This window comes from Propithecus coquereli, unplaced genomic scaffold, assembly GCF_000956105.1.
Source record: "Propithecus coquereli isolate 6110/MARCELLA unplaced genomic scaffold, Pcoq_1.0 Scaffold119, whole genome shotgun sequence".
In the NCBI taxonomy this organism is placed as follows: Eukaryota; Metazoa; Chordata; class Mammalia; order Primates; family Indriidae; genus Propithecus; species Propithecus coquereli.
In genome coordinates this window covers 6,609,552-6,680,310 of record NW_012135969.1, presented here as the reverse complement: position 1 = coordinate 6,680,310, position 70,759 = coordinate 6,609,552, and the positions used below count along the sequence as shown (strand labels likewise).

At 48.2% G+C, this 70,759-nt stretch overlaps 2 protein-coding genes across 4 annotated transcripts in view; one reads left to right on the top strand and one right to left on the bottom strand.

Annotated features, from left to right (window-relative positions):
- Positions 1–20,618, top strand: part of LOC105822860 (disks large homolog 4-like) — a 21,319-nt gene extending 701 nt beyond the window's left edge. Inside the window, 4 exon segments of the mRNA XM_012659903.1 lie at positions 1–63; positions 19,497–19,684; positions 19,686–20,143; positions 20,245–20,618. The exon segment at positions 1–63 is cut by the window's left edge and continues 31 nt beyond it. Of these exon segments, the coding sequence (XP_012515357.1) occupies positions 1–63; positions 19,497–19,684; positions 19,686–20,143; positions 20,245–20,618 (1,083 nt within the window).
- A 6,932-nt stretch (positions 20,619–27,550) lies between these two features.
- Positions 27,551–68,697, bottom strand: IGF2BP1 (insulin-like growth factor 2 mRNA binding protein 1). 3 transcript variants are annotated; one of them, XM_012660077.1, is made up of 15 exons: positions 68,157–68,697; positions 66,969–67,029; positions 44,687–44,735; positions 44,157–44,208; positions 40,904–40,967; positions 37,053–37,334; positions 35,546–35,680; positions 34,597–34,719; positions 33,428–33,563; positions 32,565–32,687; positions 32,036–32,155; positions 31,114–31,188; positions 30,117–30,248; positions 29,760–29,873; positions 27,551–27,918 (listed from the first exon to the last, which is right to left on the bottom strand). In XM_012660077.1, the coding sequence occupies exons 1-15, from the start codon at positions 68,329–68,331 to the stop codon at positions 27,826–27,828; spliced, it is 1,734 nt and encodes a 577-aa protein (XP_012515531.1). In that variant the 5' UTR covers positions 68,332–68,697; the 3' UTR covers positions 27,551–27,825. The 3 variants fall into 3 exon arrangements, with proteins under 3 accessions (XP_012515531.1, XP_012515538.1, XP_012515545.1); XM_012660084.1 differs by having other exon boundaries at positions 32,036–32,152; XM_012660091.1 differs by lacking the exons at positions 35,546–35,680; positions 37,053–37,334.
- Positions 68,698–70,759: the final 2,062 nt, after the last annotated feature.

Here is a 70,759-nt window from a genome sequence, read left to right as displayed (position 1 = left end):
CGCGCGGGCCGACACCTGTGCGCGGGGCCAGTGCCGGGCCGGCGAGCCCCCCGCCCGGTGAAGGTCAGGCCGCCCTTGGCAGCCGCGCGCTCTGGGCTTGTCGAGCCCCCTCTACCCCGCGGTGGCAGCCGAGGACATTTTTTAATTGAAGTGTGACCGCAGAAAGGAGCGCGAGTCCCGAGTGTGCGCGGGCGCAGACCGGGGAACCGCCGCTGCTCGGATGCGAAACCTAGGGCGCAGTGGGCGCCGCGGCCGCAGCCCGCCCTTGCCAGTTTCGCGCCTTCTTGGAAGCGGTTGTTTCAGGAATTTACCGGGGGCGCCGGGACCCAGGCGGGCGCGCGTCTTCCCGGAAACGCTGCAGATTAGGGCTGCCCCTGCACCTGGCGTCCGGCGCCCGGCGGCTCCCGCCCAAGGCCCTCGGCCCGGACAGACGGGAAGATTCCAGCCGGCAGACAGCTCATGGGGGTGTCACGGAGTTACTTTGAGTGAAGCGGGTTTTCTGAGAAGGTTGGGATTGAGCCCGTGGGCTGGGCTCCTCTTGGACACTCCGAGACCAGCTCTTGTCCCGAGGGGAGCTGAGTGGGAAGATTCACCCCTGGCCCCTGAGAGCGGCGAGCGGTGCCGGCCTTAAGGGCGCTTTCTGCCCCACCCCGGCTGAAACCCTCCCGGCGGGGCAGGGACACCGGAGCCGCGGGGAGCGAGGGCAGATGGAGCCCTGGAGGAGGGCTGCCTCGGGAATACCGGCGCCAGCACGAGCTGGCTGCGAGCCCCCGATGCTGACAGCTCTCTGGGGCTGCCCTTTCCCTTGAGATAGAGATTAAACTGGCTTGCAGCCTCTGCCCGCTGAATCAGTGCACCCCGAAACTGAGGCCTTGGGGTGTTCTGTTTCAGCAGATCAAACCAGAAATGAAGTCCCTGCGGCGCCAGTCTGAGTTTCCAGAGTGGGGGCTCACGTCCTCTTCGGGTCCTCCGGGGACTGTGCCTGGAGGAAGGGGACGCCTTCCTAGAGGCTGTGAATGAGGGGTGGTTGGAAGGCCCACTCTCCCCACCTAACAGGTGTTTGCAGCGGGGGAGGAGTGCCCTCGCCTGGCTCCAGTCTTTCCTCCCCGGCCCCTGCTCCCCCATCATCGCCAACATCCTCCTGGGCTCAGACTTCCTGGAGGGGCCCCTCCCCAAGGCAGAGCCTGAGGAGGGCAGCTGCAGGGACCCTCGAGCTGCGCTGCTCTGCCATCTGCCGATCTGCCGTGTAGATAGGGTGTAAGACTGTCTTGCGTGTCATCACTGCTCGCACTCACCAGTGCCTTTCACAGATCACTGACCGCACTTACTGCGCAACTGGGAGTGTGCTGGTTTGCTCGCCATCTCCCCAGTGTTTATGGCTTTTTACGAGCTGTTCTGAAGACGCAGGGTGGAGCCCGCCTGAAATGCTGTGTGGATTCTGTCCCCTGATAGCAAGGGAGTTGCTTTTTATGACACTGGCAACTCAGTGACAGGCTGATATTTCTAGGTGTTTCCAAGCAATTAAGCAGGAGCTTTGGAAATACCTCTGCAGGTGGAAGAGGCAGGACCTATTATGCCTCGAGCTTTATTAGCCGGTGGTCATAAAGGTGGACATGGACTTTCCCATTGCCATCAGCAGGTGTCACAGGTGCAGTTGCACCAGGGTTGCCTTTCCTGCAAGGTGGGGAAAGGAAAGGCAGCTTGTCAGCAGAGACTTGCTGACTTCAGTGAAGAGGCCATCACTGTGTTCTGGTGACTGGGGGTGTGGCGTGTGGACTGGCACCACACTGGCCCCTGGGGGCTCTCCCTCTTTTCCGTAAAGGTGCCCCACAAGCGTGGCCACCTGGGAGGTAACCCTTGCTGGCTTTTAAAAAGATGCACTAATTCAGTTTAAGATCAAATCAGTCTTGTCAGTTTCCTAAAGTTGAATAGAACCACAGTTCTGTCTGCGTCCTTTTGTCACAACAGTAGAGCACAGTTCTTTCATGTCTGCTCAGTGTGTCACCTGCATCTTACGTGAAAATCATAAAATACCTCATCCATGATCATTAAAGATGTGTTGCATTTTTGTAACTCCAGCAATTTCGCATAAATGGACATTTTCCCGGGGGAAAAAAAAGAAAAAAGATGCGTAAGACCCTCTGAGCGGGCTGGTGTCCTTATGAGAAGAGGAAGAGACATCAGAGATCTCTTTCCCTATATTCACAGAGGAAATGCCATGTGGGGACACAGCAAGAAGGCAGCCTTCTACAAGCCACAAAGAGAGGCCTCACCACACACAAACCCTGATGACACCTGGATCTTGAACTTCTAGCCTCCAGAACAGTGAGAAAATTACCTTCTGGTGTTTAAATCACCCAGTCTGTAGCATTTGTTATTGCAGCCCTAGCAGACTAAGACACCTTGGTCCATGGACGCCTTTCCTCTTCACCGCGTCTCCTCGTCTGGCTCACTGTCTCCTGCCTCCCTCTTTCACTTGTAAGTACTGCTGTGATCACATTGGACCTGCTTAGATGATTGATCCAGGATAATCTCTCCACCTCAAGATCCTGAACTTATCACATCTTCAAAGTCCTTGTCCACATCCTGGTGGCGGGGTGGGTTATTCCGCCTACTACAGAGGTCGAACTGGCGCCCATGAGAACTCTGAGCTCCCAGGGGTGATAGACCAGGGTGGTGGTGGACATGACCACACAGACTCAGACACCCTGGACCTGGGCTTTGGGAATGAGAGCAGTGCATGTAAATGAGGGCGTTTTCTTTTTTTTTTTTTTTTTTGAGACAGAATCTCGCTTTGTTGCCCTGGCTAGAGTGAGTGCCGTGGCGTCAGCCTAGCTCACAGCAACCTCAAACTCCTGGGCTCAAGCAATCCTTCTGCCTCGGCCTCGCGAGTAGCTGGGACTACAGGCATGCGCCACCATGCCCGGCTAATTTTTTCTCTATATATGTATTTTTAGTTGTTCAGATCATTTCTTTCTATTTTTTAGTAGAGACGGGGTCTCGCTCTTGCTCAGACTGGTCTCGAACTCCTGACCTTCAGCGATCCACCCGCCTCGGCCTCCCAGAGTGCTAGGATTACAGGTGGGAGCCACCGCGCCTGGCCTATGAGGGCGTTTTTGAAAGTATACGGGAAGAAGGGGATGGATGGATGGATGGAAGAATGGGATGGACGGCCAGAGGGATGGACTGTAATGAACATTTGTCATTCACCTAGCCAGGGTCCGTTATCCTTTCCTCTGGTAACAATCCCTGGTTGTGATCTGGGTGGGGTCCAGAGGTAGAAGGCAACACAGAACCAAAGCCAATCAGTGCATTGGATTCTCTAGACCAGGGGTCTTCAGACTTTTTATCTGAAAGGCCAGAAAGTAAATATTTTAAGCCCTGTGACCTATACAGTCTCTGTCACAACTACTCAATGTCCGGAGCCATGAGGCCCGGCAGCTGCTTATCCAAGATGGCCGCGAGCCATGTGGATCGGCCTGCTTATCTAAAATGGCCGACCGAGCCCGCGCATTTGCAAAAGCCCGCGAAAGAGCTTGTAAGTTTCTATTTACCCATTATGACGTAGCCCTTGAAAGCCGCCTGAGGGTTTCCTTATATGGAAATCCTTTGGCTGGAAAGCCAGAGCCTCGGAAAGCACCGCCCCTTTACTGTTACTTCCTCTTTCTGCCTTACTTAAGCCTCTGCCCTACTGCCAATAAACGAGACTTGATCAGACTCCTGTCTTGTCTCCATTTCTTGTGTCTCCTGCCTCTCGCAATTCCCACTCCCCCCTCCAGGGTCCGCGTTGACTACCCCGCGGGTCGGGACAACTCAACTCTGCTGTTTTGGCACAAAGGCAGCCATGAACAATACATAAATGAATGTGGCTATGCTCCATTAAAACTTTATTTCAAAAAAAAAAAAGCCCATGAGCTGGACTACTGCCAGTGGGCAAGTTTGCTGACCCCTGCTGGAGACCATGAGAGTGGGTTTAATAGTGAGTACATGATCTAAGCCAACAAACTGGAATGCGTTTCAGGACTATTATGGTGTCTACCAAAAGCAGGCTTGCTCTTTCCTGTGATACATGTAGGCTGTTCTGGTTTATGTCACATGCTGGAGGATAAAATCCAAGAGCTTCTTCTAGGGACCTCCGTAGTGGCTCAGACGTCACCATGGAACCATTTGATTGGAAAGTTGGGAGTTGCATTACTACGCACATGGGTTGTTCTAGGTCAGTTTCTGGACTCTATAGTACCTATGCTGCTTGGCTCATGCATGAGCTAGAGAATCCCCTGCATTCTTTTGCAGCTGGCGCACTGCATTAGTTATGGTTGGCAGATCGTACGGTATTTCTTCCTCCCAGGTATGCAGAGGATTAGGGTGGAGCAATTACACCAAGGTAAAGCACCCACTTTCATCTCTAGGAGACCCGGAATCCCTCGCTATCTGCCTAACATAAGGAACCCCAGCTGGACCTGCTGATCTCTGCTCCATCTGGGCTCCCATCTTCCAGCAGTCTTCTTCGCAAGTGGCACAAGGGTCCCTAATATCAGCAAGAGAGGACAAACTTTCTCAAGTCTCTACTTTCATCACTTTGCTAAGTAGAGCAAGCCACCTGGCTAAACCCAGATTAAATGATTGGGAAAAAGAATCCATCTCTTATTGTGAGGATCATCAGGATCACAATGCAAAGGGGTGTGTATAGGGCAATTGGAGGAATTTGTGGCCATTTTTGCAACCTACCACATGGCCTTGGTGCAGAGATTAAATCAAGAATGTGGCTATCACACTCTTTTTCAAGACTTCTGAAAGGATTGTGGTGGTGCCTGTAGCTCCATTCAGCTAGACAAAAGGGTTCCTGGAATGAGTAACTGTGTGGTCCCACAGAAGCCTGATATGCCAATTATTTAGTATCTGATATTAAGTCCAGAGAGAAAAACATGAAAGAATTGTGGACATAGCTTTTGGCCCATGAATTTATCTGAAATTAAATACATAGAAAATACTGTGTTTTGAGAGAACTATTTTGGCAAAGTGCCCCAAACCTGGACTGAAAGAGACTGAAGATGTCAAATAACCTGTATGCCCCTCGCTTCTACAGACAGGAGGTTAAAAAAGCTTCTCAGCCAACACAGAGGGCACACTCTTCAATGCCCTCTTCCAAAGTGACCAAGGAGGAGGATGAAAAAGGAAGGAGCTTGTGAATTTTGAGACAGGAAAGACACTCAGGTGGCAAATACTCCACCGAGAACTTCATGTAGCTAAATGCCATGGTCACCTTTTGGGCCTTGTGCTATGTCTTCTTGGGAGATTTTAGCACAATGTCCGCTCCCTCTGTCTAGGAACTTGTTCTTCCCTTGGCTTCCACCTGGGCATGTCCTTCAGGTTTTCCAAACTTCTACATCCTCTCAGCTGCCGTCCAGTGTCCCCTGCTGGCCCCTTTTCTGCTTAAGCTCAAAATGTTACCCCAAGGTCATCCCTGAGACTCCTTTTCTCCAGCTATACAGTATCGCTAGGAAATTTTGTGCAGACCATGGCATTAAATACCATCTCCACGCCAATGACTATCAAATCTCTATCTTTACCATTTCCCCTGACCTTGACTTCCGCAATACTGTAATTCAGTTCTGATGTAACCACCCAGAGTTAGCGCAGACTCCAAAGGTTTAAGGGCACAGTCCCCAACAAAACCGCCCTTGCTTCTGATGCCCCGTTCAGAGGTGACCAGGCCATCTGAACTTCTGACCAACTGGCTACAAATTGTGGGCTTCCCTTGCCCCCTTGGTTTCAATAATTTGCTGAAATGACTCACAGAACTCAGGAAACTCTATGCTTACGCTTAAAGTTTTATTCTAATGGCTACAAATCAGAAGAGACACATGGGGCAAGGTCTGGGAAGGTCTTAAATGCAAAGCTTCTAGACTTTCTCCCATGGAATCAGGACACATCACCCCTCAGCCCATCAGTGTATTCACCAACCAAGAAGCTCAGCAACCTTTGGATATCCAGAGGTTTCACTGGGGTTTTATCACATGGGCATGATTGATTGAATCATTAGTTATATGGTTGAACTTCGTCTCCAGCCAGCCCCTCCTCCCTGGAGCTTGGGCTGATATCACCTGACTCAAACCCCAACCCCCTAATCACAGCCAGCCCCCTGATCCTGAGTCATCTCTTTAGCATAAACTCTGCTAAGGTCCCAGGAGCTTATGGATACCAAAGACACTTCTATCACTTAGGAAATTCTGTGGATTTATAGGTTACCTCCCTGGAACCAAGGAAGAGACCAGCCAAATTCTTTTATTAAACAATACTTGCATGTCTAATTGTCTACTTAACACAGCAACCTGAGCATCTCAGGTTTAACATGTCCAAAACAAAACTCCTGAATTTTCCCAGACCTGATCATCTTCTAGTATTCTTTTTTAAAAAAACAGAGTCTGGCTCTGTCACCCTGGCTAGAGTGCACTGGCATCATCAGAGCTCACAGCAACCTCAAACTCGTGAGCTCCAGCGATCCTCCTGCCTCGGCCTCCTGAGTAAGTGGGACTACAGGCGCATGCCACGATGCCCTGCTAATTTTTTCTGTTTTAGGTAGAGACAGGGTGTCACTCTTGCTCAGGCTGGTCTCAAACCTAGTCTTCTTGAGTTCAGTAAATGGCACTATCTCCCAACAAGTTTCTCAAGCCAAATATCTGGAAATCATTTTTGATTCCTTTCTTTCCCTACTCCCTCTTGTCCAATCTGTTAGCAAGGCTCGATTCCCATTATAGATCTGATCACTTCTCATTGCCATAGCTACCACCCTTGTCAAAATCACCATCACTTATTTACTTTCTTGAATACAAAATTTCCTGTTAAATTAAATTTGGCCTAAAGCTTTCTGAAAATTTCAAGCATCCTGTCTTCCTGTATTATTAATAACTGTTTTTCAGGGCAACCAACTAGTTTATGAGGAAAAGTTTTTATTATAGAAATATTCCAGTTAATAAATAAAGAAAGTGGACATTGGAAACTAAGAAGGGGGAAGGGAAGGAAGGGTCTAGGGATAAAAAATTACCTATCAGGTACAATGTAAACTATTCAGGTGACAGGTACACTTACAGCCTTGACTTCAGCATTATACAATTCACCCATGGTTATTTTGTTTTGTTTTGTTTTGAGACAGAGTCTCACTCTGTCACCCAGGCTAGAGTGCAATGGCACCATCATAGCTCACTGCAACCTCAAACTTCCAGGCTGAAGTGATCCTCCTGCCTCAGCCTCCCGAGTAGCTGGGATTACAGGCACGCATCATGATGCCCGGCTAATTTTTCTATTTTTAGTAGACACGGGGTCTTGCTCTTGCTCAGGCTGGTCTCGAACTCCTGAGCTCAAGCAATCCTCCTGCCTTAACCTCCCAGAGTGCTAGGATTACAGGTGTGAGCCACCTCACTCAGCCCAACAATTCATCCATGTAACAAAAAATTAAAAATAAAATAAAATAAAGAATGAATGATAGAATTACAATATTATAATATTGCAATCCCTAATGAATTAATGAATCTAGGCAGTTGTAAGCGGCTGCTAAAAGCATTAGGTGAAAAGATGCATGTATTTTCATTTTTATGTATGCATAAGAGTAGTATATAATATTTTTTAAATGTCTAAATAAGTCTTTAAAGGTTCTTTCAATAAAATAAAATTTCTAAGTCATAGGAAGCAAGATGCCCAACATTGTTAGCCATCAGAGAAATGCAAATCAAAGCCAAAATGAGATACCACCTCATACTCACTAAGGTGGCTCTAATCAAAAAGAAAGACAATAGGCCAGGCACGGTGGCTCACGCCTGTAATCCTAGCACTCTGGGAGGCCAAGGCGGGAGGCTCGCTCAAGGTCAGGAGTTCAAGACCAGCCTGAGCAAGAGCGAGACCCTGTCTCTACTAAAAATAGAGGGAAATTTGCTAGACAACTAAAAATATATAGAAAAAAATTAGCCAGGTGTGGTGGTACATGCCTGTAGTCCCAGCTACTCAGGAGGCTGAGGCAGAAGAGGAAAGACAATAAGTGTTGGTGAGAATGTAGAAAAATTGGAAGGCTCGTCCACTGCTGGTGGGAAAGTAAAATGGTACAGCTACTTTGGAAAACAGTTTGGCAGTTCCTCAAAGAGTTAAACACAGAGTTACCACATAACTCACAATTCCATTCATAGTTATATACCCAAAGAAACAAAAATATACACACATTCAAGAACTGGTATAGGAATGTTTATAGCAGCATTATTCATAATAGCCAAAAAGTGGAAACAACCCAATACAGACTTCGGCTAACTGTAATGAAATAGTGCGGCACCTGGAAACAGCCCACCCACCAGGGGTCAGGCTGCCGGGTGGAAAGTTTGGTGGGAGAATCTGCATACCTGGGGACCTTCCCTCTCCTTGCCAAGAGAGCAGTGACTCAGCCCTGGCATAGGCTCACGAGGGGAACCCCCAAGGGAGCCTTCTCTGCAACATCATCATAGGCCGGCCTTACACCTTGTTACAACAGAACAAGACCCACTTGCTGGGGTTTAGAAATAATGGGGGTGGGGAGCAGGGGAGGGCTAAAAACCTATCGGGTACGGTGAACACTATTTGGGCGATGGGCACACTAAAAGCCCGACTTAAGCATTATAAAAGGTATCCACGTAACAAAAACATTTGTATTCCCTTAATATTTTGAAATAAATAAACAATAAAATAAAAAAAAATAACAGGGGTCCTATCCAGCCCCACAACTCTCTGCTCACGGTGTTCACGTGGCTCTGCTTTGTCGCATCGCCCCACTTAACCTCATTAGCGATGCACGTCTTTCAGCTAATTAAATCCAGAGTTCTGCCCAGGTGGCCAAGATGGTTAGATTTTACCTAATTTAAATCAGTTAGCTTTGCACAGAGGAAATGTCGTGCTAGACCAAATCTCGCACCCTGTCCTGGGCTGGACCAAATGTAACGGGATACGGGATCCTGCCGGTCAAAACAGGGATGCGGAGAGAGGGGGAGATCGGAGCGGGTCCGTCTCCCACTTCCTGGCGTGGGGAGCCCCAGGCGTAGAGACACAGAGCCCTGGTCGCTGTGCAAAAGCCTGGTCATGCAAAACTGCATAATTTGGGTTTAGATAAACCTGGTTTAAGATGAAAGAGAAGAAAAGACACTGTTCATGGCAGAAACTACTCTCATTTCCTCAAGGAGCTGGAGGGAGCAAAGGCTGCCCACTCTCTCCAGGAAGGTGACTTGGAGCCCTGGCCCTGATCACCTGCGTTCCCTTCAGGGCCTTTCATAACCCACACCAGGCCCCACGCACCTTCCCGGACCACCAGCCTCTCTCCCCCTTTTAGCTGCATCCTAACCTTATAGACAGAGGACTGGAGAAGCCTTTTTGCCCATGATAGTATCTGGTGAGATTGGCCCTTCTTCCTCCTCCAGCCACAGCCCCGGGTCAGCAGCCCCTCTGATTCTAAGGCTGGTCTCCACCATACCCTTTCGCAGCGAGCCCCTCTGTCCATCTCAAGTGACAGAGGGGAGGAAGGATCAGGACGGTGAAAGCATGACACGCCCGTATCTGAAGGACACATTCCCAACTGCCTAAAGCATTCAGAATCACCGCGTTACTCTTTCTGAAGCAGTTTTATGGGTAGATACTAGACACTAAAATGAAGCTTCTAACCAGGAGACCTTGGGAGAGACACTTATTTGGAACTAGCTGTGGCTGACCGTGCGTTTGAGGACTCTCTGCACGGGTAGCAGGTGCGTCCATTCACCCACACATTTCCTCAGCAGACATAGCCGGACATCAGCCGGACCAGGCACTCTTCTACACACTGGAGACACAGCGGTGAACAAGACAGACAGAAATCCTGGCCCCATGGAACTTACATTCTAGTAAGGAAGGACAAATAAACAAAACTAATGACTTATGGAAAATATTAGAAGGATGTATGTATGTGTTATGGAGAAAAATAGCCAACAAACGGTGATGGGGAATGGGGAGGAGGGGCTTGCAATTTTCACAGCAATTCTCAGAATTGGGCCCTGGGGCTGGCCCCTCTGCAGCCTCCGATGGACTCGCCTTCCCTGGGCCTACCCCACAGCAGGCATCGCTTTGCGCCCTTGGTCAGAGAACTTGGAGAGATCATCCCCCTTTCTTAAAAGACTACGTATTTCACACTTTCTCTTCTAAAACGTCCGATAACTCTGTCCCCTCCTCATCCTTAGCCAACAGTGTTGCTTTCTACTTCAAGCAATCGGGACAGAACATCTACAAACTCTCACTGACACATCTAACCTCCACCAGTGCCTGTGGCCAGGTGCTCCGCTGTCCCTCCTGTCACTGCTCACAGACGGTCCTCGCTCACATGCAAGGCCAGCCCTCTGCGTGGTGTTCCACTTCCCGCCTCCTTTCACCCTCATGAGGTGCTCTCCCCAGAGAGTCACACCCTTCTCCTGTTTGTCAGATTTTCCCCACCAGCTAGTTTCCTATCAGCAAACAACACGCTAGTTTTCTCCCATCTTAAAAACAAAAGCAAAAACAAAACGGAACCCCACAACCTTCCCTTGACCCCATGTCCCCTAAGCTACCACTCCATTTCTCCCTCCTACTTTTTAGCAAAACTCTTCAGAAGGGTGGTCTTATCTCGAATTCCTTTAAACCCACTGCAGTAAGTCTTTTGCACTGAGCAGTCTACTAGAACTGCTTTTATCAAGGTCGCCGAAAGCCTCCAAATTGCTACATCCGAAGGTCAAGTCTCAGTCCTCAACTTCCTGACCTATCAGCTAATGGCGCCCTCCTCCCAGAAACACTTCACTCACTCGGCCTTCAGGACGCTGCCCTGTCCTCGTTCTCCTCCTACCTCACTGGCTACTTCCTCGGTGCCCTTGACTTACTCCTCTTCAACTCACCAACCTCTAAATGTCGGAGTGCTCGTCGGCTTACGTAGTGGGTTGAGCAAGGTCCCCACGTGAGGTGGGAACTGCCTCCAGTCCCCAAACTGTCCCAGCAGGTGCTGTGCCTCCTTTTTGTCTGCCGGAGGTCTCAAGGCAGCAGTTTTACTTTACCAGGTTCCGGCATCGTTCTCTGAGCATCAGCCCACGTGGTTCCTATACGAGTGTGCTAGGTCTGCCATAATAAAACACCCCACACGGGGGCTTAAACGGGAGACATTTACTCTCTGAGGGGTCTGAAGGCTGAAACTCCAAGATCTAGGTGTCAGCAAGTCTGGTTTCTCCTGAGGCCTCTCTCCGTGGCTTGCAGACGGCCACCTGCCCATGTGTCGTTCCTCTGTGTGCATACCCCCCAGTGTCTGTGTGTCCAAATGGCCTCTTCCTAAAAGGACACCAGTCAGATCGGATTAAAGCCCACCCTAACGGCCTCCTTGTAATTTAATCACCTCTTTAAAGGCTCTATCTCCAAATACATTCTGAGGTACCGGGGATAAGGGCTTCATCATATGAATTTGGGGGAGGGACACAATTGAGCCCCTGACAGTTCTCAAGAACTTTACTTGGTTGGCTGATCCCTGGTTTATGTTGGGTTAATCTTCCGGCCCTGTTCACTCAGGTACTGAATCTTCTTAACTAAGGCAGTCAGCGAGCTTGCCCTCTGCCCTTCCTATCAGACTCTGGTGAGATTTCAACCTTTTTTAGGTTTTAGCCCAACTACTGATAAAAAGTGGTGGGAGAGTCTAGGTCGCCTGGCCACAGCACAATAAAGACTTCGTAATCTCAGCCACGTGAGGACAAATTGGCTCTGATCATCTGTGTGCAGCAGGATGCCGAAGTTTGGTGTTAAAGAAAAAATTATTCATGACACTTGTTTAAGATGGCAAGGCTGACTTCATTCAAGGAGGGGTCACAGTGACAGGTATAGGGACCCCTGCAATGAGGCCTTGCAAGTGGGGAGAGAGACGAGACTCAACTCCAAGGAGGACAAGTAGAGACTTATGATCAAGGAGCAGGGTGGGGGTCAGTGGGAGGAAAATTCCTAAAAGGAAACATCACGGAGAAGGGATTTCCAGCGAAACTGACTTGATAGGATCATTGCAGAGGGCAGGCCAGTGTGGTCAGGTACCACTGGAGGGGAGTTTTCCCTAAACTGACTTAGCAAGATTCTTGCTCACGCTGGATTCAACAGGGACAGAGAGGGAAACCCAAGGTCAGCCTTAGTCAAGCAGAGGACTCAGAGGAGGCTGACTGAAGTTTTGGCGAAAGGAGAGAGTCTGTCCTGGGCATTAGCAACGTTCGCCCTGCATACAAGGCCCCTTCTGTCTGCGAGATGGACTCCAGGACTGCGATGGTATCTGGAACCGTGGGCACAGGGAACACGCCACATTGAGCTTGCAGTACTCCACAGTGAGATGCCACATCCTGTTGGCTTCTTTCCCTGGCCACACAGGGCTAGTTATAAGGCAATATCATTTCGTAAGCACCTCTGCCTCCGTTAGCTGCTTGGTCAGTGTAGTGACTTCCTTTCCCCCTCCCCCCACCTCCCAGGATCCTCTGTAACAACAGGACTGGGCTGGGGAAGCCTGGTGGGCTCCCGATTGCGTGCTGGTCCCACCACCACTGTTCTAATTGTGGCATTACTCCATTGGGAACTTTCCTTACATTTCAAAGCCACATAGTGACACCTACTCCAGTAGGCCTTGGCCTGAAGAGCTCACTCACAGAGTTATGTCTGTCCATTGTTCAGTCTGAGAGTTGTTTCAAAATCCAGTTAGTTTTCCAGCCATGTCCACAAGTGCTTCCTGGTACCACAGTGACATGGACTCATATCCAAAAAGACTGAAAAGGTTTAGCAACCTTGGTTGCCGTCAAGTCCCCAACACACCTTGCCCAGCATGAAACCTCTGGCTCTCCTGCGGGACGAAGGGACCTTGGCTTCTGCCCTAGTCCTGTTTATTCTTGAAGGGGATAACGTCTGGATAGAGAGATGACGAGAAGGCATCGGATCAACACCAGTCCAAACAGCATGGACTCAGCGAGGACGTCTAGGCCCTCTTGGTCCTCCTCCTGCATGTCCACAGTGAATGCCAAAGCTGGCCATGGTACCTTCTCCTGCTACAGCCCAAGCTTTAAGTGCTGTGGCCCTCTCATGGCCTGAAAGTGAGAGAGAATGTCCCTCACGTGCAAACCATCAATCTCATCTTTGGGGCCGCCCTGGAGTGGTTGCCAGGTCCACATTGTCCTGTGGGCTGGACCTTCAATTTGTTTCTTTCTCCCCTATTTAGCCTGAAAGGCATTTACCTTGGCCTGTATCCAGGCTTCTATTCCAAAAAATGTGTTGCCCAGTAAATTTTCTGAATTTAATTGTCTGTGAAAAACTGGTTAATCTGACCCTGAGTGACTATCTCATCCTCTAGACACTCTTATTTTCCATTATAAATCCAGGCTGGAGTTACAAAGACCCTAAAAGCTATCTGGTCTGCTGCCATGGGTACCTACCAGGCAACAAAAACTCCTCTTGAGGAGACCGCTGTTTCACTGTGGATATAAAGTGGACTGCAACAGCCCTGAGTGGTCTTTACATGTTCCCCCTCCACGCTCATGTCATCAGCAAGGTGGACGTGGCCAGGCGGGCTTGGAGCACTGGGTCAGTCGTTAGGCAACCACGTGATTTCCACTCCTTCTCAAATAGTACAACTGGTGTGGCTTCCTAATCTGTAACCCAGGAGCCAACCTCTGTAGTCTCACTGGGCTTTTGCCCAAACCTCTCTCTAATGTTCCTGCTTTCCTCCCACTCTCTGCAAGAGTGGACTTCAGTACACCTCTGCATAACTGACCGGCCCTGCTGACCAGGGAGTATCTCATCTGTGGTCACAGCTACGGGTGGGAGGGAAGCAGTTTTATTTTTCCAGTGGTATAAAAGTGTAAATGACAACCACAGTGTCAGCGTGCTTTTCTTAGCTTTTCTTAGCTTGATGGGGTCCTTTCCCCTTTATCTCTAACCACCGACGCAAGGCATTAAGTGTCTCAGGGCAACAGGCAGGTACCACTTCGATCCCTTGTCACCAAACCCAAGGCCAATACCATCCAAGCATCCTGATCCATACCTGGCTGCTTGGCCTGCTGGTCTCACCTGTCTTTTTCGGAAAAGGACAACATGATCTTGTCAACATTTGGGAGGGAGTTAAAAATCCACTGTTGCCAACCAACCTGTCAGGAGCAGTAGGCCAAGCTCCTTGTAGTATGACCTCTGGAGTGGGTTGAGTTGTGCCCCCACAAAAGATATGCCCACCGGCCGGGCGCGGTGGCTCACGCCTGTAATCCTAGCTCTCTGGGAGGCCGAGGCGGGAGGATTGTTTGAGCTCAGGAGTTCGAGACCAGCCTGAGCAAGAGTGAGACCCCGTCTCTACTAAAAATAGGAAGAAATTAATTGGACAACTAAAAATATATAGAAAAAATTAGCAGGGCATGGTGGCGCATGCCTGTAGTCCCAGCTACTCAGGAGGGTGAGGCAGGAGAATCACTTGAGTCCAGGAGTTTGAGGTTGCTGTGAGCTAGGATGATGCCACGGCACTCACTCTAGCCTGGGCAACAGAGTGAGACTCTGTCTCAAAAAAAAAAAAACAGATATGCCCACCTAGGACCTTACAATGTGCCTTATTTGGCACAGGTGTTCTTGCAGATATTAAGGTAAGGATTTTGGGATGAGATCATCCTGGATTAGAGTGGGCCCTTAATCCAACAAGTGTCTTTATAAGAGACAGAAAGACAGAGACACAGGGAAGAAGGTCATGTGGGGATGGAGGCAGAGTGGAGTGATGTGTCTATAAGCCAATGGAAGCCATGGGTTGCTGGCTACCAGCAGAAGCCAAGAGAGAGACATAGGATGGATTAGCCCTGAGGACCTACAGAAGGAACTCTGCGGACACCTCAGTTTTGGACCCCTGGCCTCCAGAACTTTGTTCTAAGCCACAGACTTCATGGTAATTTGTTGCAACAGCCTTAGGAAACTAATACAGCCTCTTTTACAACAAGACAAACAGGCCTTCTTTAGCCAACTTTTGTGGGAGTTACAAATTTTGTATCAGGAACATAGAGTTTCTTACTTTATAAAAGACGGAAGTGATTTTCCTTGACTGCCAGAGAAATTCGGTGTTATAAACCCACCTACATTGTTTCCAGACACTTCACTTGGCAAGCAGGTCCAGAGTTTTGTTGGGCTTATGGGTTATGGTTGCTGCTACTAGCAGTCAGTCACAGCCACTCAGAATAAGACCTTTAACTTGCCAATCCACAGGCATCATTACAGAGTGAAAAGTTTGGACACCAGAGGAACTTTCCAACACTTTATGCACATTCACAGTTCAAACCTGTAGCACGTTTCAGTACTAATTACACATTTTTACAATAGTTCATACAGTGAATGGGCTGGAGCCTCACTTGCAAAGTTACTTTATCCTTTTCTTTTCCCTCTGCACTGCAAGTGGTTTTTGTTTCGTTTTGTTTTGTTTTTTTGAGATAGAGTCTCGCTCTGTTGCCTGGCCTACAGTGCCGTGGTATCAGCCTAGCTCACAGCAACCTCAAACTCCTGGGCTCAAGCGATCCTCCTGCCTCAGCCTCCCAAGTAGCTGGGACTACAGGCATGCGCCACCATGCCCAGCTAATTTTTTCTAAATATTTTAGTTGTCCAGCTAGTTTCTTTCTATTTTTAGTATAGATGGGATCTCGCTCTTACTCAGGCTGGTCGCGAACTCCTGAACTCAAATGATCCTCCCATCTCGGCCTCCCAGAGTGCTAGGATTACAGGCGTGAGCCACGGCGCCCGGCACTGCAAGTGTTTTGCCTCTAATAGGACCTTTTTTTACAGAAACACAGACCAAGTTTTAACACAGGTACCACAGGGATTATGCGGTAGCTGGAAGTAGAGAGAGCAACTTGCACGGTGAACACAGCTTTGCACTCACTTTTGGTGTTAAGTGCCCATTAACTCAGCCTCAAACTCACTTTTTACACCTGAAGGCGCCAATCCTACCTCTAGCCGCTGGACTTCCCAGTGTTTATGGGCAGGTGATATAGAATATTGTTATTCTACGTGTCCTCAGTTGTTATTATTATTGATTCGCATTTTGAAGATAAAATACAATGGAATATATGCTATAAGAAAAGAAATAAACTATATGCTATGGGGCAGAGAGGTGGCGTTGAGACGGTCTGTAACATGGAAAAGGTCCATTCAGTAGATTTGTTCTGGAGACTCAATGAGGTAATGCATGAACACTTTTCCTGGCAGTTAGTATATGTTAATCATTATTATTTGGTGGACTAAACTGTGCATACTCAGTCCTTAGGATAATGTTTAGTGTATAGTAAGTACACAATATATTTATCTTAAATAAATGAATGCACTTGGGAACTCACAGTTCCCATGCTTTACTGGACCTTTTTATCTGTATGTTCAAAACCGAACTCAATAGCTTCTCCCACAAACCTGTGTTCACTTTTGTAGTCCATTCATTTCTGAAGCTCTGAACCTCAGAGGCATGACCATTTCTCTGGTCTCCTCAGTATGTTCCTGCCCTATCATCTGCTCCCGTAGCTACAGTCACCAATACCTTGGCTACTTCGGTAGCCTCCAGGATGACATAGTGCAGAACACTAGGCCCTCGAGGTCCTAAGCCATACTGCCTCTGCGGCAGCCTCTCTCCAGCCACAGTGGACTTCTCACTAGCCCCTGCCTACCTCTCATCCAACACGTGTTGAGCACCCATCTGCTGGGCCCTGTGCTAAATTCTGCCAACACAAAGATGAATCACTCCCTTCCACCTGGAAAGCTCTTTGCCCACTTCCTGCCCTCCAAGCCCCTCTGTCCCAAGTGATTCATCAATCACTCCCTCGTTTTCCATAGCTCTACATAGGCACTCCGTGATATTCCAAGATGTTTCATTAGCTGTCCTTCCCAAGTAGACTCTAAGCTCCTCATGGGCAAGGAACCACACATCTGGAACATTATAAATTGCCTGACACGTTAGGTGTTCACACCACATCAGAGGAAGGGATGAAGGAAGGGAGGATAGTGCAAAAACACTTTAGAAAGGAGTTCCCTGACACAGATCTTCTGCCTTTTGCAAGAAGGCAGGAGGCAGGTGTGGCCAGAAACCCGTTAAGCTACTACTGGAACAGAGTGAGAATGGTTACTGTATTCAGCAACAAGTGAGCTTCTTCTAGCCCCTGGGTGGCTTCCCCAACTGTGTGGCAGCCAACTTCTTCCTGGTCACATGGAGTGGCCTACTGCGGCAGGGAAGTTTGGAGGCAGCTGATGGAGTCAGTTTGTCAGCCACCCCTGGGAGCTTTCTGTTTCCAGAGCACACACCCATGCACCATATTTTCTTGAAAAGCAGAGGCACTTTCTTGTCTCTTTCCTCAAAAGAAGAGTTCACTAGTTTGCCTACCTTTCTTGTAATGCTGATTTAGTCACCTTCACCCAGTCTGTTTGGGACAGCTGGTTTCTGTTCAACCCTGCTCTTGCAAATAAAACTCAAGGTAAAACTGTCCCCAAGAGCCAGGAGCACATATCCCCCTTGTCTAGCTTAGGACCTATTTAAATGATTTCAAGGATGGGTGGTGGTCCATACTCCCATGACCTCTAGCAGGGCAATCGTAAGTTCTCTTCTCATTTTTTCTCTCTGCATTATTTTTCACTGATGAACTAGAAAGACGGTTAGTAGCATCATGCTCCAATGTAAAGGTCAGTTGACCCTTGAAAAACATGGGGATTAAAGGTACTAACCCTCTGCACAGTTGAAAATTCACATGTAAATTTTGACTCCCCCAAAACATAACTACTAATAGCCTACTGTTGACCTGAAGCCTTATCAGTAACAAATAATCAATGAACACATATTTTGCATGTTATATGTATTATATACCGTATTCTTATAATAAAGTTAGAGAAAATATTAAGACAATCACAAGGAAGACAAAACATACTTATTATTCATTAAGTGGAAGTCGATCATCATAAATGTCTTCATCCTTGTCACCTTCATATTGAGTGGGCTGAGGAGGTGAAGGAAGAGGAGGGGTTGGTCTTGCTGTCTCCGGGGTGGCCAAGGAAGAAGAAAGTCCACATATAAGTGGACCCATGCAGTTCAAACCCATGTCATTTGAGGGTCAACTGGGGATCAAGACTGAAGTCCCGCTGGGCGCGGTGGCTCACGCCTGTAATCCTAGCACTCTGGGAGGCTGAGGCAGGCGGATTGTTTGAGCTCAGGAGTTCGAAACCAGCCTGAGCAAGAGTGAGACCCCGTCTCTACTAAAAATAGAAAGAAATTAATTGGACAACTAAAAATACATAGAAAAAATTAGCTGGGCATGGTGGTGCATGCCTGTAGTCCCGGCTACTCGGGAGGCTGAGGCAGAAGGATTGCTTGAGCCCAGGAGTGTGAGGTTGCTGTGAGCTAGGCTGACGCCACGGCACTTACTCTAGCCCGGGCAACAAAGTGAGACTCTGTCTCAGAAAAAAAAAAAAAAAACAAGACTGAAGTCCCACCCACAGATCCTCAACAGGGAGCCCTGGATAAAAGGTTCCACAACTTTCAGAGCCGACTCCACCATTTCAGAGCAGGTTCAAACTGACTCACCATTTCTACGGCCTCAGGTTCCACTCCCACAGCTGAAGGACTGGAAATCATGGGATGGATTGATAGTGCTGAGCCTCAGGGACTAGTCCAGGCTGCAGACACAACTTGACATCTGTTAGGAGTAGGACGGTGTGGAATGGCAAAGTGTTGGCTGGGATGGAAAAACAAGTGAATTTGTAAGAGGAATGATGGGAAATAAACCAAAGAATTACCTAGCAAATTGGAATGGTTAGGAATGAGAGAATGAAAAACACATTTTCCAGGAGATGGCAATATATACCAGATTCGAAGCAATGGAAAAGTGGCCAATGGGTAGATTCAGTCATAACTGGAACTTGACCGTTAGAAGCTGGCATGCACCTGGAGTCACAGTTACATGAGAGGCTGAGGAGGGAGTGCTTCAGCGCAGGAGTTCTAGTCTGTAGTACACTATGATGGTGCCTGTGAATAGCCACTGCACTCTAGCCTGGGCAACATAGCAAGACCCCATCCCTTAAAAACACACAAAAATGAAATGGGGCCTGGAGGAAAGCCACACTCCCTACACAGGACAAGGAATGTGGGAAGGTCTCATTGTCAGCAATATGATTCTGGACCAGGGCAGACCTTCCCTAACAGATTTAAGCGTAGACAGTGGAGGGTCAGCATACTAAGCCACTGAATGGGGTGGAAGACCTCTGGGCAAGCCAGAGGTCAGTTCCTCAAGATTACGGAGATGGCAGGACAGGAGTGGAGGGCCAGAGCCACAGCCACACAGCATAAAAGACATGGCATAGCTTTGCTGACTGCTTGGGAACCATGGAGGCCAGTGAAGGAAGAGCTGGTTAAGCTTAGCCTTGTCCTGCCTGGGGGGCGATGCCAAGTACCTTCCAGTTAAAGGGCCTGACTTTGGTCCCTGCCTGGGGCATGCAAGAAATACCGCTACCAAGATGAAGACACGCCCCCTCTGGAGCACAGCCCGGCCCACCTCCCCAACCAGGTAAACGCCCCCGAGCTGGTGCACGTGGCGGAGAGGAACTTGTCCCACCTCGAGGCCGTCCACGGGGTCGTGGGCCACGCCCACCTCTCCCCCCTCAAGGTAGGAGACCCTGGCGGCCCCCTCCCCAGTGCGGCCCTCGGAGCCTCGGAGCTGCAGCAACCCCCAAGGGCCGGCCAATTCTCCCCCCGTGATCGTCAACACAGACACCCTAGAAGCCCCAGGATATGAGTTGCAAGTGAATGGGACCGAGGGGGAGATGGAATACGAGGAGATCACATTGGAAAGGGGTAACTCAGGTCTGGGCTTCAGCATCGCAGGTGGCACTGATAACCCACACATCGGTGACGACCCATCCATTTTCATCACCAAGATCATTCCTGGCGGGGCTGCAGCCCAAGATGGCCGCCTCAGGGTCAACGACAGCATCCTGTTTGTAAATGAAGTGGACGTGCGGGAGGTTACCCACTCAGCGGCGGTGGAGGCCCTCAAAGAGGCAGGCTCCATCGTCCGCCTCTATGTCATGCGCCGGAAGCCCCCAGCTGAGAAGGTCATGGAGATCAAGCTCATCAAGGGGCCTAAAGGTAGTAACTCATTTTGTCCCTAACCCCATCACAACAGTCTATGCCCCAAGGCCTGCTTCCTAAGCACCTGGGCACCCACCTCTGCCCTCCCCACCATCCAGGTCTTGGCTTCAGCATCGCAGGGGGCGTAGGGAACCAGCACATTCCGGGAGATAACAGCATCTATGTAACAAAGATCATCGAAGGGGGTGCCGCCCACAAGGATGGGAGGTTGCAGATTGGAGACAAGATCCTGGCGGTCAACAGTGTGGGCCTGGAGGATGTCATGCACGAGGATGCTGTGGCAGCCCTGAAGAACACGTATGATGTTGTCTACCTAAAGGTGGCCAAGCCCAGCAATGCCTACCTGAGTGACAGCTATGCTCCCCCAGACATCACAACCTGTGAGAGCCCTTCGAATCCCAAAGCTCCCCATGACATGCAATCCTATGACATCCCTGTGGCTGTTTCTTTTCAGATGTTCCCCATGAAATAGCCACAACCTCTGATACTTGCTGTGGTTGGAGAAGAGATGGAAAATCAGTCACCATAAAAGAGCTAGAAAAGATTGTCAACACTGTCTCCTCCAGAAGGCATAAAGCCCAGTTGGTTTTATGGCTAATTTAAAAAAAAAAAAAAAAAAGACATGGCATACATCAAGACTTTTACCATCTGTCTCCACCCCCTAGAATTCTTCAGGCCAAGTCCCAGAAGGTAAAGCTTAGGACCATCTCCTTCCCTGTTGACCAGACTCATCATGGTCATGGTCAATCAGGGAAAGGAATGGTGTTGCTCTTGCTCACCAATATTGTCCCATGGCCCGAGACAACAGCACAAACAGCTGAGGTATTAGCTACCTTTTTCTTTTTCTTTTTGGAGAGTCTCGCTCTGTCGCCCTGGGCTAGAGTACAGTAACATCATCATAGCTCACTGCAACCTCAAACTCCTGGGAACAGAGTTCTCATGTGGAAGCTGACCTCTGAAGGTCTGAGTGTCTCGGGTCCCACCCAAAACCACTTGAGAGACACACACACTCGGCTTTCAATATAAGTTTCCTTTTATTTTGAAATTGAAATAGCGAAATGAAGTGGTTTATGGCTGAAACAACCTTCACGGGAAAGAGAACTGGAGTGTTCGTTCATCCATCAAAAGAAAAACTCCAAAGTCTGAGCCAGCTGCCCCACCTCCCCCAACAAAGTCGAGAACAGATAAAGGATGGGAGGAAGGGTACAATCAAAATCAGGGTGGTGATGGCTGGCAGATTTCCAGTAAAATACAATTTTCAAAGTTGTTGCAATTACAGAAGGTAGCAGTCATTTTTAAAAAGAGTCACAAGCAGGAGCCCTCCAGCCCTTCCCGATTTGCATCCATAAAATAAATGTTTCCCTCTCCTGAATAAGTGACGTCCCAGGACTGCACACCAATCCACTTTGCCTCGGGGAAGGAGGCTCTTTTGACTCACTCTGGTTTCAGGGACCAGGATCAAGATTCTGGAGAAAGGAAAGAATCCAAATGATAGTAGAGGAAGTTTATTCATTACGATAACTCATCATCTGCTGAAATTCATTCTGAATGCGCCTTTACATAGCAGTGGCTTACATAAGGATTTGCACAGAAATGTTACAAGTGGCTCCCCAGCCCCCACAGGGGGAAAGGGTGAGTCAAGAGTTAAGCACCCCTAACACACGCAGAGCCTTTCTTGGGGGTAGGGGGTGGGGCGGTGACTGGAGTCACCTGGCCAGGAGGGTGAAGGGGAGAGAAGCACAGGTAGGACTCACTGGCAGGATGGGGTGGGGGTGAGACGAGCCAGGGGCGGCTGTGAAAGCTGTACCTGTTAGAAGGGCTAGCAGGTTATCTTAAACAAGTGAAAAAAATTGCCAAAGAGTGAAACTTATTTATGGGGGAAAAAAAAAAAGAAAGAAAACAGAGAAGAGTTTGGAAAAGTATGGGAAATTAAAACAATCCAGTGGTCACTGGAAAATGTCTCCCTCTTTTTAAAAAATTTTTTTTTTGGTTTTTTTTTTTTTTTTAATTTTTTGGAAAGTATTTGTAAGGTAATATTTTTTTTTTCCTTTGGAAAAAGAAATCTTTTTCCCCCCCTAACCTAAGCAAGTGGAGTTGCCACTACCTAATTTATCTCTATTGTTTTGCTAAGAGGTAGATAAAACAAAAGTGAAATGGGGCTTCTATGAGGAGGTCCATTAGAGGGTGGGGAGGGGCTGGGTGGCCCAGTGGAACTCCCCCGACTACAAAGACGGCCTGGGCGAGTCCGAAGGACTGGGCCTCAGACTCTCCCAGGGCAAAGGATCCCATACCATCTCTCGTCCTTCTAGAGCCACTGTCCCCTTGAAGACTGGGAAGGGAAACAGCAGAGGTGGAGGATCTCAAAGAAACCCTGTCAAAGAGGTCTCGGGTCTGGCTTCCCCAGGCTTCGTGACTTTGGGGCTGAGTGGTGGTTCCAGGCTAAGCCCCAGGTCTCGCCTCCAGCCAGCCCCCTCTGGCAGAAGGGAGGTGGCGATTCCTTTCCTCACCACCTGGTCCGACAAAGCTATAGTAGGTGAGTGAGGGGCAAGCTGGAGGCAAAGGGGGTGAAACCTGGGCAGGGAAGGCAGAAAGGGGGACCTAATGGCCAGCCCTTCCAACCCAAACGATACGAGGGGGGATCCTGGCAGGCCTGCCTGTTCCCCAAGGACAAACCTTTTGTGGCACAAGCCTCAACTCATTCCTGGCTGGGATTCACACCCTTAAGCATGAGTCCCTGCCCTTGGTTCCAATCTTATTGTAAGGATTGAGGTAGTTAATCCATTTATACTCGTAGCATCCATTACCTGTGGTTACTCAAAACACGTGCTCCCGAGGAGCTTCCTGCTATTTCCTTCAAGAAAACAAAAATCCTTTTTCTTTTGTCTTGTCAGTCCGGATTCCACCATACTAAGGTGCCAGTATTGGCACCGTCAGACTGTGCCCCAAAGCCGTGCACAGGCCCGAGGGTCAGGGTTGGGGCTCTCACTCTCCACGTCCCCCTTCAGACATGAGGTCTCCTCCCTCGTCCTTTACCCCACAGAGAAGCCTTACGTATCCAAAGGAAAGAAACTGAAGGTTTCAGCTGGTGTTACTCTAAGTCTGAATACAAGAGAAATGTTCTGCATCTAAATCATCGAGTATTTGTAAGGGAAATGGCTTTTATGTCCCCTGCCATTGATGAGGGTTTTTCTTCAATCTTCCTGCAATTACTGTGTCAGGCTGTGCTGTTTTCCTTCTACTGGTAGCCTGTGGTTTGAATGGCAAAGCCACTAGGACGTCCCCATAAACACTTCAGGGGAAAGAAAGGAGACCCCCCCTCCACCAGAGGCGGGAGGAAGGGCTGCCTAGAGGCACCAGCGTCTCTCGCGGATCAGGAAGGCTGGAGCGGCCCTCTGGGGCTCTGTGAGGTAGTTGTGTAGCACCGCTGGTTCCCAGTTTGGCAGAGGGTATGTCTGGGGTGGGAGGAGGGGAAGGCACCCTTGAGAGCTAACTGAGGCCCCTCCTCACTGCCCGTCTGCCAGGCCTGAAGGGAACGCGCAGCGCCATCTCTGCAGTGGGGGCAGGGGACCGAGCAGTCCCGCAAGGGGGAGCTATTTGGAGCCCCAAACTTTCCCTCGTCCCCAAAGTGCAACCAGGAGCCAATGGACCCGGACCCTTTTCTGGGCTACTTAGCCCTTGGCATGACCGCTGCCACGTCCCCTAGGAGCCGCGGAAGGGGAGGGCCCCGCCCTTAGCTCACACCACTTCCAGGAGCCCTTCCCCTCACACAGCCCAGGTGTGTCAGAAGCCGGCTGTCGCTCCAATTCAGAAACAGCCTCTCTTAGCCTCTGTCTGTCTTTGGCACAGAGGAAAACGGACACATAGAACCAACTGGAGTGTCCCCCTCCAGTGTCCTCTGGGTTTTACATGGGGTCTTTCCTGCCAATAGCGAGGCATAGGGAAGAGAATAGCTCCCAACTGCCCCCAGAAGTGGAGAGCTCAGGGGAAAGGGAAAAAAGATTGGTTCGGACTGGGAGGAGGGGAGGAAAGAGAGGAAAGGTGATAAAACTCCCTGTCCTTACAGATGGCTCTCTCCTGCCCAGACCCCTCCCAGGAGCTGAGTGTCCACAGCCCAAACTGCAAAAGGCAACCAGACCCTAGAGGGGATTAAAGCCATCGGGTGTAACTGGCAGATGCAGCTTCAAAGTAAGTCAGTGAATCAAACCATTTTGGTTTTCTTTGTATTTCAAAGAATTTAAAAATATATCTTAAAGAGATGGTCCTTTCTTAAAAATATATATGTAGCACACACACACACATATATATCTTAGAGCACAGAAATGGTTTTTTTTTTTCAAGTCGCTTTTCTCAAATCATCCAAATCTCCCAAGTGCTTTTCACAATAGCTCGTTATCTCACCGAGGATGCGGAAATGGAGGTGCTGAGGAGGGCAAGGCGCTGCCCCAAGACCTAGCCTAAGGGCAAAGGATGCCCCCACCAAGCAGGCCCTTCCTCCCGCTAACCCTTAATCACCAAACCGTATTCCTTTTGCTTCCTGGTAGTGTAACTTCCACGATCTTCCTGCTGGGCAAAAATCAGCGATGAGTGGAGCCTTTCCTAATCCAAGCAAGTGAAGTTTTCTAACCCCTCGCCCCCCACTTCCTGGTCTCTTCTGCTTGCTGAATCAGCCAAACGAAAAGGACTCGGGCTTAAGGTGTGAAGGAAGCAGGTCCCCAAGGAAACTGAACACTGCAACAATCACATTTCAGGTACTGTGGGATTTTTTTTTCTTTGTTTCTGATGATAGTTTGAACCAGATATCAAAGCATGCTTGCTGCTGGAAATTCGCTTTAAATCACTAAATGGCCGATGTCTGAATGTTATCTGCTTCATCCTGGGATAAAGCATATAGAGCCAGAGATGGAACGTTGGGAGACCCTTTTTGTGGCTGGGACAGGTGGGGAGGCTTAATTCTACTGGCCTGATAGGATCCCTAAATGCTTTCCTGCTTCTCCTCTCTTTGGGCCAGTTAGTTCTGGGGGCTGCAAAGGAAAGTCACAGGGAGAAAGTGGTAAGACCATAACAAGGCAGGAACCTGTCCCAGTCACGTCCCCATATCCCCTGCCTCTCCTTGCCACCCACCACCACCCTAAATCAAGAATTCCCTAAGTTTGGGTCCACTTTTAAAAATCAAACAAATCAATCTAAAGAAGACAGGGAGACAGAAGGGGGGCAGTTAGCTGAGTGTCTGTTTGCCCCTTGGCCTATGGATATAGACTAAGAAGAAGATTGAGATGGAATTGAAATGAAACGTTATAATAACAAAAAAATGAAAAGCATTGCAACGACAAACCAGGTGGACCTCTCTGAGGGTGAGAGGGTGGCCTTGTCTTTCTTCCATGAACAGAATCTTGGCTCCCATATTTTTAGACGGAGAAAAATAGATTTTTTTAAAGGGTATATTTTTCTAGTTATTTCTCTCCTCGATAAAACGGAGGCAATATTTTTAAATATCTCAACAGCACCATTGGTGGGAAAAACCGGCTGGCATGCTGTTTAACCAAAGGAGGAAAGAGGGGTGTCCAAGGGCCAATTGGTTGTTGGACATTGTTGTTTAGCCACGGAGAGCCCACAGCTCTGCTAGGCCTTTTAGTCCTACTGAGTAGGATGTTTCAGCAGAGGCCAGCAGCTTGGGGCTCCAGAAACCAGAGATCACAGCCAGGCAAGGCTCTCGGTTCTACCTCTCTGGGCTCTCCGAGGCCTGGGCCTCCCTCTCAGCTCCAGCCTCCTCCCAAGGGGCCAGCCCCCACTGCCTTTCCCACCGGTCCTGTTCTCCATAGAGAGTTCCTAAAGGGTTAGCTGGCTCATGTAAGAAATTATGAAACATAACTTTCTCATTTTTTTCTTTTCATTAAAAAAATAAAATATTCAAGACTATCAGCTTCTCTTTTGCTTTGCTTTTCTTTTTATATAAAATATCAGCAAGCTGCAAAAAGAAAAAAATCAAAAAAAAAATTTTTTTTTTTTTTAAAAAATGGGGTTGGGGGAACAAAAAGGAAAATAAATGCTGAGGTAACTTCATACCTTGAGGTAGTTTACTTCGCACACAGCATTGCCTGACTCCGCCCACACGTCGTGGTTGTCTTGTTGTTATTGTTGTTGTTGTTGTTGCAATGTTGGAAGGGAGGGAACTCCACGCATGGGCTTTCCCACGTGTAGAGAGAGGCCCTCCTCCCTTCCCAGCACACTTGCTAGTATTGTCCAGGGAAGCTAAAGTGCATTACCTGGCTAATATGCATTGTCAGTATATTAGGAGGGGAGGCCTAACCTCATTTAACTGATAGCTGCTGTCCTCCACCAGGGCTAAACTTCCAACGGATCTTATTGAGCCTGGGAAATTAATAAATTAAGCTTATTTACCCCTTTGTGTATAATGCTGCTGGTATTCTGAATTTTGCTTTTTAGACACACTTTTCATCATGCCAATAAATGATTCATGGAGGCAGAAGCCATCGGTTAAATTTTCCTCTAGAATATAAAAACAAAAGCAAGTACTCTCCAATTTACTGAATTTGCCAGATGATGGACTTTAGCTTTACGGGGAGCTCAGGGTTGGGTTCCAAGTCCCACCACCACCAAGGAAACAGTGCCATGGCTGAGTGCCCACCAAGCCCTGCCTCTGGGAACCAGCCCTTACGGGAACAAATGGGCTGGGGTGAGGGCGCCGTGGCAGCCTTTGGGGCCACTCAAGTCCTCCATGGAACTGAGACTTTATCAAGGGGAGTCGGTGTCCCCTTCCCAGTGCTCATATCCAATCATTAAAATAGACTTTAAAAAAATATAAAATCCGCCTGAGAATGATGGGAATCAGGGACAGCGGTCAGCCCCTACCCAGTGAGCAATCAACACCACCTACGTGCACCTGGACATGACGTGGGACCTGCACGGGCAGAGCCATGACTGTGGTGGAGAAGCCCCAGTGGAGTGGGGGGATTTCACTTGTGCCAATTTTTCAAGATGGTGATCTGAAATAGATCAGCCAGCAGGGCACTCCTTTTAAACGTGGATTATGATACATTTTAAACATCTTTCTCCCCATTTCTTCCCCTTCCTTATTCCTTACTGTACCTACTGACTGGTTAGGGAGGGACTGAAATTAAACAACAGATACAGATGGGTCTTCTCCCTTGAATCAATACAGTAAGCAAAGCAATGCATTTTTTCTGGTAGCCATAAAGATAAAACAACATAGGAAGAGGTGATGTCAGCGCATGAGAATGGAGGTATTTTAATCAATTAACCAAACAGGGGGAAGAAGGCTGGAAAGATTTTAGGGTCAAGAAAGAAACCATCCTCTGAGGCTGATCAAAACACCCCTCTGTATGTTCTAAAAACCTGAAGGAAATTTTATTTCTCTTCCCACTGGAACTTCCCTAAACAATCCACGTTTAAAAGCACCCTGAGCTAGAATTTCAATGGTGACACCCCGAGGGGTAGGCAGTGTTGGGCCAACTGGTTGGGTGTTTGGGGCGCGGAGATCAGGGTTCCTCACTGAACATCTTTCTCAAGCAAGTGGGCAAACCTGATCTACAGCCCAGCCCCGGTGTCCCGGATTCCCACTCATTCTCAGGCCTGCCGGGGAGAGTGCGCTCTCCATTGCTGCCCATTGTCCTGGACACGATGGGATGGGATGGGGCTGGTCACTTCCTCCGTGCCTGGGCCTGGTTACTCTGTCCCTTCTGGTGCTGCTGCTTGACCTGGGCCAGGATGTCTCGGATCTTTCGCTGAGCCATCTGCAGCAAGAACAGGCAAGAGGAAGGGTGTGAGGATCTCCAAGGAGATAGCCTTCCGCAGGGAGAGGCCATTGTGATCCAGGCACCCGCAACAACAGAGCAGATACACAGGACTCAGAAGAAAGAGGAAAAGTGAGGGTCAGAGCGACTTTAAGTTTCTTTGCCTCTGGCAGAGCCGGAGTATCCACTAGATAATACAACAAGGTTGGGGAAGTGGCTGGGGGTGACGATGGGGGGCGGCAGGGGTTAGAGAGACAGTAGCATAAACCCACCTATCGAAATCTAAAACGTGACAAAGTCAACACATGTTACTAAGCCCAAAATGGAACACCTAGAGTTTCTAGACATTAGCATATTAAATGTAGTACAGGGTCATCAATGAGGAGAGGTCATCACAAATCCACTATTCGTGTAAATACCCCAGGAAAGGGAATGAATACAATGCCCAGCTATGGCATGAGCTCCACTGAGAAAATGGATGAAATATCAAAAGATCAGGGTCTTTAACTCTTTCCTTCTTGAAAGTTTTTGCCCTATGACTGAAGTTTTACAAGGGAAATCAACTGCAAAATGGGATTCGTTTCATGGAAATTTACCACAATGTCTTCACTCTATAAATTGGGTGTTTGCTATCCTGGTTAAAGAGAAAGTTGATCTGGGTTGGAAGAATGTAGAAATCAGTATTTACATGAGTTCCATGAGCCCTGGCTTAATGTTTTAGTTTTTCATTCAATCCTCACTCTGATCAGCTGAAACTGCTTCAGTATTTCATACAGCCTGGCTCTGTGTACCCGTGGATACATCATTTACTCTCTTAAGTCTCATGTTCCTCATTTGTAAAATGAGGTTGTTGTGAGGATTAAATGAGTTAATATATATAAACTGTGTATATACAACAGTGCTGGGTGTATCAACGCACCCATACGTGTTAGATATTATTATTGTGGCTCTTATTAATACTTCTCAAAGAGTTATCAGAGAAAGTTACTTGTGCAAGGTCATGCAGCAGAGAGGCTATGTGGGGTTTGAGCTCAAAGCCCCCTGCTCTGAAACCCACATTCTTGATGCATGGGAGCCAAGTTCTGCCCTGGATTGCCTGAGCAGCCTCAAGTGGCCACAAGCCTACAGAGACTTGTGATCCTTTATGAACTGTAGGAACTGCATTCAATAGTCTCCAAAGTCTCTTTCCAGTTTTAGCACTGGGGGCGGGGGGGGTTAGATTTTAGGAGAACCCCATTAGCTGTCAATCACCCTTTCCCGGCCTCGTTGAGGTTCAGCAAAATTTGAACCTGATATTGGCCTTCCATTCTGGGCTCTAGCGTCTCTCTCCATTGCTGGGCAGTGATGATAAGCTCTAGAAAGAGGAAAGGAGTAAGAACAGAAACCAGGAGCGAGCAGTCATTCTGGGAACAGCAAAGGGACTGTATCTGAAAAACGCAATCCACGGTGTCATTAGTGTATTATTATTCCATGATCAAGACTAGGTGATAGATAATACCAATTTCATTTCATATCCAACGCAAACATGGGTTAGGGAAGAACTAAGGTTAGACAACAGGAAAGACCATTAATAAATAATGTATAACATATATATTATAAGAGCTATATATAATGTATACTATACATGAAAATTGTCAAAGCACATTCCCTTAAGAGGGTATAAGTCATCTATTCATTCTACTCCTGCACCTGAAAGAGGGGAATGACCCAGCCCAGAGGCAGGTAGACGTGGTCAAAGACACAGGACTTGTCACAGTTCTGCAGATCAACCTCTGGAGTCTCCACTTCTCTGCCCCCTGGGCTCCTGCCATCCTCCCACGATGGGGGAACACCATATGTACCTGGCTGGCATAGAAATGTCCGATGATTTTCACGATGACCTGGTCGTTCTCATCAGGGGTCTGGTCTCTTGGCACTACCACCTCAGCAGCTGTTAAATTCTGCAACTCGTTCACCTGGGGGTGGCCAGAGAGAAGCTCAGGGTGCCATCAAGAAGCACGGGTGGGGGTGGAGGGCGGAGCAGGGGGCAGGTGACTAGTGGGTATACACCGGAACAGTCAGGAGGGGAGTTAGAAGAATTAAGTCAATGGGCAAATCAGGAGTCCTAAGGTTGAGCAGGACTGGGAGCAGCGGCCAGAGCAGAGCCACTGGGTTTGGAGACCAAGGCCCAGGGCTTTCGCCCGGCCCTGATGGCTCACCGTTTTGCCACCTTTGCCGATGACCCGGCCAGCTGCTGACGCTGGCACCCGTATATGGGTCTCCAGCTTTACTTCCTCCTTGGGACCAAAGAAGTTCTCCTCCTTGAGTTTGCCATAGATTCTTCCCTGAGCCTGGGAAGAGGAGGTAATTGTCAATGAGCAGGCCATGTATCTGTGACAAAAGGGAAGAGCAGTAAACAGCCAGTGCAGCCCCCAAGATCCAGCCCATCCTTCTCTGGCCCACAGGCCCCTCATCCTAGGTGGGTCGACCATCTAAGGCAGGTAATGGGAAAGGCTCAGCTCAGCTGGACAGCCTGTCAGTGCTCCTGCTTATCTGTAATACTAGAGACCTTGGCGAGGAGATTATTGTGAGTTATGAGTAACTGAATAAAAACTTCCCAGAGGAAAAAATTATTTCCCAGAGGAATATAATTCACAAGCCACAAACCAGACCTATGGGGTCTGGAATGACTGCACTTATCTAGACGTGGCATCAACTAGCGTTTCAAGGCCCTGGATGGCAATTCATCGAGGTCACAGAAGGCAGGCCTGCTTGACACTGCACAGTGGCCTAGAGAGCTGTCCCAGTCCTCTATCCTCATGAAGGTCAGGTCAAGTGTTGGCTCTTTGGCTATCTAACCAGAAGTTCAAGAAGCTAAGAATGTAGCAGGGACATAAAGGAGAGACAGGAATTTGACATCAAATGCCTCCGTAGTAACTAAGGCAGAGTGCAAAGAAGCAGCCCTCAGACTTCCTTCTTTCCCATAATTCGTGTTGACCTTCAAGAAGTGATAAGGGAAATGGAAGTCAAAAGAATGAAGTTTGATGCCAACTTGCCAAGTAGCTGTGCAGCCCTATATCCCACAGGGAAGGCTTAAAGATGTGCCGAGGATTTGACAGTTAATGGGAAATTGCCCCAGCCCCTTTCCTGCACTCAGGGGAAGTACCCAACCTCAATTCCCCGTATCCAGCTTGGAAAAACAATAAAGATCAAAACCTTGAATTGGGCTTCTGGCGGTCCAGTGATGATAACCATACGAACTTTGGAGTCGGGGGTTTCAGGTGGTGCAATCTACAAAGCAAATAGCTGGTCAAAGAGGGCCCCTCTTCGGGAAGAGACCCCCCGCATCTCCACTTCCTCCAGTTCCCTGCCACCACCCTTACTCCCACTGCCCATTCTGAAGACTGGGGGAAGAACCAAGACTCGGAAGCCCAAGTCACTGCCCGCGCACACCAGCTGTTAGGGGGGCAGAGGGCAGTTAGAAGGACTTGCTCCGGAGACAGTTTCTGTACGTAGGGCCTCCTCCACCCTCCCCTTTCCCCAATCTCTCGGGAGCCTTCCGTGGAGTCAAGAGTCAGACACGGATGAGATGGGGAGGGCACTGACTGCACCTCCACTTGGGAAACAAGTGCAGCTTTTCCCGAAGCTTTTAAGGCCACTGAAACAACTGGATTTAGGTTTGTGAAATTTAAAAGCACCTTCATTTCACTATAACAGATTGTCCCTTCTCTCTCCCCTGACCCTAGCCAGGGAAGCTGAAAGACAACTAACACTTAAGCCAGTGTTAAACTGTGAGGCAGGGGCTTTGGCTGCGTGGTTTCATAGCACTGTACTGACCAGGACAGTGATGCTCGGGTCACACAGCTTACTGGGAGGTGAGGGCTGGGATTTGAACTCGGGTCTGTGGCAGGTCCAAAGCTCTCCTGTGCTACCACCCTGCCTCCTGCCTGAAAACCCAGAGGCACGGAAGGCATCCAATGGAGGCCAAGCAAAGTCCAAAGGAGAGGAGATTGACATTCCTCGGGGAAAGGTCCTTAACACGAGATGCAAATTCTCAAGACCATGGGAATCTGGGAGCAGACATAGAGGGTGGAAGAAGCGGAGCCCCCTCCCGTCCCAAACCCACAGAGCAGGTCACCTTGATGGAGGCGCTGGCGAACCGGGACAGCTGTTTGATGTGCTGCCCCTTCTTGCCGATGATGGCGCCCACCGCCTGGGCAGGAATGAACACCTGCACCATCTCCTGCTCGGGAGCCTGCTGCCAGGACAGGATACGTTATTACCAAGGGGCCCAAGGGGCAGAGCCCAGAAGCCCCTCCACTCCCCGGCTTACATCCTTGAGAAGTAAAGAGTGCAGGCACCCACCTGCCACTCGGGCTGCCAAGGGATGCTGTGAGCTCTTTACCTCTTCCCATGCCCAGCAAGTGCGAGGGAACACAGCTGCCAGCACCCCGCAGTACCCTAGGCCCTGCTCTGCAAAACTGACACTTGGGAGAGCGCCTGGGAGGAATGCAGGGCTGGGAGGAATGCAGAGGAGGGATGTCCGCGAGAGCTCCCCTCCCTTTCCCTGCAAACTTCCCAGGCATCAGACTCCCATGGGGATCCAGACCCCTCGAGGGAGGCCACCGCAGGCTGAGCGCTCCCCTGTAACGAGACCTTCCACCTACCATGAAGGAGCTGTAGGGAGCTGCTCCAGTAACGCTGCTGGGAGGTGGCGGGACTGCACTGGATGAGGCTGGGAAAAGCCCTACTGCAGCTAGGTTCAGGCCAGGGATCAGGTGAGACTGCAGCTGAGGAAGAAAGGTGAGGAGAAGGGGGTCAGCTCATCCTGACGGGAACTTGTGGTCCCTTGGAGGTGGCCCTGGCTGAACCAGAAGGGTGAGTGGCCCCAGGAAGAGTGAGCCAAAAACATGACAATGACATGCTTTTGCACAAAAACCTGCCTGACCTTATGCTTGCATACACGCCCACGTGCACACAGGTGAGGAGTGGTGAGCAACGGGATGTTCTTACGGAACTAGCTCCCACAACCAGAGAAGCCCACCCGCTGTACACCCTCAGCAGTCCTTCCTCTCTGGCTGCTCAGTCCACTCTGAAGGAGACAGACTACAGACACATGGCCCCATCATGTGACTGATGCCCCTGTATGAGAAAGAGGGGTGGAGACAGAGCTCCATTTGACTTCTAGGACTCAGTGGTTCTGAACCTTTTTGGTCTTTGATTACCCCATCCCTACTCCTCTTTAAAAAAATCAGATGAGCCAGGCCCAGTGGCTCACACCTATAATCTCAGTACTTTGTGAGGCTAAGGTGGAAGGATCCCTTGAGACCAGGAGTTCAAGACCAGCCTGGGCAACATAGTGAGACCCTCATCTCTACAAAAAAAATGGAAAAATTAGCCAGGTATGTGGCAACAGCATGCTTATGGTCCCAGCTACTTGGGAGGCTGAGGCAGGAGGATCATCTGCCACCCTGTGCCCACAAGCTGCTGTTGCTCAGACTCGGAAAAGGGCAAGCCATCCAGCACTCACACTCATGGCGGCCACATCATTCTCGTAGGCCTCCCGAACTTTCTTCATGATTTCCTGCTCAGCCCTGCAGCAGTTCTCGATGGCACCCTTCACGGTGATGGTCCTCTCAGGGTTGTAGAGGGTGAGGTCCTGCAACCTGGCGGAAAAGCAGAGCAGAGCAGCGTCAGCCTTTCGCTGGCAGGCTGGGACCAGGCCAGAGCTCAACTGGGTCACGGGTCCCCCATTTCTGCATAACTCTCTGTTTCCAGCCTTCCGTGTCCCCAGTTTGTAACCAGGGCGGGAAGTGAAGTGCAGAGGGGTGAAAATACCTAACTGAGACCCCTCCCTTAGCAACAAATCCAGTCACAGATGGGATATGTTGCTGGTCAAGCAGGAAGGAGGATTGTGCCACCAAGTCTCCCCATTGGCCCTATGCAATCCGCTTCTTGCACCTTTCTGGAAGAGAACCATTGCTTTGCCCACAGGCTAGTCTTTGATGAAATGAGGAGGCACAGCGTGTGCAGAGGCAGCCCACGACACAAACAGAAAGGGACTGAGGTCAGGCCACTTCTCATGGTGGCAGACAGGCCTGAAACCCCAAAGCCCTGGCTCCTAGCTGCTGGCTGCCCTCGAGATGCAGAAGAAGAAGGCTGTGATGTGGCAGGAAAATCCCGTAGAGGCAGCCCCTACAATACCCCCACAACCCACATGGCAGTGGGAATGGGCGAGCTCCAACTCTGAGAGAGAGAAATGCTCTTGGCCAAGCGCGGTGGCTCACCCCTGTAATCCTAGCACTCTGAGAAGCCAAGGTGGGAGGATTGCTGAGGCCAGGAGTTTGAGACCATCCTAAGCAAGGGCAAGACCCCACCTCTACAAAAAAATATAAAAATTAGCCAGGTGTGGTGGCGGACACCTATAGTCCCAGCTACTCAGGAGGCTGACACAGGAGAATCACTCGAGCCCAAGAGTTTGAGGTTGCAGTAAGCTATGATGACACCACTGCACTCTCGTCCAGGCAACAGAGTGATACTCTGGCTCAAAGAAAAGAATGCTTTTTACCACTTCTTTAACTATTTTCCTTCAACAGGCAGGAAACAGCACCCAATTTAAGGGGGCATGATGAGATACTGCCGGCCCCGGGCCACAGTGCGTCTCCCACGCACAGAGAGAGACACGGGAGGGAGGCTTACGAGGAGATGGTGATTTTCGTCTCTGTGTCCTGCTCCACCTTCTTCAGGTTACGCCCTTCCTTGCCAATGAGACGCCCCACAAAGTTATTGTGGGCCAGGATCTTCAGAGGGACCTCGTCAGCCCTGGGGAAGACAGGGAAGACAAGAGCTCCTTCAACAGCAGGAGACGGGGAGGCACAGCCACCACCCAGCCCAGAGCGGGTGTTTCCAAGTAAAAGGTTACAAAATCAGCAGATGGTGGCTGCTTAGTGATAAGGGAATTGGGGACAGAGAGCGACGGCCAAGGAGCACAAGGACATGTTCTTTATCTTAATTGTGATGGTGGCTTGTATAGGTACGTACATTTTAAATTTTAACTTATCATACAACACACTTTTAAAATGTGTGTGACTGATTATACATCGATTAAACATCGATAAAGCTATTTTTTTTAAAGGACAAGTGTGCAAAGGAACATATATAAACAGATTCCTTGCGTTACTGTTTTTTTCTTTTTTCTCCCAGTTTGTATAAATCTGTAGCATCACTGTTTTCTATAAGGAAAATTTTAAAGCAATCCAAACACCCATCAAGAAATCCAGGGATTGGCTAAATGAACTAAGAACAGCTGTAACTGTGAAATTCTATCCAGCTACAAGAATGAGGGATGTCAATACGTACTGAGACAAGTACTGATACAGAGAATGAAAAAGTATAGAACAGCATGTTCAGTATGATCCCCTTAGAGATATACACAAATGTGCACACACATGCAAATACACACACCCTTGTGAGTGCACAGAATTTCAAGGTTATACAAGGGGAGTAAGAAGGAGAAGGGCATTTCTCAGTTTACATCTTTTTATACAATTTCTGCCTGTCTCCTATATCTCTGTGTTACTGCCATTAACAAGTTTGAGGGGAGGGGGGCTGGCAGTCCCTGAAGATGCAAGGAAAGCTGGAGCCTTACGTTTTGGTGTCCTTTGCTTCTTTATGCATTATCTCCAAGATCATCTTACAGGCAGAGGAGCAGCCCTCGGGGGTTGAGTGGACGCTGATGGCTTTTTCAGCTGCCCCTGCGTTCTCCTTCCTATGCACGTCTATCCTGAGGACCACAAGGACAACAGTGGTTAGCAGCCCCCAGGGGCACCAGTTCTTCAGGCTCACTCCACCTCTCCTCTATCAAAGACATAAAACCTGCTCTTCTTAGAACAAGGCTGATCGAGTGCAGATTCAGGAAGGGCAAAGAAAGGGCCAGAGAAATATGACCAGTCTGTTACTCTGGATTCTGTTGCAGACCAGACTGTCTCAGTCTATCACACAGAGGCAGGCTGCAGTCCCCAACCTCTAGGCTGAGGCCCAGCACCAGTCCATGGTCTGTTAGGAAACGGGCGGTGCATTTCCACCTGAGCTCTGCACCACCCTCCCCCCATCCATGACACCCATCCCCCTATCCCTGGTCTGTGGGAAAATTGTCTTGCATGAATCGGTCCCTGGTGCCAAAAAGGTTGGGGACCACTGGATGCAAGGGTGGGGATTACCAGCCCACAGCTCTAAAGCTACATGTCCCATTAAATTCTTTATGTTTCACCAGGTGCGGTGGCTCACGCCTGTAATCCTAGCTCTCTGGGAGGCCGAAGCAGGCGGATTGTTTGAGCTTAGGAGTTCGAAACCAGCCTGAGCAAGAGCGAGACCCCGTCTCTACTAAAAATAGAAAGAAATTAATTGGACAACTAAAAATATATAGAAAAAATTAGCTGGGCATGGTGGTGCATGCCTGTAGTCCCAGCTACTGGGGAGGCTGAGGCAGGAGGATCGCTTGAGCCCAGGAGTTTGAGGTTGCTGTGAGCGAGGATGACGCCACGGCACTCTAGCCTGGGCAACACAGTGAGACTCTGTCTCAAAAAAAAAAAAAAAAATTCTTTATGTTTCCCTTGAAACAAATATAAAGGGAAGACACATCGTCCCAAACTTAAACTAAACAATAATGGGACTTACCATGAATAAGGACATAATGCGACCTGTATTTTGCCACTGAGTATACTGATCAGCTTATAAAAATTAGAGAAAAGGAGTGGTTATGGCAGAATGGGGAGTTGGGACATAATTATGACCTATTGCTGAGGGTCCCGACTTTGGGCAGGGTGGCCAATCCACAAAGCGGTCATGAAATCAAAGCACTGAGGAGTGGATGACTCACCAAGGCTGGGTTTGCTTGAGCCTTTTCTTTTTGAAATTTATAGAACCCTTCTTGCTAACGAGTGTGTGGGGCCAACCAATGTCACAGCCCAGACCCATGCTCCCTCCCCATCCGCCCACCCTTACCCAGGAGGCTGAGATTGCGAGCAGTGACCCCTGAATGTTCCAAGCAACATTTCCTAGGAGCCAAATGTCAATGCCCCCAGCATGCTTCCAAGAGCCTCCTCAGGTACCAGCCACAGTCCCCAGCACCCAGCCTCCATTCCCCAAGTACTCACTTGGACTGAGTCTGTTTTGTGATGTTGCGGATGGTGGCCCCTTCCTTGCCAATGATGGCACCCACATACTGGGTGGGCACCAGGAGCCGAAGGGGAATATCCACCTGCTGCTGTTTGGCTTGGGCCCCTGCTGCCACAGGTGAGCCCTGGCGGGGCTGACCCCGGGAGCCAAAGCCTCCTCGGCGCCCGTTCTCAGGACCCTGTGCTATCTGCTCATCAGGAATGTAGGAGACCTTCAGGGCATGGTTCTCCAACTGGTGGCCATTCAGTTTCATGATGGCTCTGGGGATAGATGAAGAGTCTACGGGTCATGCCTATCCAAGCCAATCACATCAGGTGCTCTCCTCTGGCAAAGCACTCTACAGAGTTACAACTTGGAACACACTCAAAAAAGGGAGAAAACCACCTGCCCACCACCCCCACCTCCACCTTCAAGGACCTTCCAGTTTAAATGGCATCAAAGACATCAAGGAAAAGCAAATAGATATAGTGATTCCTGACATTTGGTTGGGATTTATTGTTCTCAAAGGCTTTCCATTTAGATGATCAGAGAGATGGGCTCCCAGTCCAACAGGGAGTATAGGGTGCTCCCAGTTTAAAAAGGAAGACTAAGCACAGATCTCAAAGAACTCCCATGTCAGTGGGAGAGCATACCATGTACCTGAAAGGGCTCGACAACGCTGACACATACACCTTCTGGATTGAAGAGTCCTACCAAAATGCTAACTACTACAAAATCCTAATCTTATATTAGGCTGTTAAGTATGAAATGTCGAATTTCCTTAAGTACTAAGTTAGACAGTTAATACTGCTGACATTTACTTTCACACTTCTTATATTATTTTTATTGTGAAGAAACACCCTCAATTTTTTAAACACACAGTTTGGCTTGTGATTATCTTTCAAATTTTTTTTTTTTTTTAGAGCAATCTTTGTGAAATCACAGACAAATAAAAGAATTTGTGTAATTTTCAAGCATGAGTTCCATCATGGAACCGATGCAGCACAGATAGCTCAAAATACCAATAAAGTGTTTGGGAAGGATGCAGCTACTGAACGCAGTGTGTCAATGGTTTGAGAAGTTCTGTTCTGGTGACTTTCATCTTGAAAATGAGCCACGTGGGCAACCTAAGACCAAGGTAGATGATGATGAGCAGAAAGCTGTAGTGGACGCGAATCCGTCTCAACCTACCCATGAATTAGCAGCAAGGTTGGACATTACTATTCCAACAATATTGGACCATTTGAAACAGATCAACAAGGTAAAGAATCTGGACAGACGGGTACCGCATGAATTAAATGAGTGTCAGAAGAGAAATTGTCTCGAAGCTTGTCTTTCTTTGCTGTCAAGACATAAAGGCGAACCATTTCTACACCATATTGTTATGTGTGATGAAAAAGGGATTCTTTTTGATAATCACAAGCGTTGGGCACAATGGTTGGATAAAGACAAAGAAAGTGCTGAAACACAGTCCAAAACCAAATATTCATCAAAAAAAGCTAATGGTGTCTATTTGGTGGTTCAGTGCTGGAATTATCCACTATAGCTTCACGAAATGGTCAATCCATTACAGCAGATGTCTACTGCAACCAGCTGGATGAAATAATGAGGATGCCTGTGATTAAACAGCCGAGACTGGTCAACAGAGACAGGTCACTCTTGCAAGACAAAGTTCCACCAAATGTTGCACAAACAACGCTGCTAAAACTACAGAGGCTGGACTTGGAAATTTTCTGTCATCCATTGCATTCACCAACTGACTACCACTGCTTCTTCCAGGCTTTGGCCCACTTCTTGCAAGAAAAAATATTCAATGCTCAACAAGCTGCGGAAAATACCTTTCACAATTTCATTGCCGCTCAATCTCCAGGCTTCTTCACTTGCTGACATAAACAAGCAACTGTTAAGATGGCAAAACTGTGTGGATAGTTTAGGTACATACTTTGATTAATTGTACAGCTTCTTGTTTAAGATATAATAAACTAAACTTTTGATTTGAAATCAGATATTTCATATTTAATGACCTAAGAGCTAATGAAAACAAGGTCAAAAGAGACTGAAATATATTAATATGTATGCAGAATCCAAATGTTAATCTGGCCCTGCCATACCCTAATGAAATGTAGGACAAAAACATTCAATTAAGTTAGAGCACCAGTATTCCAATCTTAACTCCACTGCTCACTAGTTACGTGAACTGGGTAACTCACAACTTAGTCTAGACCTAAGTCTCATCAGCTATAAAGTGGGAAATTGATATTAATACCTGTGCCCTGCCTACCTTATGGCTAGTACATTTAGGTCTGTGATCCATATTGAGTTTTGTGTGTATGTATGGTGTTATGGTAGGGCATTCAATTCATCTTTTTACCTGTGAATATCATTAAATTGCCCCAGTACCATTTGTTGAAAAGACTGTTTCTTTCCCATTGAACTTTCTTAGCACATATGTTTAAAAGAAGAAAAAAAAACCCAGGTGATCATAAATGTAAGGCCTTATTTCTAGACTCTCAATTCTGTGCCATCGATCTATGTCTATCTTGATGCGACTACCACATTGATTTGATTACCGTAGATTTGAAATAAATTTTCAAATCTGGAAGTTAATGTCTTCTAACTTTGTTCTTATTCAAGATTTTTATGGTTATTCTGGGTCCCTTGCATTACCTCACACTGAATCTTAGGATCAGCTTGTCAGTTTCAGCCAAAACTTCATTCTTATAGGACTCATGTAAGAATCACATGCAAACTCATGGGATAAATTAAGGGATTTGTTGTTTTTAAACCTCTTGAGAGTCTGGCACCTCTCTTGGTTAATGAAAACTACATGGAAAATAAGGAAGAACCGGAGACAGAATGGATTGCTCATCCCTTGGAGACTAGAGTCTCAGTGTTTGGGAGATCTGTAAATAGGGCTGAATAAGATCGAAGGGAGGGGACAAGCATCAACCATTCCCAAGGCTGGCAGTGGTTATTAGAAATGTTAGCAAGCAACAACAGGCAATAAGGAATGAGCAAGTGCTGACATGATCTTTACAGTCGGGCAAAGGATCTTACATGGCTACAAGGGGCAGCAGGAATCTCTGAAAAATTCCGAGCCCGGGAGGTATGAAAAAGAAAACGGTAGGCGTTTGAGAAAGTGGTGGGATTTTACAAAGTATTGCTAGCTTGGAGGAGGCAGCACATGAAGAAGCAAGAAAAACACCAAAAGCACAATGTAACAAAAGCCTATAACCAGGTCAGATGTGATTTTAAATGAGTAATGCACAAAATAGGCAGTCTGTCTATACCAGTGGGTGAGAATCCTAATTAACTGCTCAACCAAAGGGATAAGGAGCTAGAAATTGTGGGTGCGATGGGACTGGGAGGATCTTACCAAATCCTCAACTGGGTTCACAATCATCACTGCAATGAAATGTCTGCCCCGCATGGCAACTTCAACGAACCCTTTTTAAACCCCGCAGTTCCCCCTCACCATCACTAGATGGCGCCATGAACACAGCAAAGGACCCCGCGGCGCCGGGCAACCAGAGACTATCTGAAATGGACCTTTTCTCTGACTTCCCACTTCCCCTGGGAAGGCTTTGGGTCCCTCCTTTCAATGTATTTTGCTGTCAATCCAGAAGAGTTTCTGAACCTTTGAGATCCCTGAAACAAAGGACACGAAGGAGACACACCCTGAAAAAACCCTTTAAGGGAGTCTGGGTTTGGCTGGCCCACAATCTGAGGCCAGCTGGGGACCCCAGCCTGCCTGGACCCCCGATGGAAGCACAGGGACCCTGGAAGCAGAGGGACCCGGCTCCCAACACCACACAGAGACCCCCGCAGCCCCACTTTCCCGGTCACTCACTGCCTGGTCTGCTCCCGGTTGGAGTAGGTGACATTCACCACTGCCGTCTCACTCTCGGTGTTCACTGCAGAGTAAACAGAGGCTGGCATCAGAGCAGGGAAATCTGGAGGCCCCACTATCGAATTCCAACCCCAACCTTCCATGTTCTGAGGTCAAGCAGGCATTAAACTTGGCCAGGAGTCGTGGCTCACGCCTGTAACCCTAGCACTCTGGGAGGCTGAGGCAGGAGGATGGCTCAGGGTCAGGAGTTCAAGACCAGCCTGAGCAAGAGTGAGATCCCGTCTCTACTGAAAATAGAAATCAGCTGGGCAACTAAAAATATACAGAAAAAATTAGCCAGGCGTGGTGGTTCACGCCTGTAATCCTAGCACTCTGGGAGGCTGAGGCGGGAGGATCGCTCAAGGTCAGGAGTTCAAGACCAGCCTGAGCAAGAGTGAGATCCCGTCTCTACTAAAAATAGAAAGAAATTAGCTGGACAACTAAAAATATATATATAAATAAAAAAATTAGCCGGGCATGGTGGCGCATGCCTGTAGTGCCAGCTACTCGGGAGGCTGAGGCAGAAGGATTACTTGAGCCCAGGAGTCTGAAGTTGCTGTCAGCTAGGCTGATGCCACGGCACTCTAGCCCAGGCAATAGAGCAAGACTCTGTCTCAAAAAAGAAGGCATTAAACTTAGGAAATACTAGAATGAAGAGGCAAAAAAAAACATTTTCTCTTGAGACCGCTTTCACCTGGGCTACTGGAAAATTCAAATTAATCTTCTTGCATTTTCCTTTGGTTTTCTCGCCCTGCTCCCAAGGGAGTGGGTATATAAAAGGGTGTAGCTGCCATATCAGCAGTTGTACAGCAGGGCAACCACCACCACACACACACACCAACCTGGGAGTCAATTTCCCTGTAGAAAGTTAAACTAAAGTAGTGAAAAATCAACACATACTGGGTGAGATTAGCAATTTATAGAAGTAAACATCCTAAGAAAAGGTCTGCAAAGATATGGCTAAAGATGCATAGGGAACACCCAAATCCATTCTAGAGGCCTTTATATCCTCAAGGACACAGTGTATTAACTCAGCCAAATGGACTGACAGGAGTGGCTGTTGTGGAGTCTAGAAGGAAAAATAAAAGAATCTATCTGCATCTTTTCCAGGAAAAAGGATTTCCTGCCTTGAGTATTCCAAACATCTTGGCAGTGAACATGGACACACTGGGCCACTGTAGCTTCGGGATTCTAGCCATTAATCCCATCAAGCTCCTTAGCTCTAACTATGAGCATCTTTTGACTTTCATCTGATTCCTCATCTACTCTTTTCCTACATAGAGGAGAATGGGCTGGCAAAGCTGATAATAGCATTCCAAGCAATCCGGGCAAATATTTTTCACTTCCAATTAAAAATTAACCTCCCCGGGCCAGGCGTGGTGGCTCACACCTGTAATCCTAGCACTCTGGGAGGCAGAGGCGGAGGATCACCCGAGCTCAGGAGTTGGAGACCAGCCTAAGCAAGAGCGAGACCCTGTCTCTACTAAAAATAGAAAAATTCGTTGGGCGTCATGGTGTGTGCCTATAGTGCCAGTAACCCAGAAGGCTGAGACAGGAGTATCCCCTGAGCCCAGGAGTTTGAGGGTGCAGTGAGCTACGATGATGCCACTGCACTCTACCCAGGATGACAGAGTGAGACTCTGTCTCAAAAAATAAAAAAATAACGTCTCTTACGTATCGATGTATTGTGAACTAGGGTCCCCTGGGCTTGCTCAACCTTGGGACACAAGCCTCTGCTCCCACAACACTGAGGAGAGATAAGACACTACAGTGCAGACCACTCTTCACCCCTCAGGCCTGCCCACCTTAGGGAGGAGGAAGGTCCTGCAAGAACAATCTTCCAGTGACTGGAAATACAGTAGTGAACCAACAAAACCTCTGCCTTCCCAGAGCATGTGTCCCAGTAGAGGGAGACAACAATAAGCATGATAAATAAGCAAATTCCATAGAACATTTGACAGCAATGAGCGCCATGGAGAAATAAACATCAGGCTGAAGAGGATGGAGTGGGGGCAGTTTTAAATAGGGTAGATCTCACTTAGCGACATCTAAACAGACTCAAGGACTTCCTTTATTGTCCAACAAAGTCAAACATTTCCCATACTATTCTCTCCAGGTAGCAGATACCCTTCCAGATACAGCTCCCCACCTCCCCAGTGAGCCTTGGGTAAATTTGAACCGGTGTTGACTCCTGCTGCAGTTCTCAGTGAAGCTCAGCATGCACTTGCTCCCAAGCCACTGCTCAATCTTACTCTCTATTTGCCCAGGAGTGACTTATTCATTAGTCAAAGCTGTGAACAGTACCGGGCAGTGGTTATCAGTGGGTCCATTTGTGTCCTGGTATTTATGATAACAGGCAAGCTACAGGATTAGGGCAGGTTAGAACCTGTTTGACAGATTCAGCACTTTACCTTCGGGCAGACGAAGAGTGTCATCATTTATAATCACTTAGAGCTTGCCCCTTTCCACAAAGAATTTGGAGATGAGTATTTAAATCTCAAAAAGTGAGATTTCTTGAGATCTCCAAACCTTAACCAGTATCAAGACCACTTTATGTCCAACCAAAACCATTCCGCATTTTATTGAGGCTCATTTCCTCGGAAAAGAATTTGTAATCTTCATAATGGAGAAACATCCAAAAAAAAGCAAACTTTTTATGACCTAGAATTCCTTATTATTTTTCCTTCTGTGGGCCCACTCTTCATTGATTTTGCCTACCCATCGAACTATATTAACTAAGTAATAAATCCTCTCTGCTTTTCATTTTAATTGACCAAAGACATAGGCAGCTGCCAATCAGAACTTCTAACAAGAAAGTAATGACCAGTTGACTATTCCAGCCAAAAACAAGAAATAATGAAGCTTTTAAAGTAAAAGGGCTACAGACTTACCGAGGTTGAATACACAATTTCTATTCTTAAACTATTTCTAAAATCTTGGGGCATCCACTTCTACCTTGGTTGATCCCTAAGAGCCTAGAGATTCCATGTTGGGAAGGAGTGGCTTTGTTCAAGCCGCCTGCTAAACAGAAGAGAAACCTGGTTCCAGTGCCAAGCAGCAGAGCCAAAGCCAAGGACAGGTGTCTGGGCTCCAAGGCCAGTGTATCTCCCTCTCTTTCTCCTTTTTTTGGTCTCCAGGTAGATTCAATCGTGGAAAGTAAAGCAGAGCAGGTCCCCCAAATACCCTCCTCACCTGGCCCACAGCCCACTCTTACCTTGCTCGCAGCTCTCTACTGTACCATACTGAGCCAGTAGGCTGTCCAGGACCTGGAAGCATGGAGGAAGGAGGAAAGGTACTCTGAGCATCCCAGGAGTGTTGCAAAGTAGCCACTGGACACCTCACACCCCAAAGCAGTGGGCACCAGCAGAGCCACAGGTGGGGCTGAGTATTATTACCTGTTCAGTTTGCCCTTTCTGAGGTACTAACGCTGAGGGGTATCTGGAATGTACTTGAGCTATGTACATAAAGGGCTTTTGGGAAAGCAGAACTGGGCTACCTGGGTTCTACATCAACTTCTGCTGTCACCAAGTTTAGGGCTCAGGGAACACCCTTCCCACCTCCCTAATGCCTCTTACCGCTAGGACATCCCAAAAGGTGGAGTTCTGGATTAAGGGTGAGACCCAGTGGGGACATTCTAGCCCAGACCAGAACCTCCCCAGCCATTTCTGCCAACTCAGGCAGAATGATGCAGACTTCCTTCCTAGGCTCCACTAACCAACCCCATTGAGTTTCCCTCAAACTTACCTCCCATCGGAGCTGGGGTGGAATATTTCGGATCTGAATTTTCCGACTCCTGAAATTAAAGAGGGAACAGTTAGAGAAAGCTCTGGATGCTTCAGGATCCTGTGACCTTAATTTCTAATCCTTGTCCCAGTTTCTTTCTCCCTACATTCTGCTCACCAATACCACAGTCTTAGAATCTAAGAATGGTAACCTCTTAGGAATGGAGTAGGGATGCCTCACTTAAGAGACCAAAATTATTATCCGTGCTACCACAGACAAGAATGCAGAATCAGACGGCGGCAAGCATCCACAAATCCCTAAAAAAAAAAATCACAGCTGTTTTGTTTGTCTCACTATTTTCTCACTCATTCCTTTATTCAGCAAGCATCTTATCACTACTCTGTTCCAGGCACTAGAAATACAAGCTAAATAAGACATAATTAATGATTAATTAATCTAACAACTATTTAGTTGGTATCTACTTCACGCAGTACTTTGTTCCACATGCTGGAGACACAGCAATCAAGAAAACAGACAAGGCCGGGCGCGGTGGCTCACGCCTGTAATCCTAGCTCTCTGGGAGGCCCAGGCGGGCGGATTGTTTGAGCTCAGGAGTTCGAAACCAGCCTGAGCAAGAGCGATACCCCGTCTCTACTAAAAATAGAAAGAAATTAATCGGACAACTAAAAATACATAGAAAAAATTAGCTGGGCATGGTGGCGCATGCCTGTAGTCCCAGCTACTCAGGAGGCTGAGGCAGAAGGATCGCTTGAGCCCAGGAGTTTGAGGTTGCTGTGAGCTAGGATGACGCCACAGCACTCTAGCCCGGGCAACGCAGTGAGACTCTGTCTCAAAAAAAAAAAAGAAAACAGACAAAATGCCTGGCCTCGAGGTGCTTAGTTTATTAGGGGAGACATCATATGCAAAGTACAGCAAGATGACGGTGCAAGGGGTAAGCCTTTGGCACGGATAGGGATTTCAACCTATGTTCCACTTACCAGCACTGATCTTAAAAGATTATTTAACTTCTTTGAGGCTCAGCTTCCTCCTTTGTAAAACAGGGAAATTACCTATTCAGAGTGGTAGGTGGTGTTAGGAAGTATTTATAGAGTTTAGCAAAAGGCTTGGACTCAGTACTTCAACTGTGCAAACAGGTGCATCTGTAATATATCGGTGGATGGGACTGATTAATGAGTGATAAACAGGGCACATAACTCAGCGTAATGAACACCTCCCCATCCCAGTTAACTATATGGTACTTTCTTCTTACCTTTTCCCATCTTTTCCCATTTTAAAATGCCTCTTAAAAGTTGTGATTTTCCCCGAGGAAGGCTTTCAGGTTCAGGGTTGACTCCCAGGGCAATTGCTCACCTCCCAAATCAGTGCCTAAATCCCTGGGTTTAAGACTTTTAAATTGACTTGATGTGCTGGTCAATTATCATCGATGTCTTTGTATATCCTTAATCACAAACCCTTAGTTCAAGGAGAAGGTCCAAGAAATTCTAGTGGCTAGAACAAAAGCAAAAGCTGAACTAGAAAGTAAGTTAACCTGCCTTAACCTGCCCCAGATTAAGCCACTTAAGATTCAGGCCTCAGTATTCCCACCTGATAGGCAGTGGGGACTGTGCCAGCTCAGGCCAAGCTGGGGGGAGGGGGGAATCGAAACACAAGGGACCAGGGAAAGGGGATGCTAAAGTCCTAGCTGTGAGTGTGTCACCCTTGGCTGTCCTGGGCCAGCTCACTTCACCCCTCAAATGTCTCCAGCTGTAAAATGGAATAAGCAGGGTCTCTAAGATCCATCCTAACTTGGCAATTCTGTGTGGAGAGTCTTTATCCATACAACATGTTACGGAAATCTCTTCCTGGGATGAAATAACTTGGTGAAGAGACGATGTAAGTGTTTAAGAGAACCTTTGTGCCTGTCTTCTTTGGTCTGCCCATCAGCTTGACCTAAGGAGGTCAGATTATAGCAGATGGAATAGTACAGATCAAAAACAAATCCAGTTCCAGGTCCTCGCATCCCACCAGGGCACTTTTTTGTGATTCCATTCATTGGCCAAGTGGGAGCACCACATCTGCCCTTGTGAGTGATTCCCCACACAACTCCTTTGGTGACCAAATGGACAGACTGAAAGTGCAAGAACCCTCACAATAAAGGCCAAACTGCTGGAGAGTTGGGGGAACAAAATGATCACACCATTGGAAGACTGAGAACACTGACCTAGCTTAACACCCGTAACAGGTATTGCCCACCTGCAGTGAGCACTTCTGGATGAGGGGCAGGGCGGTGGGGGCTGCCTGCCTGGGAGTTCAAACCAATAAGGGCCTACATCAACCCCAGGAGCTTAGCAGCCCAGTTTGAAGTGTGCTCTTCCAAGATGGTCCCTTAGTGTAATCTAAGGTCAAAGGTCAAAAATTCCCTCTCACTTCGAACTCCCAGTTTTAGGGGCTTTCTTTTCATTGGGGGCGGAGAAGGGAGGGAAAGAGGGGTGGCAATGTTGAAATCAAATCTCTGCTGGGATGTTAATCCATATCCTGAAAGCAATGGCAGGCAGATTGTCTGGAATGTCTGGAATGTTCCAGGAGAGGGAGGGGGGAGGAGGGCAGGGCCACCCAACCAATGAAAGAAAAGACGTCCTGGCAGCCCTCCCCCACCCTCAACCAGCAGAGACTCACCCAGCCCTCCAGGGCACACACCTCACCCTGGGAACCCACTCCAGGCCCCTCCAGGCCTCCTTCCGGCAAAGCCCCCAGCCCTGATTAAAACACAACAGGCAGGGCAGGGAGGCACAGAGGCCATGAAGAACCTTTGTCTTTTAAGCCCTTGGCCTGGTTTCTATTAAGTATGGTGCTACCTAATTTCTTTCAGGCCCAAAGCACATGGGGCGTTGCTGAGAACTGTAACCCGCATTCCCTTTCCTAGGTCTCTGTCTCATTCATTCCACACACACTTAGAGAAAGAAGGCCCAGTGTGGGCTGGACCAGAGTGCGCTGAGGACTTGGGAGGATCCAGCGGGAAGCTAAGAGCGCCCTGGCTGGTTTCTTCCTAGCTCTGTGCCTTAGTTACCTCCTGTGGAACTTGGAAGAGGCGTTTGTGAGGTCTTAAAAGACAAGATGTGTGAAGCAGGGTGCCTGCCAGGTAGTAAGTGCTCAATCCATGACCCAGTCCCTGGAGGCAGGTGTCCAGACCAGCATGCAAAGAGGCAGGCAGGCAGGGCTAACAATGAGCCGCTTAGCAGGATGGTAAGAGTTGTTAAAGTATTTAAAGACTTCAGTACTGAAGGGAAAATAGTGGGAAATACCACTGCCTAGAGTCCAGTCCAGCAGACCAGCTCCTACCAGGGTTAAGCAGTGTCTTTGCCCTACAGGTAATAGGGCAATACCCCCTGAGCATTTTCTATATTCCTTGAGTGCCTAAACCAACAGCCATCATTCAGAAAAGGAAAAGAGAACTCCCAGAGTTCATTAACTCCCCTCACCCTCCTGTAGCTGATAAATCCGTTTATTGAAAGAATGAAGCTGCCAGCCCCTGGCAATAACGGCAAGGGCTGCACCAGCCTAGTTATTTCCCTGGGTGCCAACATGCTGTGGCTTCTGGTGCCCTCCGCCTGCCCTGATCCAGAGTAGTTATCCGGTCCTACGGGGTGGTAACTACAGAGGACCCGCCTCTCTGACGCTGCCAGGCCAAGCAGTGGGCATGAGGGCCACAGAGACTGAGTGACCATCCTTTGAAAACCCAGGGGAGATTCAGGAGAGGGTAGAGGGAGAAAGCATCCTTGCCACAGCCTAAGAGGCTAAGTAGGAAGTAAGAGATTTAGGAAGCACAGACAGGGAGCTGGGCCTGGGACAAGGCTGAGAACTCTCCCTGGCCTGGGAGCTCTCTCATCCTTTCACACTCAAGAGTTCAGAGAATTGTCACGACTTGGACTGCAGGGGAAGGAAACCAGGTCACAATAGGGAGGAGCCTAACTTTAAAGGAAGGGAACATTCAGGGAATACTAGAGCGGTGCTTACCAGATGCCAGGCTCTGAGATTCATCGTCTCATATAACCTTCCCATCACCCACGAAGGTGGCATCTGGGCTGTTTTACAGACCAGGGCCCTGAGACGGGGAGGTTGAGCCACTAACAGCAGGAGCCAGGATTTGAGCCCAACGTCTGTCTGATTCCAGGCTCTTTGCACTGACCCTGTATTGCCTTTCTGATGGCATGAAGGAGACAAAAAGCCTTTGCCAAAGTACTCTCATGTTAGGCAGGAGGACAAAATGAAAATACGAAGAGTTCAGACAACACAGTGAACAGTGGGCTTGCTGCATGGGTGTTGCTATCCAGTAAGTCAAAACATCCCACCTATAATTCTTTAAGCTGTTAACTTGTTTTTGCAGCTGCACATTTCCACAGTTAGTTTCACAGTGATCCTATGGCATACTGAACACCGATTAGATATTTGATGCCATTGAGACGTTATCGTTCATCTTTTAAAATCATACTGTGATCTGTAAAGTTCTTATATTTTAGATATACATATTGAAATAGTTAAAAATAAAATGACATGTCTAGGATTTGCTTCAAAATAATCAGGGGGTGGGGAAAAATGAAAACATACTGGATTAATTGGTAATTGTTAGATCTAAGTGATGGGTGGTACGAACCGGGTTTCTTACATTATCCTCTCTACATGTTTGTATTTCTTTCCACAATAAAAAGGTAAAAACAAAAACAAAATAAAGGTAATTTTAGCTCACCCAGTTCTGAAGTCAAAGGTTCCAAAATAACAGAAATTCATTAAGACTAGTCTGAACTAACGTTTTCCTATTGGTGTTTTATTTAGCAAGAATTCGTCACCTGGTGAGGAACTTACCAGTGGCTAAGAGATATGGGCTGGGGTCCGGTGGAGGAAGGAACAGATGCACTAGATGGGACCCTGTCAGAATGAGGCCTCCCCAGAGGGCAGAGTGTACATGGGAAACAGGGACCCCAGGTCTTGGGGGTAAGGAGGACTGAAAACAGCCCCTGAGAGTGAGATTTTTCTAATCCCCTGCAAACCTGCTCCTTTCTGCTTTCATACACAGAAGGGAGGGTGCCATCTTCAATCATGTTGATGGCCTCACCTCTCTGGAGTGAGGAGTTCCTTTAAACCAGGGTGGGGCAAGCCAGTTGAAGGCAAGGAGGAGAGTAAGGAAGGCAGCAGCAGGTTTTGGAATCTCCTCAAGCTTGGGGCCCCTAATCCTTCCAGGGCCCCTGGCATGAGTCAAGCCTGGACTTTCATCTCTGTAAGAGAAGTAGGATTAAACTGGGATCTTCAGATTAGATCCTTCACCTCCACCCCTCCCCCAGGCCAAGCTTCCGGCTCCATGTGTGGTCCTGGGCAAGTCAAGCCCTCAACTCTCTGGACCTCAGTTTCTCATATCTAGGAAACAAGGAGTAGGATTAGTCCATCTTACAGGGTCTTGTGTCCCCAGACAAGGATCAACCCTGTCTACCCACAGGGAAACACTTCTTAATAGTGATTTTCTGTGCACTAATGGTCTGAATAACTGGTTCTTAAGCTTTCTTTTTTTTTTTTTGAGAAGGTTCCCATTGGGAATGTGATGAAAAGCAAGAACACACCACCAGAAAAATGCAAACAATTTGCACACAATTTCAAGATTTCAGGGGTTAATAATGAAGACTTTGGAACCCATCCATAACCCCAAAGTTTAGATACACTCCCCTGCCCCTCGGCCCCCATCTACACGTTTAACTTCATCCCAATGATGTCCATGTCTTCAGTCAAGCTCACAGGCATCTCAAAACAAGGGGAAGGAACTAGCCCAAGGCCATTGGAAACAAAGCTAGCCAGGGAAGTGGGGCTGGGGTTACAACTCAGATGCTGGAAGAGTGAGAAACAAAGATGTTTAAACCTGGAGAGACACACCACTTAACCTAACAGGTACCAACTTCTAGTCAGTGGTCAAAAAGGCGGTTACGGTTTCTGGAGAGACTGCAACTGCTCAGAGCCATTCATTCCACAGATGTTGCCTTGGCAGCTACGATGTGCTGGGCCTGTACTGTCCACACAGGAGCCACTCAAGCACATGTGGCTGCGGAGCACTGGCAATGTGGCTAGTGCAACTGAGGAACCAAAATTTTCAATTTTATTTAAGTGTTTACATAATTTAACTTTTTTTTTTTCAACTGTAAACTTTATGAAGTCTAAACAACTTCATAAAGTTTATAAGGCTGTGTCTAAACTTTGGGGTTAGCATCTGAATTTTGGAATGGGCTCTAAAATAAAGTACAAGCTGGATTCCTAAGACTTTAGGACCCCCCTAAAAGACAAAATGTCTCATTAATAATTACTTACATTGATTGCATATTGAAATAATTTTTCGATATACTGGGTTAAACATATCTTTTAAATTAACTTCACCTGTTTCTTTTTTAATGCGGCTGTTGGAAAATTAAAACTTTAGGTAAGTGGCTCAGATCCCATTTATATCAGACATAGCCAGGCATTGAGCTACCTCACTGAACAGAGTGACAGGCACAGGCTCCTGCTCTCCCAGAGTTTACAGTCCAGCAGGGAACCCGGTTTCGTTTGGTTTGGTTTGGTGTAAGAGAAGAGAACGGACAAGGTTAATTGGGGTGAGGAGGGCTGTCCACTGGACCCCTTCAGAAGTGGGTGATTCTGTGACTCTTCAGCAAGAGGGTCCCATGTGGCTGACACTGGAGCAGAAGCACCCTCCCAAAGCTGGCCCCCTCCCAGCTGTTCCTCCTGACTATAAGTTGCCGAAGTCCCAACCTCTGCCTTTTCTAGAAGATCACCACTGACTCAGTCCTCCCTCTCCACCCCTCCTCCTTATCCCTATAGGGTGGAGAGGTGGTGGAAAAAAAAGAAAAATAATTGTCCAGGAAAACTTCTGAAGGGGGCGGACCTGGCACGCTTCAGGCATGGCAGTAGCTGAGAAAGGGGGCGGGGCCGGGGAGGGGAGGAGAAGCTGGCACCATGCCCAGGGCTCTGTGCCAGGCTGATCCAGAGGCAGGGCAGCCAGACAGGCGGGCCGTCGAGTGGCAGGCGGGCAGGGGTAGGGGTTGGAAAATACTGACCTACTGGGAAGCGTGGGACCAGGCAGAGCAGATGCCACCACTAAGAAGAAATCCATTGTGGGGGGAACTGGAAGGCCAGGACACCACCAGAACACCTCTGTGACGCCGTGCACAAGGTCTTTTAAATGTATTTGGCACACATGTGCATGCACACACACCCCTTAACCCATCACCAAGAAGCTCCAGTTGAAGAAAATCAGATGCACACATGGAAGCAGAAAGGAGAGGGGTAAACCCAAGTCTGCAAGGATCCTAAATAGTCACTCTCACTTCATACATGGAGAAACTGAGGCTCAGAGAAGGGAACAGACTTGTCAACTTGGAGGCAGGACTAGAATTCAGCTCTTCTCCTAGGTTGTTTGTGCTCATTTCACCAAATTATGCTGCTTTCTCTCTGAAGAGAAGCGTTAATACAGCAGAAGCTTGTATGGCCCCGACGTCAGTAGCAGGAAAAGTGCCCATATTCTATATGGCTAAGTGCGTGCCAACTGGCTTTTACTGCATGCGGCTCTAATTTGGGCACAGGATCTAACTTGCAGAAGAGCTAACTACCCTATAATACGGCTGGATGGCTGTCAGATTTGTTAGCAGGGTAAAACAGTAGTCACCAAAAGTTTTCATCTTGCAAAATGTCATCTAGGTCTCGGGTAGGCAAAGCAGCAAAAGTGTGCAAGGTGTGAAAGGGGGGTAGAAAGCAAAACTTTGCTCAATTCGCATATCTCAGAAATAAATGCTTTAACAAGCAAGCCCCCAGGTTTTTTTCTTGCCCATCTGGGCAGCACGAGGAGGCCAAAACAGAAGCTCTGGGACAGCCCAGATCTTTCTAGACAAATCCAAGTCTGCCTGGGCCAACTGCTACCCTCTCCCAGCAGCTAGCTGTCTGCCTAGACTCTTGCCCTTTAACCTTAGAGTGGTTCCTGAAGGAGAGCTGGAGCAAAGAGATGGGGGGGAGAGATGTGGAGAAACTACAATAAACCTTAAGTGTGGGGACAAATGGAACGAGGTGACCCAATGTGGGCAGTACAGTTGAGCCTTCCCGCTGGAGGCAGAGATGTGGGGGGCTGGAGAATTAACCCTCAGGGACATTGCTCACCATCCCTCTCTGGCTGGCAGTGGAAGAGTCTCCAGGATCTTCTTTGGGGTGAGGAAGGTTAATAAGCTGACACAGGAAAAGGTGCAGGGAGGGCAGAAAGAACATCTCCGGTCCCAGCCTCACCTCACTGGAGCTGCTGGTTTAGCTCCGGCCGTGACGGTGTGAGCATCCCTCCAGAGAGCTGAAGAGCCCACTGGTTGGGGCACTCTGGGGCCCAGAAACCTGGCTGAGGATGGAGCTACTGCATCCTCAGGGATGCCTGGGAAACGGAGAGACGGGGGTCTCTCCTCAGAGGGGAACAGCGAGCTTGAACAACCCAGCTTCTCAAGACAAGGATTTTGAGGTGTAAATCTCAGAAGGAAAGGAAACTAGATCTGCCTCAAAAGAAATCAGTCTTCTGCAACTCCCAACACTGCTCTGAGAAAAAGACCCTACTGGAAACAGAGCGGTCCTTGGAATCCTTAGTGTTCCCTGTGTAAGGATGATAATGTATCTGCATATACATTTAAAAAATAACTTAATCTCTCCTATTAGTCTAGAGAATCTCTGGTTGTGTCCCTCGAGGGATCCAACAGAGACCTGTTGGTGGTCAGAAACCTAAGGAGGCTGGGTGTTTGTGTCTTCCTAGCGGCGTAGTTCTTCATCAGAACAGCTCTCCTGGGACAGGGATGCCCTTCCTGAGTTCGGCCTGGCTTGGGGTGGGGCAAAATACCCTCTCTGTAGAGGTCTTTCTCCCCAGGCCAGGGATTCTGTCTGGGTGGATTGACGGTGCCCTCTCTAAGATGGTTCGACCCATCCTCGGGCAGGAAAGGGCAGGTCTCCACGAGCCAAGAGGCCTCCAAGAGGCCGTAAGCCGCACGCGCAAGGCCTTCCATGGTTGGGGAGCGGCGGGCGGCGGCAGGGCGGGCAACTGAGGAGGAGGAGGAAGGAGGAGGAGGAGGAGAGGTGCCTGGAAGGGCGGCGGCAGCTGGGGCTGGGGGAGGGGAGTGCGCCGCGGCCTGCCCGGCTGAAGCGGGCGCCGCCTGCGCCCCGTGGGGCGGCCCCTTCCCCAGCCGCTCTCACCTCACCCGGGGGAGCTGAGCTCTCACCCTCCCACCCCAGGCTCTGGGTGGGCTGAGGCTGCAGAGCGCTAGGAGGGGGACAGAAGATGCCCCCCGCTGCCTCTGCTGCAGGGCTCAGTACAGTCCAGAATGTTCTGCCGCCAAAGACCTCTTGGTACCCCGACTCGCTCCAAACCTGTCCAGCGGGGCTCGGGGGCCCTCGGCTACCCGCGCTGGGCCCCGAGGGGGAGGGGACCCGCGCCGGGGGCTGCTGGGTGGGGGTGGGGACCAGGACTTTGCCCTTTGTCTCTCTCCAGAGCCACCGGCCGGCAGAAACCCGACCCCATGGCGAAGCCAGGCAGCCAGCGAGGGCCAGGCTCCCCCTCCGGGGTCCTTTAGTAAATCCAGACCCGACCTCCCTGTGGTCAGGGCCGTGACTGAGGTGGTCCTGTGGGGGAGGGGGCTTCCCGCCTGCACACAGGCCTGCAAGCATTTAAGTGGGAACCGGTTGGGGGTAGGGAGCCAGGGAGCCGGCTAGAGGCTGGAAGTGGGGCCGGGGCCGCAGAAGCTGGAGGGGAGAAAATGGCCCGGGAGGCGGCATTCCTTAGAGACCTCGGCTGGGCTGCTGGAGGAGGCAGGCCGGGGCAGGGAGGCCTCCCACTGAGAGGGCAGGAACTGAGAGGCCTGGGAGTGGGGAGGGGGCACGGAACTTAGGAGCCTTCCGGAGCCTGGAGAGAAAAGAACCCTCTCCTCTCCTCCCGGGGCAGGTCCCCACCGCCTTCTGGGAGGCCCTACACTGAGTTACACGTAGAAGAGCCATACTCGCCCCCATGTACAGTAGGCCATTTGTCTGGGGGTGAGAATGACCTGTCAGCCCTTTTGGGGTGTCATCACTTAATGATCGTATTAATAACTCACCTTTGCATAGCACTTTAGAGTTTACAAAGTACTTCTTTACACACACCCTCTCCTATGAACCTGGGAGTGACCTGACCTCAAGAGACGGACCTGAGCCTCTCAACAACCGAGAGAGACTGAGAATATTATTATTTTCATTCTGCAGGTCAGAAAAGAGGCTCAGAGAGGTCAAGTGACTAGCCTAAGGTGACACTAGCCAGATAAATGTCAGTACATCATGCAGCCTGCTCCTGCTTGCCAGGAAAAAAAGGTAAATGGGTTCTTGCTCCTTAGAAACTAACATGTATAAACTATGAATTATGATTCTGTAGGCATGTAACAAAGGTCAACTCTTTGTCCCTTCCTCCAGGGAGGAGGGAAGAGGGAGAACGGAGGGGAGGGGAAGCATCTCAATCCCTGCCCTTTCCCCCAAGCTCCCATTTTCCCCTGGGTTGAACCCAAACAAAAGGGGGGGGAGGGCAGGGAATCAGCCAAAAGCTCCAGCCCTGGTGCCTTCCAGAAGTGTCAAAGGATGGAGGCTCTTAGAACTCAAAATACTTATCCAGCTTATTTCATGAGGTTTCTGGAGATGGGGGAAGATTCAGGTGAGGAAACAGAGGCCCAGAAAAAGAGAAACTAACCGCTAATCCCACAGCTTACACATCTGGGAAAGGAAAGGCTGAGGCTGGTGCCTAAATCCTAACCCCACTCAGGTCTTTCTTTCCTCCACTTCGCTCAGCTTCCCCACTGTGGGTTATTCCATTCCAGCAGCAGAACTCTCGTTTCCCATCTTAGCTATCCAGACAAGGGGAGAAGCTTTAGACCCATTTATCTCAATTTTCTTCAACCACTCAAGATGGCCTGAAAATGGCAACCTCAAGAGGAAAATACAATGCAAAGCAGGTATGAAAGGCCAAGGGGAGGAAGGAGGCTTAGAGCAGGGAGGAGTTCATGTTAGGCATGTTTTTATTTGCTAAGCTCTTTTTTCTCCTCCAAAAAAGATCAAGAAAAACTCAACCTCTCTGAGTGCCACAGGATCACCTGGTTCCCTTGTTCTAAGAATATGTGAAAGAATGTCCTTGGCTAAGTTCTTCTTCTACAGTTTCTTCTGTAGAATGAAGATAATACCTTTTGGGTTCTTACTGGGATTCAGTGAAGTAACAGTGCCAAGCTCTGAGTAGACAGATACTCAATAAATGCTCCTATAATTATAGAAGGAGCTCGTTTGACCCTTATCACCTTGCACAGTGCTCAGGAACAAAGATGTTCAGTAAGGGAAATAAACAGGGACAGCCGCTCTGCCTACCTGAGCGCCTCATTTCTGTGACTTCTTGCTGCCCTCCGTCTTCTAAATGAATTGTCTGCCCAAAACAGCTCACACACACGGCTCTTAATCCACTCCTCTGGTTTTTCTGCCTAGGCTCCAAAACCCAGCTTAGTGCCAAGCTTCCATCCTTTCTGAGTTGCTGAGGTTGTGGGCCTCCAATGTTAGTGTATGGACTCCTGGCCTCTGAGCTGTCCCTCAGCTTTTCCCGGATCTTAAGTGAAAGCTTTTCCTGGATCTAAAGTCCCTGCTGGAGGACAGGGACTTCATCTTGTACCTCCCTCTTTTGGGAGACTCCCTCTCTTGACCCCTATGCCTCCCCTCCCCACCTCAAAAAGGAGACCCAATAATGCTAAAGACCCAATAAATAATCAATATTTTATGCAGGACAGGGGATCAGGCAAAGGCTCCCATTTTCTTTAGGGTAAAGAGGTAACCACCATGTGTGAAAAGGCAAAACTGGCAATGGATTTTAAATGGCCATTTTTTGAATCCCAGCATTACTAGTCATTGAAAATGGCCAGAAAAGGGGAAATAGGGAATTACTGAATGGGTACATAGTTTCAGTTTTGCACGATGAAGAGAATTCTAAAGACAGATGGAGGTGACGGTTGCATAACAATGTGAATCACTTCACTGTACACTTAAAGATGGTTAAGATGCTAAATTTTACCTTTTGTGTATTTTATAATTAAATATTTTAAAAATACTTCCCCTGCTTTTGGCTTGGTATGGTGGCTCACGCCTGTAATCCTAGCACTCTGGGAGGCCGAGGAAGCAGGAGGATTGCTTGAGGTGTCAGGAGTTTGAGCCCAGCCTGAGCAAGAACAAGAACCCCTCTCTACTAAAAATAGAAAAATTAGCCAGATGTGGTGTACATGCCTGTAGTCCCAGCTACTCGGGAGGCTGAAGAAAGAGAATCACTTGAGCCTAGGAGTTTGAGGTTGCAGTGAGCTATGATGATACCACTGCACTCTACCCAGAGTGAAAGAGACTCTGCCTCCAAAACAAACAAACAAACAAAAAAACCCTCCTACTTTGGATTGAGCAAATAAAAATTTTAAAAGGAAAAAAATACCAAGGATAAAGGGGAAAAACCTAAATGCTTCCAGAGAAAAATCATATTACAAATTATATTTCTTCCCATCTCCACTGTAAGACCAAGGTCTTTCACTTGTTCCCTGTTGTATTTCTAGTACCTAGCAAAGGACACGTCATGCAATAGTAGACTCTTAATAGATAAAGTAAATGGATGAATGCATGCATGCATGAATGAACTAATGCATGTTTACCGGTACCAATCTTTGCAGTAATATGCAAGCTATCACAGAAGTCGGCACCATCTTGTTAAATATTTTCTCCCCAGGCTTTTGGTTGTAATTATTTATTTATTCTTTTACAAACATCTGAAAACTGAGAAATATTTATTTTTAAATTATTTTAAATGGCCAATGACTAAGTGACAAGGACCCCACACATTCTCCCAGGCTAAAGTTGCTGACCGTGGGAATTTTAAGAGGAGAGCAAAGGAGCTTGGGCCTAGACAGTCGGCATTCCTCTTTTAGTTAGAAGTTAAAAGGAAACTACACATTCAAGATGGCCAGCAAGAGGGGCAAGGGAAGGAGAGTGAAACAAAGAATTATCTCAGACATATGAGCAGTTTGTGAAGATCATTTTGTTCCACCTCCTGCAGACCCCCAGAGCTCATTCTGGACAGAAATCAGTCTACCTTATTCGAAAAAGCCAACAGAAGCAGCATCTGTGGATCAAATGGTAATAATCACAGGGAGGAAGACACTATAGATAAGATAACTTCAGTCAGCTAGATTTTCCTTTCTTTTACATTAAATAAAAAGTTGCTGGAATGGACGCTTAACGAGAGTACGTTTTTCTCAACCCAGCTGCTTCCCCAGCCAACATCCTAGTACATCTAGTCCTAGCTCAGAATACACTGGCTGCAGCCACGACAGCCACGTCTCTCTGTGAAGAATCCATCTTTGCCCTTTAATTTAGGGCTCCATCTCCAAATCCTGCCAAAGCAACTGGTCTCTATTACAGTTGGACTTCTCCTCTAAAGCAACTTAGAGACCTTGAGGAGGAAGTAGAATAAATACTTCTAACTTTGAATAGACATCCTCAACAAGTTTACTCCACCCAACAGTCCCCATTTCAGTTCCTATCTCCCCTCCTTTTCTCCTCCTCAGAGTCCCTAATGGAAAGTTGACAAGCCCCAAGCAATCCCAAATGCCACTCCAGAAAGAGGCAACACACATCATTCCACATAAACTAATTGTAAAACCCTTTATAGTAACTGATTAAAGTCACAAGCCTGTTAAAGGGCAAAAAGCCACATCCGGATGAGAAGCCCTTCCCCTTCCCACCCCAGCAAAGAAAAGGTTCAATGCTCATTCCCTGGGCAGGGGCTGTGGGCATGTGCGCCCGCAGTGCAGTGTGCACCCTTTGAGCCGGGAGGGATGAAAAGAGAAAGCGGGCATGAAGGTGAATTCTGGGCTCATCTTTGGGGGCTGTTTCCAGACCAGGGGACCAGGGAGAGAATATGAGGCCACTACAAGGGCAGAAGAAGGAGGGAACAATGTATACGGTCACCTTCCAGGCATCCAGGATCCCCGATGCCAGAATGCCTACTTTGTCAGCTTACCAAAAGCAGAATATTAAGACAAACATACCCATCTCACACCAGATGGGGGGTGCTGCTCTCATTCCTTCCTTCCTTCCTCAGACAGATCCCCAAGAGGATTCACACAGTCCCCCTCCATCCCGATTTCTTACAACACCTACCTTATCTGCAGTTAGGGTGGTTCCCCTCTCACCAGTATCCTGCCTTACATGCACCTTTGACAGTAGCCCTTTAGTGTGAAATTTCAGCTGGAATCTGGCCCAGGTTCAGGGCATCAATGACAATAGAATAAATGGCCCATTTCCCCTAATGAACAATTAGTAGCATACCCCACCATCTTCGCCTCATCTCCCCAAGCCATTTTTTCTTAGAGGATGGGGAAGAGATGTAGTGGGCTGGGGGCGTGGGAGTATTATGATCTAGGAGGGGCTCTGTGGGGTTGCCCTGGTAAGCTTCATTTCCCTCCCCCAAAAGGTAGCTTTTCTGTTTTGCACACAGGTAGTTATCAAAGCACCCTAACACATTCCCTTCAACATGCCTATCCATCATTGTTCCATATAAAATACTACCAAATTCACATTAAGTACACTTAAATACCTTAATCCAGTGCCTTAGATACATGCCCCAAGCTGACACATACAGACACACAGTACAAAGAACCACTTATGGACGCATTTTCAGGCATCTATACACTGAATCAGTTCTGATTCTCATGGAGCTAACCACGCTGTATGGGTCAGGGCAGGGTAGGGCAGAGAACTGTAAAGCTTCCAAGAACACACAACGGCCAGGGCAGGAGGCAGAGAAGTCAACATCTACAACAAAATAATAATGATAACGATAACACTATTGTGTACTACCATAAGCATTTTACAGTTACAAAGATTAAGCTCTTGCTTTTAAACATTTAATTCTCCTGGGAAGAAGACCCTTCCTCCAGACCCCTGTGGAAGATTAGTAAGAGACCTAGAATCCGTCCTAAGACTGACCTAACAGAGCCTCCTCCTTCCTTGAGCCTTAAGAATCTTGAATGATTCCTATTCTCCTCATTCCTCTTGCCAAAGAACTCAGACCGCACAAACAACCCTACACATAAATTTCTGAATTCTCTGATTTCTCCGCTTACAGATGCTAACTATATCCAATCAACCAAACTATCCAATCAAATTTCACTCAGACTTAACATTTGCCATTTCAAGTGGCCAAAACATCTGGATGATTAATTTTTTTAACTGAATTTGATTCAAAATGAAAAAAAAAGTCTGAAGTCCTCCTTAACCCTCTTTTCCTAAGGAAATGGAGAAAGAATTAACTAGAATTCACTGAACAGACATGATTGAAAGGGAAAGAGCAAATGGAGAGATCCCACTTCTCCTGCCTCCTCTATCAGCTGACTTTTCTCCACAACCCTCCTCTAACCTATGAGCAAAATTCCCAACCATCCCATATCAGACATATCCCTTATATGCCTTCCGGCTACCAAAATGCCACTTGTCGAATAACCAGAGTTGTCCTAAGAGGTCTTGAAAATATCTGCACAATCCAGTCAATTCTTTTAATCATCCAGCTGTTTGCTCTGTATTTCATTCAAAAGCAGTTTACTGGCTGGGCACGGTGGCTCACGCCTGTAATCCTAGCACTCTGGGAGGCCGAGGCGGGTGGATGGCTCAAGGTCAGGAGTTCGAGACCAGCCTGAGCAAGAGCGAGACCCCATCTCTACTAAAAAATAGAAAGAAATGATCTGGACAACTAAAAATATATATACAGAAAAAATTAGCCGGGCATGGTGGCACATGCCTGTAGTCCCAGCTACTCGGGAGGCTGAGGCAGTAGAATCGCTTGAGCCCAGGAGTTTGAGGTTGCTGTGAGCTAGGCTGACGCCACAGCACTCACTCTAGATCGGGCAACAGAGTGAGACTCTGTCTCAAAAAAAAAAAAAAAAAAAGCAGTTTACTTATGGCCAGCCATGCTCCTGGGAGCCCGGATTTCTGCAATAGGACTGCTTTTCTGATAGTGTTTGTTCTGCATAGTTACATTTCAGTGTGTTGCAATCAGGTTTTCTCTAACTATATTAAAATTATGAAGTCCAGACCTACTTTTCCTATGATTTACCTGTAATCAACACACATCTTCTTTCAGTAGTCTGTTTAGGGTGATAGCTTATTCCAGCCTGTTGTATTTATTGCAAACCTACTGTGCTGCAAAGGTAGGAACCAGGTCTTACAAAGCTGGCTCTGCCAATAAATTTCAATGCTAGAATGACCCCATTCCACCCACTAACAAGCACATAGTCCCCTAGTCCCCTATGATCAAAATCTGAAGGCCCATCCAAGTTCTACTAGAGTGGAGTCACCAACTGAGACTAATACAGCTTCCGGCTGGCAATGCCACCTTGCAACGGTGTGTTATCAGAGGAGCTATGTATAAGATCATTTTTAGCCAAATCAAACCTTACCGATAACCAAATGATCACACAACTTCGAGTGCACGTTTGAGAGACCTTTCTTTCCGTTTTTGACAAGCATTTAAAAAGGTGTTAGGGGGTGAGAGGAAAGGTGGAAATGGGTGGGGTGCAAAAGTTTATAGTAACATGGAGTCAAACACTAGCTGAGATCCTGGGAAAGATCCTCAAACCCTCTCCAGTGGCCAGCTGGAGGACTTGTTGTCCATCTTTTACAAGATAAAATCCATCTACAGAACCTCTTGTTATTGTTTCAGTCAGCCTTCAGACAGGCAGAGGCAGACAGCCCATTCTGTAAAGATTACAGGTTATTTAAATTGGCACTTCACTCTCCAAGGTTCTGTTCCCCAGGCCAAGGGCCCCTGGCTGCTAGAAGGGAGCAACAGCTACTTGCACCTCCATTTTCTCTCCAGTGACTCCCTCATCCCATCTTCCCTTTACTCACTCTTCCACTCTCCTCAACCCCTTTTCACTTCGCATTTACCCACTGGCCTTTTGCTTAGAATGGAAAGGTCTTCAGACAGCCCAGCTGCTGGAAACGGTCTGCACCCCGAAGCCCCGAGAAACCCTCCACGTGGGGAAGCCTGGGGGTCTTGGGCCTGGGGGGTTCCCAGGGCGAAGGGGCACCACAGCTCGTGGTCTTGGAGACCTGGGAGGGGAAGTCCTCCTGGGAGACCCAGGCCTGTGGACATTTTCCATCAGGGGCTTGTTAAAAGGAGGAAGGCGGGTAGTCCCACCACAGAGCAGAGCCAGTGGGCAGAGATACTCGGGAGGCTGGGGCTGGGTAGGGTTAGGGCAGCAGGGCCAGCACAAGCTCTCCAGGAAGAGCCTCCAGCCCCTCCGAGACTTTCTCTCCTCTCTCTCTCTCTCTTTTTTTTTTTCCTGACAAGGGGAAGGGAAGGCAGGCAACGCCGCGGAAAGCAAAAATAGCCTTGCCCTGGCTGACTCCACTACCGGTCTTCTAAACTGGCGTCTCTGACCCCCTCTCCGGTGGGTAACAGTGAGCCTCCAGCCGCTCCCCTTTAAAAGGGAAGCGAGAAATCCACCCCAGCCCCCATTATCTCCCTCTCCCTCTCTCCCTCCCCTCTTCCTCCCCCTCCCCGTCTGGAATTTCCAACTCACGACTAACTCCTCTGATTTCTCCAGCCTCCCCTGCTGCTTTTTTCCTCCCCTTTTCTCAACAGTCCCATCCCAAAATCTAAGCTGCACTTTCTGGAAGACATTAGCCACATTTTAAGAATCTTTTTAAGAGGATGGGGAGCGAACAAGACTGAATTTAAATTCTAACAGCTGGAAAAATGTCTGTTCTTCAAATGCCTTTGGTTCATACATTTATTCTAACAACACTATCACCACCACTACCACACCACACACAAAAATCAACAGATCTAACCAATAAGTAACTCTTCAACACAAAATCTTTAAACAAATAGTACTTGCTGTTTTCCCCCTTTCCACTCAACTAAACCAGATCTGAATTTTAAAATATTTTAAAATTGTATACTCATACTAGCCTATCTCAATGGTATCTTTGTCAACAGGCTGTTACCCATTAAACTACAGAATAAATAAACTCTTAAAAAATAAGCCTTAAAAGTACCCACACACATAGATTGAAATGATACATATTAAGGTAATTTTAAAAGATTAGAAGCTCAAGACCTTTGAATCAAGAGTCTTCCAATTGCTAATGTCATGTATTTCATCTCTGAAACATAATTATAAGTATGTTTTGTTTTTCCACCAAAAGCTGTGCCATTAAAACTTTACATTTGGAACGGTTAACTATACTTTAAATAAATTAGTGATGGGAATTGCAATTCTTTCCCTTCTTTACTAAAAAGTTCTCCATCTGAGAAACCATTAGGGTAAAATTTTATTTCTCTAATTTGGGGCAAAAAATAAGGGGTTCTGGAAACCTACAACTCTTCCAAGGGACAGCCAAATATTACTATCCTCAGGGATGTCTCATCTTGAAATACTGACCACCCAAATGATAACTGGCATTTCTCTAGCAGTGAAGAAAATTTAATTTATAAATTTATAAAGTTTACTTTCTAGGTGGAAATTAAAATGAAAAGACTGTACCCCGATTTCCACCTTTTCTCCAAACAGGACAACTTAAAGATTCAACTACTTTTTTCACTTAATGTAAAGCAAAAAAAAAAAAAAAACTAATCTAATATTATTAAGAAAATCTTTTTCTTAACAGGGTCATAAATTGTTTCTACTTTAAACTTACTGTTGAATACTGTCACATGTATTTTTCACCTTGTATGACTTATAAACTTTCTTTTTGATTTGGATACTAATCCATAATTACAAAGTAAAGTAAAAGCACCTGAAAAATCCTCCCACTCTAGTATTTTTCCTTCCCTTGTTTTTTAACTCCCTTTCATTCATTTTCAGGCCCAAAGTATAAGGGGTTTTCCTCTTTTCCATTAAATGCAAACCCACTTCCGAAGCCAAAATTTTTAGCTTGTTTTAAAAACATTTAGTGATCCAATTATTTCTTCAGAACCTCCACAAACCATTTTTTAAAATAAAATTCAAAATATTTGTTGCCATTTACAAAACATCCCTTCACAAATTTTTTAAGGTGCTAAGTTCAGAAAATTAAGGAATAAAATAGGAATCAAGTTTGAACACTTTTGAGTGTTCTCACACTTCTATGAATGGTTATGAGACTAATTTTTGTTTAATAGGTGGAAATTTAAAGTGTTACCCACCTCATTTTAACTCAACTTAAAGGAAAGAATAACCATTAATCTGCCTAAAGAAATCACCAAACTTGAATGCATTTTGCCCAGAGAAATTAATGCAGTGTATCTCTTTCATTTTTTTAATTTAACAGTAACACATTTTATTTTTGATGACACCAATTATCAAATATGCTATCTTTAGGTTACATTCCTCTAGAAAAAGACACATCACAGTGGCAAGTGTAATAAAAATTAAATTCCCTTAAAAAGCAGTAATTTTCCTGAATAAACAAGTCACACTAAGATGGTATCCCTTTATCTCAAATACTCTTAAGTCTCTCAGAATAAAACACATATAAACCCTTTTCACAACTGTCTTAAAAATTCTGGTTTTTCTCTTTTGTCCCAATATCTGGCAGTGAATATATACAAATTCTCAACAAAAAGCCCAAAGTGTTAATCAAATTCCAACACTGACTAAGAGGGAGTTTGGAAGGTGATCTCAGAGAAATTTTGTCATTCGTTTTAAAAATTCAAACTAATTGCTATTTTCAGTTTAAATGTATAGTGTTCAATCTCTTGAGTTCTTAAAAAGGTACAAATCATATTTATCAAATAGATTCGGTGGAGGTGGGGGAGGAAAAAAACATTCAAAATGAGAACAAAATATATTAACACTTCAAAATCAGGGCTGCTCAGAGGTAACTGCTGAAACATATCTTTTGTTTGATTTCCCCCTTTAAAAAAACAAACAAAAAAAATTAAGTTGTTGGGTTTTTATTAATCTCTTAGAAATTTAAATCATAATTCATTTGGAGCTGAGTGCATCAAGAAGAATTCTCTTCTATTTTAAGCAGTGAAAACACCAAAGTACATATATATATATTATATATACACACACACAAAATACATACGTACAGTTGTTCATTTTGCTTAGAGTATGTTAGTCATAACTAACTAGTTCCTGTTTTATACATCCATGAGATTAAAAAAAGCCAGTAACAAACCTAACTGAAAAAAAATACTTTTCAGACAAACTAAAGACATATACCACAACATGCTTCCTCAAAGAACACAAAATGATAGAGCAAACTGACTTAATGCAAACAAACTCTTTTTTAAATCCTGAGACTTCAAAAACTGATTCATTCTAGAAAAATGAAGTGCCTTCTCATCACCACCCAAAATGAAAAGAACAGAAAACAAAATTGACTTAAAGTTTGGACCCAAAAATTATTTAAGCAAGGGGGAGAACACACAGAAGATCTAATTTAGTATGGGTGTGGAGAGGGAGTTTTTTTTTACCCAGTCATCTCACAAACCCTCTCCCCATTCCAACTCAAAAAAGAGCCCTCAGTAATGCATTTTGGAGGGAACAAGAATGAGCCTAGAAATGGCTTCAAAGCAAGCAGATGGCATGGGGAAAAAAGATCCATAAATATAGGAGACCATGAAAATTAAAATATAAATGTTTTGAGTTCTATTTCATCACATTTTGCTATTTTTCTTCCTTTTCACTTCATTCCCTTTAAAATTTAAGCCATCCTCAAAAGCAAAAGATAAAATGTCCACATATTTCAGAATGCCAGTTATTCTGGGTACTTTTTTTCAACACTCGGCTTTCAATTCACATATCTATAATCTTCTCAATAAATCTACTAGTGTCAGTGTATTAGTTTCTCTTATTCTCATCTCCAGGAAATGTTTCAAAATAATAAATAAGACTTTTTCCTTCAAATTTTATTGTCTGCTTACTCCTAATTATAACTGCCTTTCCAGTAACAAAGTATTTCAAGCATTTAAGGTTAAATCACAAACTCTACAAATGTACTAACAAGCCATATTGATCATCTATTGATAAAATAGTTCCAAGTTACTTACATATCTCAAACTAAACCACTGAACAGATTTTCTTCTCCAATTAAACTTCCCAAATCCTCTTAAAGTGCCCCCCCAAAAAAAAATCACCCACCCTCCACCTTCCCACCCAGAACAGGCCAGAGACTATTCCAGTTGAACGGGGGGTGAGGGTCAAAGATTTACTGGGGGCTGCTTTCCAACTAGCAACATGAGCACAAACTCTGCACTGTCAACATGTTTAAAGTCTAATTTGAGAAAGTAGAAAGACTCTGCCCTTATACTTCCCAGCTCGAGTTCAAGGAAAGATTTCAGAGTTCAATCAAGAAATCAATGATTTCAAATCCACTACCAATTTTCAGGAAGCATGACGGAAGTACCCTTTTTCCTGAAAGAGCATAGAGGGTTTTGGAATGAACACATACTCACACACACACACACACACACCATTCATCCACCGAGTTCTAGACCCTCCAAAGAGCCCCAGCTCACAGCCTGAACACAAAGATCTCACCCCAGATGGTCCCCTTGTAACAATGGGCTGAAGGAGTGGGGGTAGGGGGCTCAAAAAGGATAGTACGGCTAAAGGCATATTCTTTGGAAAATCCAGTTGGGGCGGGGGTCGGAGGTGGGGGAGGGTGGTTATGTGAGATGTGACGGACTGGGGATAGGGGTCTGTAGAAAAAGAAGTCTTCGCCTGCTGCAGAAATATGAGTAAAGCACAAGAAGCATAAGGGTATTTTGGGGGGGGCATGAAACTCATTCCACTTCCTCTAGAGAGTAGAAGGGGACTCTCCTCAAATCCATTTAAGAATTACGGTGTAGAAAGGGTGGGAAAAACAGAAAATGAGGCCTGCTAGGAAGTTGCTGAAATCGCCATGAGTTTGAACTCTTTGAAGATTTTAAGCTTCCCCACAAAAAAACGGCCCCACACCTTGAACAAAATGAACAAGGTTTCTCCCCTATTGATTCCCCCTCCCCTTTAGTTCTACAAATAACGTCTTTTAGCCCAGACCCAACTTTTTTTTCCCCCCTTTTTACAAGCTGTAAACCACCCATTACAAGATCTTGGCCTATCTTCCCTCCCTGCCCCCAACATCCGGAGTTGGGGGTGGGAAGGCCAGTAATGGGTTTCTTCCACTGGAGACGCTAAGGACCCCTGAACGCAGCCTCTCAGCCCCCGAGAGAAGAGCTCTTTCCTACCTTTGTTTTTTAGGGACCGAATGTTCAATCTCTAGGCGTTTTCCTTGTAATTCTACTTTCCCTAAAGATTAAAAAAAAAAAAATTGACGTGAGAGCGTGAACAGGGGTCGGGGGTGGGAAGAGGAAGGGGACACTAGGATAATTCAAGAGTTACTGAGATGCGAGATCTTTCTGGGGATCCAGGCAGTGGCTTCCGCAGCCGGACGGGAAAAGGTTGCTCTAGGAATAGAGGAGTCTATAAATTCGTTGTTTTCCTAATTTTTGTTTTGTTTCATCACTTAGGCTTGTTGAGCGGATCGCCCTAGAAGCCCAATTTGGGAAAAGTGCGAGATCATTTGTGTGGGCGCGCTGCCTGTCCGGCTCCCAGATGTGGAGATTAGCAGGCAGGAGAAACGGCTCCCCGTTTCTCAGAAAGTGGGGGGTGGTGGGCGGTGTGCCGAATGAAACTTTATTTTTCTCTTGGACCAAGAAGAAGGGCTTCAGGCCGCGAGGCGGTCACCTGTCGGGGCCGGCCGGGAAGGAGAGGACCGGGGGAGCGGAGCGGGGCCGGCGGGGAGGGTCCCTCGCGGCCCAGCCTGGGCGTCTCGGGAAGCAGCATGGCGACCCGGCGCCGCCGCCGCCGCGCCACCCCGCTCACGCCCCACTTTCAAATCAAAATGGCTCAAGCCCCAGGCCCTGGGCGGGAGGCGGGACCCCCTTCCTCCCCAGTCCTGGGGAGGGCTGCTGTCCCCACGGACAAGCGGGGAGATAAGACGCAGTGCGGGGACCCCTTCCACGCCTGGAAAGGCCTAAGACTGAGGAGGGAACCTGGGGGTGTTGAAGCTGGGGGGCCGTCCAGCAGCGGATAAGGAGGGGCTGGATGTGGAAATAACGCCCGGCCGGGGGTCGTCTCTGCCACCCCCCCCACTGCTGCCAATGGGGGCTCCCGCCCCGTCCGTGGGGAGGGAGTAGAGGGAACCCGGAGCTTCTCCTCCCGGGCTGGGAGGAGGGGTGAGGAAATCCCGAGTGTTGCTGCGCGCGGGGCTGGGGGGTTCGCTGTGCGAGGGAGGGGGCGTCGAAGACGGGAGGTCGAGGCTCGGTGCAGGCCCGAGGGACCGAGGAGTTGGCGGGCAAGGAAAGAGGAGGCGCAAGTCTCCGTTGTTCAGGGATTTCGTTGTGTTTTTTTCGGGGAGGTGGCTGTGCTCTTACCGGAGAAAGTTTCGATGGCCTTCATCGCCCAGTGCTCGTCGGGGCAGTCCACGAAGGCGTAGCCGGATTTGACCAAGAACTGGCCGCTGTAGGATATCTTGTGCTCCGCAAATACTTTCTCCAAGTCCGCGGGGGTCACGCTCTCGTTGAGGTTGCCGATATAAAGCTTGTTCATGGTGGCGGTCTCGGGGCAGGACGCGGTCCCGGGCAAGGCCAAACCAGTGTGCGCAGGCGGCGAGCCTCCTAGGCCTAGAGGCGGGGAGGCCGGCGGCAGGAGCCGCAAACTTTCTTTGCACCCCACCCCTGAAGTTGTCCGGAGCCCAGGGCGGGGAAGGCGGCCTGAGGGCGCGCAGAGGTCGCGGGAGAGTTCGGGGAGAGCCGGGGAGAAGTGCCCGCGGAGCGCTAGGAGGCGGACGACGCGACGCTGCTGCTTCCCTTCGGTCCGAAACCCCTCGGAGCGGGCTGGTGTGTCACGTTTCTCCGCGGCCGCCCTGGAGCCGCCTCTAAATAAAATCGACTTGAAAAAAAATGGAGCGGAAAAAAAAAAAAAAAAAAGGCAAAGCCACGTGGTGACAGCCCCCACCCACCCTGCATGGGAAGACCCCCCGACGCCACAGGGCCCCTCGGCCCTCAGGCCAAATCCAACAATCTCATGCGTGGGGGTGGGGGACTCAATTCACCCCAGGAGTAAACTGGACCGGTGGGGGCAGCGACCCTGAAGCTCTAGTCGCCCCCTCCCCTTTGCAAGAACCTGGCCCCTAGGGAAGCGCCCCACCCCCACCCATCCTCCTACCCGGGCCAGAACTGGGGGAGGGTGGCGGAGCCCAGAATCTCCCTTGTCTTTAAGAGTAAAATGTGCCGTATTTTTTATTCGTTTGGGGGGGCGGGGTTGCCCACCCCACCTCGGAACAGCTAGCGACTGACAGGCGGGGGACGGCCAAGATAGACAAAGAGAAGCCGAGGACTCTGGGGTCTTCAGGAGGGGGTCGCACGAGCGGGTGATTTAAAAAGAAAGGCGCCTTTTCCCTAGATTTTTTAATGGGGGGGGTCTCCGCCTTCCCTACCGCAACCCCACGAGACTCCCCCGCCTCAGGGGATCCAGGACCGGGGAACACTACGACCGCGCGACCTGGAAGCTGGGAACACGGGGGGGACCGCGGTTGGGAACGAGGGAGCCGCAGGAAATCGTGTTTCAGGATCCCCAAGGGAGAAAGGGTGGCTCGCACCCGGGGTCCGGCTGTTAAATCATAACGTTTCGGGGTCCTGGGGGAACGCGCAGTTCTGGCCCGAGATGACCCCAAGAGAGAGGGAGGGTGGGAGGGAAGGAAGAAGGGTGGTAGCTCGGACTAATCCGAGCTAACCGAAGGGGGAGGTCTCAGGGAGGGAGTGACCGGGTGGAGATCCTAATGGTCCCCCTTTTCCCTTCCAGACTCGGGGGCAGACAGGTGGAGTCCTCTGCGCCTGCTCCACCCGGGACACCGACTGCGGCTCTGCTAGGGCTGGGTTCGGGTCTACGAACTTTGTTTAGGGTGGGGGATTCGGATCCCGGCGGGAAGGCGGGAGAGGGGCGGAGGGCGGGGGGGGGGCCGAGCGCGAAGCCCCGCCCACGTCCCCAGGTCAGACCCGCGGGGGGAGGGGGTAATTTCCGCTCCGCGGACGGGGAAACGAGGGGCGGGAGCTTAGGGGAGGGGGCTGCGGCCCCTCCCCCGCCCGTTCCTGGGGAGGGGGGAGCGGATCCGCCCTGGTCCCTTCCCTCGGCTTTGACCAACTCGTTCCGGATCCTCCGGCTCGCGGAGCCCTAGGGAAGGACCCGACTGGGCAAGGGGCGACACGTGGGCGGTCGCACCCCGTCTGGGCGATGGGGGAGGGGGCGGCTTGTCGCGCGTTTCGGAGTCCCGGATACGCGGCGGAGAGCGGGACGCGCGCTCCACGCGCAAGCCTTGGATCCCCGGCGGCAGGGCGAGCGAGGCCAACGAGTTTCTAGCGGCGGGGGCTGGGATGGCGCCAGGGGGTGGCGGAGAGTGCGGCCCGAGGGACCCTGAAACCCCCTCGCACAGGGAACTGGGGAAGATGGGAGTCGACCCCCAGAAATTCCGGAGTCCGCCTTAACGGGGCGGAAATCGGGGTTTTACTCGGGGTTCTGCGGGAGGGAGAGAAATTCTGTCCGGGGCACGCGGGCTGCGAGGGCAGGTGAGGAAGGGGGTCACTCTCCCCTTCTCCAGACCCCGACCCCATTGTCTCAGTCGCCGGCTGCCTGGGCCGACTCTGCAACACGTGTTGACTACACCAATGTGAATGCTTTGAATTTTTTTATTGTTGTTATTTTTCGTTTGCAGAGTCAGTGAGCTGACTGCGACTTCAGCCCACCGCTCTTCTGTGCGATGATTTTATGCCGTTCAAAAAGTCGGGAGTTTAAAGACAACATGCAGCACCTTTGTCCCCCTCCCCATTTTCCCGGCGCGCTGAAAAGAAATGGGGCTAGGACGTGGGGGCGGGGGAAGGCTTCCAACTCGGTTTCTCTATCTCCTCCACCACCTTAGAACCCACCTCCCCAAATCAGCGTTTTGTTCTAGCCTGCCACGTGTTTGTCGGATTTTTGTTTT

What these genes read in the sequence shown, in the direction of transcription:
- IGF2BP1 (XM_012660077.1), bottom strand. Translation starts at nt 68,331, where the DNA reads ATGAACAAGCTTTATATCGGCAACCTCAACGAGAGCGTGACCCCCGCG. An exon ending in CACCCCAGCTCCGATGGGAG is followed by an intron (nt 44,209 to 44,686) that starts GTAAGTTTGAGG and finishes CCATGCTTCCAG; the next exon opens with GTCCTGGACAGCCTACTGGC. An exon ending in AACCGGGAGCAGACCAGGCA is followed by an intron (nt 37,335 to 40,903) that starts GTGAGTGACCGG and finishes ATCTATCCCCAG; the next exon opens with AGCCATCATGAAACTGAATG.